At 52.1% G+C, this 64,779-nt stretch overlaps 1 protein-coding gene across 1 annotated transcript; it reads left to right on the plus strand.

The window, feature by feature from the left end:
* Positions 1–4,115: 4,115 nt before the first annotated feature.
* Positions 4,116–45,087, plus strand: KY (kyphoscoliosis peptidase; the record flags this gene model as incomplete). The annotated part of the gene is made up of 11 exons (XM_081105507.1): positions 4,116–4,251; positions 7,346–7,408; positions 11,340–11,402; positions 21,510–21,584; positions 23,363–23,425; positions 25,107–25,189; positions 28,269–28,377; positions 29,633–29,750; positions 37,849–38,037; positions 39,322–39,512; positions 43,935–45,087. The coding sequence occupies 11 exons, from the start codon at positions 4,116–4,118 to the stop codon at positions 44,828–44,830; spliced, it is 1,986 nt and encodes a 661-aa protein (XP_080961633.1). The 3' UTR covers positions 44,831–45,087.
* Positions 45,088–64,779: the final 19,692 nt, after the last annotated feature.

A 64,779-nucleotide genomic window follows, 5' to 3' on the forward strand; every position in this document is an offset into this window, starting at 1 on the left:
TATATATATATACAGGTACACATATACAAACACACATTTATTATATATGTTGTAGTAATTATAGATATTGTAATAGAAGGAAATGCTAAATAATAAAATGTTTAAAAGTGATTATCTCTAGATGGTGAGATCGGGGTAGTTTCATTTTCTTCTTTGCATAGTTTCTGCATGAGTGCGATGGAGTCCCTGTGTCACTGGCCCCCTATGGAGCTGCATGGCCCACTCACCTGAGCCTGAGGATTGAGCTGGGCCTGCCCTCCATCTCGCCACCTGCTCTGACCAGCACCTGGCACCTGCCTGTGCTCTCACTCTGAGCCCAGTTCACCACGTGATCTAGGCACCGGTGCCACACTCCCAGAGGCTCTTTTTCTCACACAGCTCATGTGGTGTTTGACTATCTTTTCATCCCATCTTCCCCCTTGCCTGGCACCCTCGCCAGAAGGACAGTCTCTGGTGGCATGGTTCGCCTCAGACCTGCCCCTTGCCCTCGTGAACTCTCTGCTCTCCTGTCCCAGCTGATAAAGGTCCCCATCACTGCTCAGGTTGGCCGCAGGAGCCCCACCCACAGCAGTTCTCGCCTCAGACTGGCCCTGACAGCTCTCTGGCTCCCCTCTAACCCCTTCTCCTTGTACTTCAGCATCAAGCAGACCGCCCTGCTTTCGCTTCATGAAACATGTCATCTTCTCTCTCACCTCCAACACCCCCCCACCCCACCCTCAGGCTACTCCTCTGCCTAGAGAGCCCTCACCCTTCTTCCCTGGCTCCCTCCTACCTATTCATCCCCAAGGCCACTGTTCCCAGGTCAGTCAGCTCCACCTAGCAGCCTGCCTTCCTGGACCCTCCTGTTGGGGAGGACAGGTGTCCCTTCTCTGTGCTTCACCATAATGTCATTGCACGTAAGAAGGGCTCAAGAGCAAGCTGCTGCCTGGGCTTGGCAGCAAACCTAGCAGAATTGGAGAGCCCCCCTCATGCTATGGAGCTTATTGCAGCACAAAATTCCTTGTCATGGCTCTGAAAATGGCAGGCCTCTGCCTCTCCCTGCATCCCTGGCAGGGCTGCCTCACTGCTCCTGAAGGCAGTTGGTTGCGCCTGACCAACAACTTGTGACTACTGCCACTGCCAGCAGTTCTCTGCCACTCTGGCCACAGAGCCTGGGAAAGCTGTCCCCAAAGGCTCGAGTCCAAAGGATTTTTCCCAGAGTCTCGGCAGAGATCTTAGACCCTGGCCCAAGCTGTGTTCATCAGGACTGTTGAGACCCTCTTCCCTGCAGGCTCGTGGCTGCTCTACCCTGGACCAGGGCGCTAAGCAGCCCGGCTCACAGGCATGTGATGGTCATGGGGGAGGGAGCTTTGGAATCATAAAGATAGGATGTCACCTGCTACCTATGAGAGGACCGTGGATAGGTCACCGACCCTTCCCCACTCTCCATGTGCCTCTTGGGAATCTCTGGAGAGGAAAAAGTGTTATGGCTGATGGCCCCTGAGGAACTCCTATTTCTGAGGAAAGACAATAATGTGCGTCAGAACACACACTTCCTGGCGAAGGCCTCATCTACTAGGAGCAAGCCTCCCCCTGTCGCCCATTGCCCTCTCCAAGATGCAGAGTCAGCTCAGGGCTCAGAACCAGTCAGACAGCTGACGAATCCCACCTTTTAGCACAGGGGTGGAGGCAGTATGAGTGACAGCTGGGCATGCCTGGTCATCACCTGTGACGGAGGATTAAGGCAACAGTCCAGCCATTTTGACCACTTTATCAAAAGGAGGAGGTGGGCAGTGAGGACATCATCTCATCTCTCTGCCCATGCTCCTGGCAGGGAGCCACTCTGCAGACCCAGGAAGCCTGCTGCTGGACTGGGGGCCATGGGTGGGAGCCCTGAGCAGTGGCTCCAGGTTCTGTGCAGCGTCAGGATCCAGGGGCAGCAGCATCTCCCAGAGCAGTTAAGGCAACACCACCCCTATTTCATGGCTTCATTCCAAAGCAGTGTTCTCACTGCATTTTGTCCCCCAAAAATATTGTCAACGATTGGAAACATTCTGGGTTGTCACAAAAGAGAAGTGTTGTTTTTTTCTGGGTTCTAGTCGTTAGATCTCAGGAATGCACGGGACATCCCCCTACAACAAAGAATTACCTGGTCCCCAAATGTCTATGTGCCACAGAGGCGAAGCCCTGCTCAGCATCCCCTCCAGAGCAGCTCTGTGAAGGCCACCATGGGGAGATAGATCCTAAGTGAGACCTTCTGAAGCAGGGGAGTACGTGTGGGGGCTGGGAACACAAATTTCAGGTAAAGGGGCGTCAGGGTCACCGCTCTCCCCACTCAGCCCCCCTCCTAGGAAAGGTGCTGCCTAGGAGCTTCTGTTGGGATCTGCACCCTCGAAGGAGGTGGGCCACACTGTCCCACATGAGATGGGGGTACACTGACATGAGAGCGCTGCCTGAGCAATCTCCAAGGCCCCAGGGGCTTTGCATAATCCACAGATCTTACTTCCCCAGCCATCTGAAAAGCAGCAAAGCTCAGCCAGCCTCTCAGCCGTGTGCAGAGAAGACAGGACTCACTGCATGAGGAGACCTGCCTCAGGAGTCACCCACCTCCACTGGTCCTCAGCTCAGCTCTCTAGGACTCCAGTTCAACAGTGTCAGAAGCCAGTGACCTCTCTCTCCATCAGATGCCCAGTGGGAGAGGGGGCGGTGGTGATGCAATGAGGCAGCTGCCTTTGCAGGCAGCCAAAGTGTGAGCCACAGTCAGAGGGGAGAGATCTTCCGAGACTGAGGGTACAGCTGGGTGACCCCCCCACTCCATCACTGACTTCTCTCTTTAAAGCCTGTCCCTTTCCTCACCCTTCAAATGAGGTAAGAATGACAGCTACCATTTGGAGACCATTTATTATGAGCCAGGCACCTCAGGTGCACGCCATTCTCACAGTGGCCCTGTGAGAATGTGTATTATGCCTGTGGTATGGGTGAGAAAATCAAGGGGAGAGAGCTGGTCGAAGGTTGCACAGGCAATGAGTAGTGGAGCTGGGACTAGAACCCAGGCCTGCACAGCGCAGTCTGCCTCCAAGGGGACCATGCTCCAAGGAAAAAGGAAAGGCCTCCATATGCTCAGCATTTATTCATGGCGGACACTCAAGTTAGGGGACTGACTCTGGCGAGGTGGGCCCCCCCATGCCAAGGGCTACCAGAAAGATGCCGCTGTAAACACTCCTAGGACCTGGAGCCAAAGGCCCTGCTGCTGTTGCCTGGGCAGGCCAGGCCCGGCTAAAAATAGAAGGGCTCTCAGGTCCAGCTCCCTGACCACAGCAGGCAGGCTGCTCCCTGGGCCCAGCCTCCTCCTCCCCCCTCCCCACTTCCCCACCGGCAGGATCCAGGCTTCTAGAAGGAACTGAGATGTTAAGGTTTTCACTTCAGGCCAGAGAGAGCTGTTGGGTGGATGCCCAGTGGGCATGTTCCAAGTTCTGGTAGGGCCATAATCGGGGCGGGGGGAAGGGGGAGCTTATGATCCCAAGACCCCATCCATTTCCTTCTTAGAGAGGGAGCTGTCAATCTCCAAAACCCACACCAGGAAGGAGCTGGGCCAAGGCCAAAAGTTGGCCAATTTCTCCACACCTTGCCATGCAATCTGGAGCCCTGTTTTTCCTTCCTCTGAACTGACTCACTGTTGACAGCACTGTGCGATTCTGTATTTGCCTTGGCTTTTGGAGAAGGTCTGCTTCAGGACCTCTTGGGGAACCCCCCACCCCGAGATGGCAGGAATGAGGTGCACCAGCCACACAGAAGACAGTCCTGGCTTCAGGGCCAAGTGCTTACAGCGGCAGGCAGGGGCGCAGAGCGGGAGGCTCTGGGGCCAGTGGCCTCGGTGCAGGTCTGGGCTCAACTGGGGATTTCCTTTCAAAGGTGACTTAGACCCGCTACATTAGGGGAGCGCCCTCCCGGGCGGGCCTAATGGCGTGTTTGGCAGAGTCAGCGAAACGCAGCGCGCAGCGGCTAGGCGGCGGGGGAGCGCCCTCTCCCGCGCCCTCGCCATCTCCCGCGCCGGGCAGCAGCGCGCACGGGGCCATTTGCAGCGCAGGCAGCCTTACGAGCGGCCGCGGCGCGCCGGCGGGGAGCGAGGTGGCACCATGGAGCTGAAGAAGGACGGCAACACCGTGTCCATCGACATGCTGCTGATCGTTCACTCGGAGAAACGGCGCGCCGCGCAGGGCACGCACTCGGACCGGCAGGCGGACCCGGGCGCGCCGCCGCAGCGCAGAGGAGGTAACGCGCGCCCGGCCGACCCCCAGAGGTCCTAGCACCTCGGCCTCTTCACCCCAGGGTCCGCCCGCCGTGGGGACGCCCCTCACGCCCCCAAATGAGCACAGCGACACGACCCTCTCCCCATGGCTGCCTGCGCCTCCAAGCTGTGGCTCTGGCGTCCCTTGGCAACGCGCAGCCCCGTGATTGCCCTGAGTTGACTCCTGTGCAGGCCTGCGGTGCTTCCGTCAACCCAGGCAGCCAGTTTCCTCCAACCACTCTCTGAAAGGTGCGGGTCAGGGTTGGAAGATGCCCGGGAAGAAGGGGCCCAGAGCCTCAGGCCTGAATCCTGGGTGGCCAGAGCCTGCTCCCCATTGCACATGCAGGGAGCAAGGATCCCAGGGAAACCTGGGTGCTGAGTCAGACGTGAAGATGGGAATCTCCCTTGGTGCCCTTGCACAACTTGCAGCCTCGGTTTCCCTTTCTTAAGCCCTCTCCCCCTCCTCCACAGAAGGCATACGCGGTGTAAAGGGCACACAGACGTGGATAGGGTTAGGCTTGGAATCCGCTGTCCCCACCTTACCTACTAATTTTCCTTTTCTTCGGACTTTCTGGCCAAGTGTAGACGGTAAAATAAAGTGATTGTTTATAAAGCGATTGTGGGAGGCAGGTCCTGAGCCGCTGTATTCTCACAGCATGAAGGGGGCACAGACACATAATAATTGTTAACGAAGCCCCTCCGATGTCTGGGAACCTCTGGGAGGAAGGCCCCAGGAACCCTGGCGGAGAGGTGTGCGCATGCACTGGGCTGCCTGTGCACCAGTGCTTTGAGAGGGATGCCTGACGGTCGCGGCAAAATGGCTTCTGCCTCCTGCCTCCCCTCCAGCTCCAGAGCTCCTTGGAGTCTGCCCAGCTCTTCTGTCCTCAGAGCCCCTTTGCACAGTGAACGTCCACCTTCCACCATCTGCGTTGAAGCAATGACACCATGGATGGCTTTGCCCCCACCAGCCACACAGGCTGGAGCTGTCCCATAGCTCCTGGAGATCCCTTGGGGAGGCAAGCAGGGGGGCAGGGGGCATAGATTCTGGAGAGCTGAGAATGTTAACAGGTACTCCAGTCTCGGGAGCAATTTGGGGGCCAACAGTTGTTTGGGTGGATTGGTTCTTTATTTCTCAGAGCTGCCCCTAGAAGAAGGGAAAATGCCCACCCGGGATATCTGCAATGAGGAAACGGGCAGAGGCCGCCAGCTTTCTGATACCAGAAGGCCTCCCGCAGGGTGTGGCACAGCCAGAGGGCCCCCACGAGGCCCAGCTCTGGGCCAGCCCATGAGTCCCTAGCTCCTCTCCCACTCTGATCACGTCTCCTAAAGGCTCTGTCACTAGAACAAAAGGGTGAAGCCCCAGAAGTGCAAGGATCAGGACTGCTCCGGAAGGTGTCAAACGCCTACCACCAACCCTGCAGGACTCCAGACCGGTGCGCTCGACACTCACGGCTGTGACTCGGGGAAAAAAGACCCTGCTTGTGAGCCCTTTCTGCTGATATTTTTCTCCAAATATTTTCCTAACAGATGTTTCTCCCAGACCCTATGTCAGTGGAGAGACCTGTGTCTCATATTCAGTCAGACAGTTCTGCACCGGAGCAGAGAAGAGGGGGCGTGCACAGCCTGTGAGGCCTGCTGGGCAGTGGTGTTGTCCAGGAGACCCCTGGCTAAGCCAGCTTGCAAGCCCATGCAGCCTAAGAAGGAGAAATGCTGAGCAAGTCTAGCTTGTTCCAAGGCCTCCTGTTGGTGCACAGACCCAGAACTCACCCATGCCCAATTCCAGGAGTCTCCTCCCAGCTCCAGGTCCTCTGCTCTGCAAAGGATGGCCTGAGCTCAGATACTGTCACCATGCAGAGGACTGACTGAAGATGTGACTTAAGGGCCTTTCAGCTGTGTCCTTGTGGCAAAAAATAGTCAGGGGGACAGGAGGCAAGGAGTGTGGCACCAGGAATTTGGGCTGTAAGGCCAACAGGTGCTCTCTCCTCTTTCCTCTAGGGCCCTAGCATTTTCCCAGCCATGACTTCCACTCTAAGGCTTAGAGCAGTGCTTCTCAAAACCATGCCTGGAGGCCCTGGAGTCCACTCGGACATTCCTGTGGCTGTGGACAAGGTGGCCTAAAGCTGTTTTCACCAAGACTGAAGGAGCTTCAAAGTTTTAAATTTTAGCCCCAAAGCTGATGTGACGTATGCATTCCTCTCCAAAGGTGTGCTGCTGAGGTTTCCAGGCGGTAGGTCCCAGACACTGACTGTGCAGGGCTCTGCAGGAGGAGGGACTGGGGAGCCTTAGAGCGGTGGAAAGGGCTGGAGGACCAGGCTTGAGGCTGAACTTCCAGGAACAGCCTCATGAGCTGCTCTGGTGAGGAGACCTCCGCTGCCACCAAGGGTCCCTAGGTGCTCTTTTCGCACCAGGAACTTGATTTTATTGCAGCTGTTCCCACTGCCAGAACATATGCCAGTTCTGTGCCAGGAACTTGACCTTGCAGCCACCACTTCCAACTGTCACCGGAGGTAGAGAAAGCTTCCATTCTCTTTCCTGTTGCCTCACCAGGTCCCAAGATGGAATTGGACACAGGTGCCACTGACGGGCCAAGCCTAGGCCACACATGTCCATGCTCTAGCTGCAAGGGAGGCTGGGAGAGCAGGCTACTATCACTTTCAGTTTCCATAGGGATAGGCAATCTTTGCCCACTCCCATCCCACATCAAGACTCTAAAAGTGGGAGACTTACCACATACAGAAATAGGCAGGCAAAATGGCAAATGTCTTTGACAACAATCCTCCCATATTTATGCAGTGGAGATGTGGGAGTGAAAAAGGGCCTCTCTGTTGCGATGATTCTGATAACCAGCCCTTCCCCCATTGGAAACTACTGTTTTAATATTTTTTAAATGTTTAAAATATGAATGGTTGCGTTCATGCTCCTACGTGTATCTCCATCCTGGGCAGCCTCCCTCAGATCCTGGGAGAGCCACATTCCACCAGCCCCACGTTAATCCAGATGCGTACACAGCTAGCACATCATTTGCTGGTCTGGGTCTCGGCACCACAGAGAGCCTCATGCCAGTGCTTTATTTCACAGGACTCCAAGGCGGCGGAAACGGAATACAGAAATGGCAGAAAATAGAAGGAAACGGCCTGTATGGTAAATTCTCCCTTTTCATTTATTTTTTTTCTTTTTAGTTTCTGGACTTCAACTCGTTTTGAAATGACTGGACACATTGGGTCTCATTTGTCTGAAGACTGGCTCTAGTCACCTAACCACTCAGAAGTGGCTGCTTGTAACTCAGCCAGGCATCTGGGGCCACTGTGACCCTGGAAAGTTTTCCCTGGCATCAGGTCCCCTGATTTCCTGGAGGCTGGATGGGGGCAATGCCATACGTTTTTGTACCCATGTGTTCACGGGTGTCGTTTGGGATGTAAGGTAGGTGTGTTCCCACAGAGGTGGGGCTGCTCATGTCCTGCAGGGCATCCATCTTTGGGACTTTTTTTCTGAATAGAGGGGACAGCGTCCTGCCTGGAGGCCTGGGAGATGCCAGTGGCTACCTGCTGGCCCGGGACCCAGAGGACCATAAAATCTGAGAGAAGCCAGCTTCCAAAGCCTCCTCTGTCTAGTGCCAGGTGCCTGTCGTCCTGCAAGCCCCAGATCTGGGGATTCTATGCATGGACCAGCTCTACTAAGCCCTATTCTGTGCCCGTCAGAGATTCATTAGCCCAGCCTCCAGGAGCAAACATCAGTGTAACTTTGTTGGGGTGTGTGAGAATTCTAATAAGAGTCAGACCACCACTTGAAACTCCAATAGGGGGCTCAGTCAGAGCCCAGAACAGATGACTGACTGATCAAATGCCAGTGAGAAGGAACCACCCTCTATGACCTTCCACCAATGGGGAAACAGAACCCCAAATGAACAAGACCAAACAGCTCTGCTTTGCCATCCTTCTGACAGTAACAAAAGGAAAGGATGAGGTTCTAAAGGTAAATTCACTCATTCATTTCCTCAGTAAAGGTCTACAGTGCTTACTCTGTGACAGATGGGATTGTAATTGTTGGGGATGAAACAGTAGACAATACAGTCAAGAACCTCTGCCCTCACGGGGCTACATTAAAATGATTGTAATCATAACGTCATTTATGAGTCTCAATGTCCTGGAGGTGAAGAGTGTGCCTTTGTCCTCTGCCCTGTGCATGGGGATGAATCATTCTCATGACATGCACTTCTAGAGACCACCCGCTGAGTCCCAGCTGATGGGCGTGCATGGGTGAGGTGGCTTCCTTAAACTTGCTGTGGGGCCATCCGATGGGAGATGCATCTGCTGCCACAGCTCTACTGAAGCAGACACCGAAGTTAACAAAACTATGCTGCAGGCTTGTGAGAATTAAGATAAAACTCAGACCTCCAGAGACCTGTTGGCCATAGAAACACATAGCCCATGCAGGCCTGTGTGCCGGGCCACTGTGCCCACGGGCAAGTGGGCAATCGGGCCGCAGTGGTTTGTTGCAGCCCTCTCACCTTGCCTGGGTTGTCTGAAATTCATCCTATGTCTTCTCTGGCATGTTATTACATCAGGAGAGCATTGAATTATATTGAATTCATCCTCTTTTTACCATCTTTGGGGTTCCTAATTTGGGGGAAGTTTAGTGGGAAATACAACAAAACACAAAGGGACACGGTAACTTTTACAAGACTCTTCTAAAAGGTCTTAGCAGAATGTGTCATCCAAAAAAGAGGATCATTAAAGTAGTTCTTGCAAAAACTAAGAGTTTCAGGCACATGCAGGGCCGAAGAGGCCTCGAACCCAGACCACTCCTCCAATATATGTAATTTAAAGTAAAATTTTATTTATTTTTTAAATGACACACTTGCATGCATGTGGAAGTTAAAGGTATGGCTTTTTTCTGTTTTCTGATGGTGAGATTCTGGGTACATAGCTGCCTTGCTGGTGCGCAAGGCACCCAGCCCTGGTACCAGCAGGCCCTCCCGCCCAGCCCTGGGAACTGGATGGCGTGCTCAGCTGAGAAGGAAACAGCTGATGGCTTGTGCTGGTGGAGTGTGCACGAATGTGGCTGAACCTGGGACTGATCCAGGAGGGCACATGTGCCCCCTTTTGCTGCTCTGTGCACTCCTTGGGCTGGGGTGTTGGCAGGGTGAGGGGAGCTTAGAGGGCTCCAAACTTTTCCAAGCAGCTGGTGTATAGGGCCAAGCCACCCCCACCCCCCAGCTTGCCCAGCAACGGGCTTCCCCTGCTGTGATTGGCTGCTTTCCTTGGTCCTGGCTGAAGTCTGCCTAGCAGCACAGGGACTGACGCCCCACAGCTACAGGGAAACCAATTGTGCAGCCCTGACTATAAATACCCCACAACAGCTATGCCAGCTAATCGCCTCCTTGAGGATTCCCTTCCCAGATCCTGTTTCCTCCCTCGGCCAGCCGAAATACAGCCAGCTGTGCCCGTAGGAGGTGGCCTCCCTGTCCCCTAGCCTGAGTCTGGCCTGGAGCTGGCCCTCAGCTGATCAACCTATCATGGCCCGGGGGGCTCAGGGTCCTGGCTGACCTGCTTACAGAAGGCTGGAGCCAGCAGGGTTCTCCAGGGCAAGACGCTGCCAGGTGGATCGAAAGCCCCGCCCAGCTCAGGGCCCCACCACCCACCATGACTGGCTTCTGCTTGGACCCAGGCGTGGGAGCTCTGAGCAGCAGATCTGGTTGGGTGCACGAGGGACGCATCTGAATGGAACTTGGTCAGGCCAGTGCCCCAGAGTCAGGCTTGTTTCCAGACCCAGAAACTGGACCCAGTGGTCACTTCCAGTGGCGGGCCTGACAGCCTTTCTGCAGACCAGTGGAGGCCAGGGGAGAAGATGGCTGGCCAAGGTGGTAGCAGTGGGTCTCATCAGGTATCATCATCGTCACCTCCCCAGCTGCCACAACCCTGGCCTTCCCAGCTCCTTCCCCCACCTCTCTGAAGCGGAAATTCAAGGGCAACCTCAGTAAGACCAGGCCACCTCAGCATCTGTAAAGGGAGAGATGTAGGAAAGGTGGTGCTTCCCCAGGAAGCCTGTGGGCTCCTCCTCATCGCCTATGGCAGGAGCGGGGCATCTCCTCTCTGACCCCACTAGACCCCGAGGACAGCTCTGTCCCGAGGACATAAACATTACTAGCACATGTAGAGCGCTTTCACATAGTGGGCACCTTGCAAATGTTTGTGCAGCTGAACCAAACTGCAAATCACCCCAACTCCTGGGCTGGAGTAAGAGGCAGGCTACCCCATTCTTCTCAGAGGGAGGCAGGAGGTGGAGCTAGGAGCCCAGAGGCTTGGGGTCAGGCCCTAGGTCTGATGCTCCCTAGCTGCAGAGACTGGCAAAAGTTAACCAGTCCGAGCTGCTGGTCCCTCAGCTGTAAACTCAGGACAGGAACCTCTCAGCCTGCTCTACTAAACCGTGGGAATGTCAGGCATCCCCATGCGCTTTGAAGACTGTGCCCAGAGACACCAAAGTCTGAAGTCATGGTTACTTAACCCATGGAGGCATCCCCAGCTTCTTTTGAAGACTCTGTATTGGGTGGTGAGCACACAATACAACATATAGATGACATGTTATAGAATTGTGCACCGAGACCTACAGAATTCTATTAACCAATGTCACCCCAATAAATTCAATGAAAGTTTTTTTAAAGGAAAAGAATCGCATTAGTATCCTCAAAAAAGGCCAAAGAACCACATTCCCATAATAGTATAAAAATTTGGATATATATTTTTTGAAAACTATGAGGAACACTAAAAACCATGATTCCAATAGTCAAACGAAGCTAGTGGTAAAAGTACAAAAAAAAAAAAAAAAAAGAATGTGTGTTGGCACCTGCTGGGAGGTGTGAAGGTGTGTGCACAGGGCTTCCAGTCGTGTGCCTCTGCGTTCAGGTGTGTGACTGCTGATTCCCGCGTATGCACCTGTGTCCAGGCCAGGCCTGGGATGACCTGGGCCCCCACCAGCCTGCCTTTCTTGCAGACACGCAGCTCCCCGCTCTGCCCGGGGGAATCCCACTGTGGTCCCAGTGGTCACGGCAGGTTCCTCTGTCTTCCTTACATAGGAAACCTGGCAGAGAAGCAGCATCCTCAGCAGACCCAGGTCATCACTTCCTACGACAACCAAGGTAAGGAATTCGCCACGTCATGACCCCTTCTCCAGCTCCTGTGTGCCAGAGACGGCGGCTGTGGAGCTCAGACTGGGGAGCAGGTCCTCTCTGTCCCATGGATGTCGGAGCCCCCTTTCCCTCTTCTTACATCCCATGGGAAGCAGTGAGAGGCTGCATGGTATCATGGGATCGAGAAATAGACCTTGGGCCACAGAACCCACTGGTATCATCATCATCACCCTCCTTGCCATCGCCGTAGCTGTCATTTACTGAGTGCTAACCTTGTGCCAGGCACCCCGCCAAGCCATTTACATGATTGTTCTCATATAAGTTAAGCTTCACAACAATCCTCTTTGGTTGGTACTCCTACTATCCTCATTTTACAGATGAGTAAACTGAGACTTGGAAAGGTTGACATCTGTCCAAGATCAAATGGCCAGCAAGACTCAGAGCTGGGCAGTTGACCTGACCTCCCGCCAACCACCACCAAGTCCTGAGCTGTTAACCTTCAAAGCTCTGCTTTCACCACAGCCGCCCCCCCCCCCTCACCACCACCCCCACCAACCCCAACACCCATCTCCCCTGCTGGCTCATGTGGAGCAGGAGGGCTGCACCGCTGAGGCTGGAGGTGAGGCCGGGTTAGAGCTGCCACCCCTGCCTCAGCTTTCTGCTCTGCATTAAAGACTCAAGGCCTGGGCCTGAGAGTTCCCATAGGCCCAGCCCTAAGAGTTCATCACCAGTGCTCTCAGCACCGTTGTCCTAACCAGTAAGGAGATTATCTAACGACTTCGAGGGGGTAGTGGTGGCTCCCTGGAGGATTAGGGCCTCGGGGGACTGTCCCCTGAAACTTGTGCAGGAAGGACCTGGCCATGCGGGTTTCAGTACCCCTTTAGGCCAGAATTCCTGAGAATGAGGCTCCAGGACAGGGCCCAGGGCCTCTTGGCGGGCCCACCATGAACTGCCACCTGCCCTGAGCACCACAAGGACAAGCCTGGGCCTTACCGCTTCTCTGGACTGGCAGCACACAGCAGGCCACAGAACAAGAATAAGCAACACCTCACTAAAATGAGAATGGATTCGCGACCATTTGTCTTGCTTAGTTCTGGCCAAACCCCTTGATGGGGTCCTGGTGTTATCCCGTTTGCACAGGAGAAAGTTGAGGCTGGGGATGCTGCCATCCCAGAGCCTGGCTCTAAGGTCAGATCTCTGCACTGCACTGCCTCCCTGTGCCGCAGGCAGACAGGGGTGGGCTGGTCACCAGAGCTGTACCTGGCACTCTGGTTCGTGTGTGCCACTTGCATGCCACCTCCCAGCATTCAAGGCTTCCAAGGGGACAGGAAGAAGGGCAGCCTTGTCCTCCTATGAGGATTGGAGCCCTGTGTAGTAGACTGGTATGGATGGGCTGGGCAGGGTCCTGTGAGAGCCTGGGTCACAGAGAGAGGAGGGCTCCCCATCTTTAGGGGTGTAGCCAGAGTTCACACTGATACTGACCCATTCATTCCACAAAAAGCAGTTCCTGATGCAGGCACTGGGGATCCATCAGAGAAGGAAACAGACAGAGGCTCCTGTCCCCATGAAGCTGACACCCTAGTGAGAGAGACAGATGACCTAACGAAGGGACTCAGATAAGGCTGGAGGGGAATTTAAAGCAGGAAGGAGAATAGGGGGTGGGTGTATGTGCACATGGGTGTGTATTAGCCTCTTATGGCTGCTGTAACATATTATCACAAAGTCAGTGACTTAATACACATTCACTCTCTTAAATCGTTCCAGAGACCCCAAGTTTCAAATCCATCTCAAGAGCTAAAGTCCAAGTGTCGTCAGGCAGGTCATGGGGAGAACCTGTTCCTCCCCTCTTCAGCTTCTGGAGGCTGATGACACCCCTGGACTTGTAGCTGCATCGCTGTAACCGCTGCTTCCATTGTTACATTGCCTTTTATCCGTATCAGTACTTAAATCCCCCTCGGCCTCTGTTTTATGAGAATCCTGTGATTACACTGGGCCCACCCGCATACTCCCGGATAATCTTCCTAACCTGAGATCCTTCGCTTAATCACATCTGCACAGTCCCCTTTGGCGTATAAGGTGACATTCACAGGTTCCTGGAATTGGGACATGGATATCCTTAAGGGCTATTATGAAGCCTACCACAGGGGACGATTTAAAATAGAATAGTTGAAAAAAGACCTCCCTGAGAAGGTGACATTCAACTAAGGGAGGAGGTGAGGGAGCAAGCCATGCAGGTATCTGGGGAAGAGCTTCCAGCAGAGGAGCCTGGGTGTGAGGGTCTGGTGTGCTCAGGAAGCGGAGAGCAGGTCACCTTGTCTGAGGGGTGTGGGTCGGGTGGACACAGGGCAGACGCTGCAGGACCTGTGAGGCTACCCGCAGTATGCTGGCTTCTAATCTGAGTGCCGTTGGAAGCACTCGGTGTTAAACAGGAGAGCCGCCAAAGAGTAGAGAATAAACAGAAGTGGGCGAGGGTGGGTGCCAGAAGACCTGTAGATGGCAGCATGATGATCCAGGCAAGAGAGGCTTCCCCTGGGGTGGATTGGGGTGTAAGAGAAAGAGAGGAGTCAAGGTTTGGGAGCTGAGGATGGAGATGGAGGAGCCCAGGAGGCTACTTTTAGGGGAAGAACCTGAAAAATTCAGACTGGGCCTGGTTGAGGTTGGTGCCAATGCCAAGCAACCACATGCCTGCTATTTTGGATCGTAGTGACCAAGGACATCAGTATTCCATGTGCCACTCTCCTACTCATCCAATGAGCCTTGAGCCTTGTAAGCTCTGTTCTGGGAACCACATCAGCCCCCGTGCAGCTTCCTCGGCAGCTCTTTCTATGACAGTAACAGCAGGGCCCCAGGGGGACACTTGGTGTGGGCCAGTCAGTAACCTAAGCCCCTTTTGGGGGGGTCAACTCATTTAACCCCACAACCACCTTCTGTGTAGGTTATCACTCCCATTTTACAGATGGAAAAACTGAGACCAGAGAGATTTTAGTAACTTGCCTGAAGTTACACAGCTGGCACATGCCAGGCCTGGAAGTTAAACCCATGTCTGGGAGCTTCCAAAGCCAGTGGGCATAACTGCTCCACCACATGCCCCCTTCCATACAGGGCAGGGACCAATCTGGTGGGGATGATAGGGTGCAGCACCCCCTCCACTTTCCCGCCAAACAAGAAGTTCAAAATTTCAGTCCGAACTGTTCCTCAGAGTGGTCCAGCTTTCCCCCTCCTCCTCACCTTGTCATTCAGTGGAAGATTGGACACAATGGGTGACAAAAGATCATGGAAGGGGCTTCAGAAGATTAGTCTGTAACAGGTGTGAGGTTGAATGAGAAGAGCGTGCTTAATTCCTCCCCTAACTTCAGGCCTCGACAGTGACTCTTGGAGTCAGTTTTCTGTTGAGGCGTTTGTCCTTCAGGTCCTCTGCCCTTATCCCCTTGCAGACCCCCTGCCTTCTTTGATCATGCCTGCACTGGCGTCACACCGCCCTGTTCCCAGATCTGGGACTGCCCTAGGGCGCTCCGCTCTGCAGAAGGAATCGTCAATGGCCCTGTGTTTTCAAGAGCCCAGTGGAAGCCGGGTCAGTTAGGGCCACAGAGACGCCCTTCGTCACACACGCCGGCCGGGGCCCCGGTGACCTCACCCTGAGCTCTGGCATGCTCGGTTGTCATCTCATAACTAGAGCTGCTGAGTGGGGCTTTCATAGCGTGTCCAGCAGTACCCGGTGAGCATTCCACAGAGCCGGGCTCTCCCCATCACCATCCAGCAGGCTGCCCTCGGTGCCACAGCTCACCACGCCCTGCGCTAACGCTGACTGCTGCACTCTGGGGCAGAAACCACAGCAGGTCTCTTGACCACTTACCTCGCTAGAATCTGTTTGAGGGGTATTTTTCAGTCGCTTTAGCTGAGGTTTGCTGATGCTCCGCTACTGCAGGAAAATATCCCAAGGCAACGAATTCAGGTTGTAAACGTGGCAGCCAGTTACAGAAAGAGTTAATGAAGACCTTCAGTCAATAACGGCAGCTGTCTGAGATGTGTCCCTCATTTCCCACACATACCCCCGCGTGTACACACAGCCTCTGCTAACTGATCAATGCTTCAGGCAGCCACTTCCAATCAGAGTTAATGAACAACACGAAATCTGTTTGCCATCTCTGCATTAGTAATTCTGAGCAAATTAGGCCTTTAGACAAACCCTGATTCCAACCTGCCGAGACCTGGAGGGAAGCTGTCGTGTGGGAGGACTCTCCTGGCTGGGTGAGTGGCAGGCCGGAGCAGCGTGCCGGGGACATCTCCGCTCCTGAGAGGGGGAGGGAGAGGGAAGCGGAGCCAGTGGCAGCTGGAGAAGCCCGTGGGAGCCACTTCTTAGGCTCGCGGAAAACAATCATTTAGACACTTTCACTAGGACAGCCAGAGCTGCAGCTTCAGAAATGCTATTTGGGTGACAGCTGGTAGAAGTGGGGGGGATGTCATGAAAGAGCCAGCCAGGTGACCTCAAGTCCCTTTGGGTTTGGTTGTGACCGTTACGATTAGTGTCACGGTATCTGACTATACTTAGGGTTTAGAGCTCACCTTAAATTTTGTTCTAAATGATGTCCCACTCCTTATCATTGGAGATTGGTCAGATTAATTTTTTCCCTTAAATTAAAAATATTGTTTGATACAGGAATGCTGTAGTCTGCAACCAATTCCTACCTTTAGGAAGCATGGGGCTGTGCCGTGAATGCTGCTCACCTGGAGGCCACAAGCCCAGGCCCAGGCTCAGTTCCTGGAGCGGAGAGCCTCCGGAAGTGCCCTCACAGACCGGAAACGGGAGCTGGGATCGCTCCCACACAGAAGAGGCAGGCGGGGAGCTGTGCTGTTTGCTCAGAGGGTGCTGGTCAGCCGCACCACTTTGGGGAAGAGCCAGGAAATGGGACTCGGGAGAATGTTGGACATCGGCCCCTGGCCAAGAGGGGAGAGAGAAGAGGAAGTGCAGGAAGGAGAGATGAGAAATGGTGGTGCGTTCTGCCTGTGACTCCCTCAGACCCACTCTTTTCAGCTCAGCTCGCTCATTCTTTGACAGAGAGGTGGCTGAACTGGGAGAGGTGGGAAGTACCTGGACATGAGGAGAAGTTTGGGGAAGAGGCTGGTTGTTGAGCCCTAAACCATCAACCACGTTGTTCCGTTTGGCAGTTTCTCTAAGCTTTTGGAGATGGCTCTAGCCCAGCATTTCCAGATTGTTTTGACCAAGTAGCACTGAGTCGGGGGAGCTCTCTGCTGCGGGGCTTCTCAGAGCACTGTGCACTGGGGCCCGCAGAAGGGGAAGTGGTCATGTTCCTCAACCTTTGTTTGCACAAGGCATCGGGCAGTCAGATGAAGTTGGGCACCCCCTTTGGAGAAACACCTGGGAGTGCTTTGGGTGGGCGAGTGAGGAGGCAAAGGAGAACAGGCCCAGGCCTCACCCAGCTCGGGAGGGCACGAAGGGAGTCTTTGCTGCTGATGGCAATGCTGCCGGTTCGGTTACTAAGGCCAAATCTGAAGCATGCTTTTAACTCTGAAACGCTTAAAGTTGTAATTGTAACGCCATAGCTGATTGTCTTTGGAAGTGAATGGTCTAGAAACTACACTCAAAATGAATGTTAACCCCTTCAAAGTAATGCTCAGGAGGCCACGTGGTAGCTCTTTAAGTTGTCTGAGAATTACTCTCTTTGGCATGCTGAGCAAGTTTTGAGCTGCACAAGAAAGTCAGTATTGTTATTCTGTGAAAAATTATTGTATCACATTTAGCAGGCAACGGGTTAATAAAAAGAGCTCTGACAAAATTAGTAAGGAAAAAATAATATATCAGTTGGAAATGGCGCAATCCACAAAATAAGAATTTAAAATGGCAAATAAATATATGAAAAATACTATACTAAAAATTAAAGAAATACACAAAAACACTAGATGTCATTATTCATTAAAAAGTTCACCCTGGCCGGTTTGGCTCAGTGGATAGAGCGTCAGCCTGTGTACTGAAGGATCCAGATTCAATTCTAATCAAGAGCACGTAGCTCAGTTGCAGGCTTGATCCCCAGCCCCGGTCATGGTACAGAATACATGTGGGAGGCAAGCAGTTGATGTGTCTCTCTCACATCAGTGTTTCTCTCTCTGTCTCTCCCTCTCCCTTCCATTCTCTCTAAAAATTAATGGAAAAAATATATTTGGGTGAGGATTAACAAAATAATTGTTATTATCATTTTGTAAAAACAGTAAAAACCAAATGTCAGTGAGGGTAGTCGTAATTTATTTTTGCATTACAAAGCACTCCAAAACTCAGGGGCTTAAAACAGTAAGCATTTACCAGCTCACAAGCCTACAGTTTGGCTGGGCATTCTTGTCTGAGCCACACCCAGCTGAGCACAGGTCCTGGCTGGCTTGCTCATGTGTTGTGGTCCGCTGGAGGGTTGGCTGGAAACCTACTGGTCTAGGGTGGCCTCACCTGGGATGGCTGTGCTCTGCTCCATGTGGTCTCTCATCCTCTAGCCTGGGATGAGAGGAGGCTAGCCTGGCCTCATCCACATGGCAGTTGTGACTGGGATCCTAAGAATGAAAGCAGGAGCTGCAAAGTCTCTTGAGGCTGAGGCTCAGAGCTTAGACATCATCACTTCTGCCACATGTTAATTGGCCAAGCCAAGTCATTAGGCCAAACCAAAACACCTCTCCACCGGAGGAGTACAAAGTACTGTGGCCAGTGTTGCAATCAGACAGCAAGAATGAGCAAAACGGGCATTATCGTAAACTGATAAATTCATTCATGGGTAAAGCTTGCCAATATCTAACAAGAGCCTTAAACATCTTCACAGCTTTTGATCCAGGTTAAAGAATTTATTCAAAGGAACTGATTTGAAAAGTATGTAAAGAGGTATGTGTCAGAAGGTTCATCACATCACTGTTTATATTAGCAAAACATTTGGGAAAAGTTAATTATCCCATGAAAAGGGATTGGTTATATGGATTATAAACCATCTATTGAATAGAGTACTATGCAGCCATGTAAAATGATGACATATGACCGTATTCACTGACTTGTAAAGACTTAAGAAAGCAGATTACAAAAGGCATGTTTCCAACAATCCTACTTGGGATTTTCAATTTCTATTTTGTATCTTTCTTGATCACCCAGGTTTTTGTTTTGTTTTAATTCTGCTTGGGCTTTTTCTATCAGGTTGGGGTTTTTTAATTTTTATTTTATTTTAAATTATGAGTTTTAACATATGCATAGATTTATGTAACCATCAGCACAGCCAGACTACAGAGCAGTTCTGTCACCCCCAAAATTATTTTGTAAGACTCTTTGTAATCACATCTTCCCATCACTCCTAAGAGTTTCTTGTCATTATTGAAGAGTTGTTGTTTTTTTTAATCCTCACCTGAGGATATTTTTCCATTGATTTTTTTTTTTTTTTTTTTTTTTTTTTAGAGAGAGGGAAAGACAGAGATAAATATCGATGTGAAAGAAATACATTGCATGTGCCCCAACCAGGACCAGATACACACCCTTGACCTTAATTGAACTCGGGACCCTTTGGTCTGCAGGTCGACGCTCTATCCACTGAGCCAAACCAGCTAGAGCTGAAGAGTATTTCCAGCTTGGAGTGATTATGAATAGCTTCTGTAAACACTTGTACATAGGATTTTGTGTGAGCATAAATTTTCATATCTCTGGGATAAAAGCCCAGGAGTGCCGTAGTTGGGTCATATGTTAAGTATATGCCTTGTTTGATAGGAAATGGCCAAACTATTTTCCAGAGAGGCTGCACCACTTTACATACCACCAGGAATGTATGAGCTTCAATCTCTCCACAACCTAGTCAGCATAGAGTGTTATCACTATATTTTTATTATTGCTCTTCAAATAAGTGTGATATTTTATTATAGTTTTCATTTGCATTCGAATGGCTAATCATGTTGAATATCTTTTTGTGTGCTTACTTGCCATTTCTATTTTGTCAAAATATCTGTTCTTTTACCCATTTTCTAGTTGGATTGTTCTGTGCACTTTTGTAAAAAGTCAATGTGTCATATTCGTGTGGCTCCATTTCTTAATTATTTATTATACTCTGTTGATTGATGTGTCTGTCTCTTTGCCACTATCACACTGTTGTGATTACTGTTGATTTACAGTAATAGGTAGTTGGAGTCCTCTGATTTTTTTCCTCAAAACTGGTTTGGCTATTCTAGTTGCTGTATCTTTTCATTTAAATGTTAGGATCATCTGTAGTGATACCATCCATTTCATTCCTGATATTGGTGTCTTGGCTTCTGATTTGTGTCTTACCTCTTTTTTTTGTCAATCTGGTTAAAGTGTTTATCAATTTTACTGATACTTTCAAAGAACCAGCTTTTAGTTTCATTGATTATTCTCTCATTAATTTCTTCAAATGTTTTTTTTCTGCAACACACTTTTCTTCTTTCCTTCTTGTATCTCAATGGCATGAATGTTCGGCCTTTAGGTATTGTTCCACAGGTCCCTGAGGCTCTGTTCACTTTTTCTCTCTGTTATTCATGTTGTATAATTTCTATTACTCTATCTCCAAGTTCATTAAATCTTATTTCTGTCATCTCTGTTATTGAGCATATCCAGAGAATTTTTTAAACTATATTTTTCAGTTCTCGAATTTTCATTTGTTTCTTCTTTATAAGTTTTAATTTTTTTCTTATACTTTGTATTTTTACATTTATTTCAAGACTGTTTGCCCTCACCTTTTAGAGCATGGCTGTTTTAAAGTATTTTGCTGGTAATTACAAATTTTGTGTCATTGTAGGGTTAGCATATGTGGATTATCTTCTCCTTTTCAAGTTGAGATTTTCCTAGGTCTTCCTATGCTGGGTAGTAATTTTGGATTTTAGCCTTTGCAGTGTTATGTGGTTCTGCCTGCCCTGTACATGCACCACCCAGTGGCCTGTCTGAGCATTTAGTCTACCCCATAATTTAGATTTTATTTATTTATTACTTTTTAATAATTTATCCTTATTGTTGAAAGTATTACAGATATCCCCTTTGTTCCCACCAATGACTCCCTCCACCTTGCTCTTATGCGTGGCCCCACTCCCTAGGCCTTCACAGCACTATTGTCTGTCCATGGGCTATGCATGTAAGTTCTTCAGCTAATCTCTTTCCACTCCCCTCTCCCTTTCCCTCTGAGATTCATCGGTTTGTTCCATGCTTCCATGTCTCTGTATCTATTTTGTTCGTCAGTTGATAGTTTAGTTCTCAAAGACTGTGATAGGATTTTAGGATGAGATCCCAGGACACACAACTCAGAGGTAACTACAAGAGTTCATCCATAACTTTATGGGTTTGTTTTCCTGACTCCCTCCTCTTCACAGCCTGCTTTCTAGCCCTCTGGCCAAAAAGCTGGAGCTTTCGTTTTTCCACTCTGCCAGCCACTTCTCACAACTGTGTCTGCTTTTGGTGCCAGTCAGGGAGAACAGAGAGTGAAAAATAAGAAGAAGAATTTGCCCCACATGCTTGGGAACTTTAGCTTCTCTGGTGCCCTCTCTCAAAGACTTTCTGTGTCTACCTGGCCACCAAAATCACTCTGCACTGCTACCAATAGAATTTCCTGGGGCTGAGTGAGGAAATTACAGAAAGGGGTGGGGGGAACAATATGGTATTTCACCCACTCTCACTCCACAGGCCGGAAGAGAAGGCTCCTCTTGCAGCACTTTTTCCCTGCACCCCCTGTGCACTTCTGGGTTTGGGGCTGCTGTGGAGTCCAACCTTAGTAATACCACAGGGGAGAGGGAATGGTAACCGCACTGCCAATTTGGTGATGCTTTAAATCCTAACCTTCTTCCCCAGTATTCCAACTGTCATTTACTTTTGAGTCCTCAAATTGTTGCCCCGCGCATTCTTTCCAAGGCTTATAGCTGCATCCGGTGGGAGACACCAGGTGGGAGGAGCTTACTCCGTCTTACCTGGATCTGGAAACTGTCGCCTTGTGTTTTGACTTTGTTCTTTTTAAACAAGAATCACTTGTCTGTTCAAAAGAAAGCTCTAAACCCAATTGTGTTTTGTTGTTCAAACGTCTGTCGTGAAACACCGCATCCTTTCCTAGTAGCATCGGGATGGGACTGTCACCTCCTGTTCCTTTACAGGGACACAGCTGACTGTGGAGGTCCACCCTCGAGACACCATGCCCGAGCTGCTTAAGAAGTTTTCCTTGGATAAACGTACGTACGTACAGGGCTGCTTGTGTGTGGAGGTCTGGCAGGGAGGATTGAGGGCAACTGAATGGACAGAGCCCAGCTTGGGCATCTTCTAGGGTAAGGAGAGTAGTAACCTGGACCTACACACTGGTAAGAGGCAAAGGTATGACAGCCTCAAGCTGGGTTCTGTTTCTTCTCCATTCCCAGAAATCACTATTCTTGAGTGTCTGCAGTTTGGTGTGGGTAAACAAGGCATTTAGCTAAAGATGAATTGCATCACAAGAGTGTTATTGTTTTTAGATACCATTTATTGACTGTCTGAAAGGTACCAGGTAAATTTTTTTACATTCATTAACTTTGGCATATACCAGTACTATACCCACTTTTTAGATAGTAAAGTGAGGCCCAGAAAGGTGAAATAACTGCTAAGTGACCAGCTGGGAAGAGAGTCAGAACCCAGGTCCACCTGAGGCCTATGCTTTTCCCTACCATACATGGCCAGCCTCAGTGCAGTGCACACAGGCCCAGACCCAGGCCCATGATGTCTCCTCCACTCCCTTCTCAAACTTCCCCCTGTATCTGTCCATCTTGTGGCTAAGCATGGGCCTAGGGAAATGCCAGCCGAAGAACAGAGGCCACAGAGCAGCCAAGACTCAGGTTCTGTCCGAGTCCACTCAGCGGGCCAAGGTGGACCCTCCCAGTCTGCCTGGTCCTACAGCCCTCGGCGGTCAGGATCTCGGGAGGACAGTCAAATGGAGAGAGAACAGACCCTGGGAATCCACTGGCTGGGTTCAGATCTCAGTCCTGTGACCTTGGGCACGTGGCTTGACCTCTCCCTTGGACTCAATTTCCTCATCTGTAAAAGGAGGAAAGCAATTCGGCATCCCTCATAAGATTCTCGTGAAGTTGAATGAGAGGTACCAGGTACAGTGCCAATACAAAGCACAAGCCAGGCGTACTAAGGGCACAATAAAGGCAAGCTTCTATTTTGAACCCCCATTATTCTACCAGAGAAGGTAGATGGGAAAAAAATGTAGGTGCAAGAAAAGGCCCACTGTTACTAGAATGGCCTTCATAACTCTGCAACCTTCTGTTGTTATATTTGCAGCCTACAGTGGGCTTCAGGGGCATGAGACAGCTGCTTCGGCACCCCGCCCCCAGCTCCTCCAGGTCCCACCAGGAACCTCCTCTTCCTGACCTGCTTTCAGATCAGCAGGAAGAGTTCCTCTCCTGTTGCCCATGGAGTCTGAGAACTGTAGGCAACCATCCTGCCTTAACAGTCCTGGATTTATAGGATGTGGTTGCCCTGGAACCTTCCCAGGGAATAATTTAATAATTGCTTTCTGGGTTTCAGCTCCATACAAACTACTTTTCTCTCGCCCCACTTTCATGTCTGTCCATGGTCAGTTCTTGTCCAGGATTATCTGGCACGAATCCGCCGGTGCTCCCGGCATCCCCAGCTGTGCTGCTGGGAGGCAGGAGCGTGCGGGGGAGGGCAGGAGCAGCAGGCCCCAGGCGGGCCACTAAATAATCCAAAATGTTGCTGTCGGAGGAAATGCTCGCAGACGGCAGGTGTTTTTTCTTGTCACCCTTCCCTGGTTCCCAGGCCTCCTTCCGCCCCACCAGGATGTCTAGGGCAATTTCAGTAGCAATTTGGTGGGAGGTGGGGATGGGAGCAAGAAGGCTCTGAGAAGGAGAGTGAAGGGGAGGGGTCAGAAGCAAGGACCACACAGAGAATGGTCTGTGCTTGCATTTCTGATTCTTCTGAAGTGTCTCTACTCCTGCTCTTTGGGATATTGTAGGTTTGCAAGGTGATAGAAATGGAAACACGAGACCCCGGCAGCCTGGAGGGAAGGACGCCCATGGTAAGTTGCAGGACCGTCTGCTGGGCCGTTCTATGAGACGGGAATCCGTTTAACCTCATGGGGGAGTCTCCAATCGATTGAAAATGGTTCCCTGGGTCCCTGGGCTTAGGGAGGGAGGAGGAGTGTGAATGATTAGCAATGTCTGCCATGGACACAGGGGGCGAAGTAAAAATCTCACACACCAGATGTGAGCCCTAAGCTAAAGCACAAACCCCACCAATAACAAGGCAGCCCATTATGGGAAACATATTAAAACAAGAATCCAGAATTGTGTTAACTTTGAATAGAATGCCAGTCACCTGTTAGGTCGGAGACATGCAAATAAGCAGAGTGGGGCAGAGGAGGAAACCCTGCGTGGGGTGATAGAGAGCCTGGGTTCAAGTCTTGCTTTTGTTTCCCCCTCACCTTTCCGGGGCCTCAGTTTCCCCCTCAGTAAACCAGATGGCATCTAAGGTTTGGTACAGGTTGGCCTTCTTCCCATTGTTTGGCTTTAAAATTAAAATAATTTTGTTAATGCCACTGGCTTTTTAAATGTATTTGTGCAAACTCATATTTGGATTTCTATAATCTGCTCAGAAGGTAAACTTAATGAGGCATAAATCATTATGGGTAATTTTAATGTTCAGATATTGTAAAACAGTACCAAGAAAGGGTAGGGTTTTCAGTCCCATTTTAGAAACGCCACCTTTCTTCTAAATGGGGGCAGGGAGGCCTCATTTGCAGAGCTGTACTGAGCAGAAATTGTTCGATGTGCAAGTCCCTTTCTTATCCACTTAGGTCACCCTGTCGGCCCTTGTCAGAGAATGGCAGGAGCCAGATTCCACGGAGGGAGAGGGCACTGAGAAATGGGGGCGCTCATGAGGGCCTGCCGCCATGTCCCCGCGCCTTCTGGGGGGCTGGCTGGGCCAGGGCTGCACTCAGACCACGCAGGGTAGGGGCTGATGGTGCCCTAAGTGATGGCAGACGAGAAGTCCCAGCTCTGGCACCAGAGCGGTAACCATGATGGTGCTGGGCTTCCTGGGAGCGCTAATGTGAGGTTGTGCAGGACAGCAGGATCTGGGGTATGGGGTCCAGGAAATGCCTTAGTCCTCATAGAAGAAGCAGAAGAAGAAAGAAAATGCTAAGTTTCTGAGTGAGGCCACAGCTTTACGGTAGGGACCTTGGAGCGGTGGGGAGATGCAGAAGGATCCATGCGGCCTGTTCCTGGCAGCTAAACTTGACCAGCTGCCTAACCAGCTGGCACGGCCTCTCATCCAGTGCCAGCCCAGCGAGGGTCATGGAGCAGCTCAGGCCGGAGCTGGTGGTGACACCCATCCTCACCTTCTCACCACACCTCTGGGGTCTGTAGCACCAAGGTGTGTGGCAAATGCACAGGGCGCTGAGGCTCATAGCCGGCCTCCTGCACTTGCCTGCGGAGACCCCACCCTGCACCCTCGGGGAGCGAGTGACACTGACCGTACAACCTGCTCCACTGTCTCGTTCCCCTGTGTCTCCAAGACCCCAAACCAACTCGACCAAGGGATCTTTCTGAGAGAGACAGCTCTTGGAAGCAGAGTTTCAGGCTCTGAGAATCATGCTAAAAGTCGGGCAGGCACAGCTTCTCAAAAAGACACGGAGGCCTGAGCCAGGCAGCCCTCGTCAGCAGGTCTCAGCAGCTGACCAAGCCTCCCTGTGTTTCCAGCCTACCCCTGGGATCGGTCCAGCCTGAAATCCCTGCCCCTGGACCTGCAGCAGTTTGAGAAACTGGACACCTATGCCTCACAGGTAGGAGAGCTGGCCCTTCTGCCGACCGCGCTCCAGGGTGGCTCAGAGCTCCCTGAGCCAGGGAAGCTCAACCTTTCCCTAGGCCCCTCCTGAATGTATCCCGAGAACTTCGGATGGATGGCCCAGAGTGCCTTTTCACAGTGTATGGATGGGGGACAGAAGGCCCAAGGCAGCAGGCCCTGCCCAGGACCAAAGGCCATTCCACCACCCACGGCCCCACCGCAATCCTGATGCATCCATCCCAGGCTGCACACCCTGCAGCTGCGTCATTGGCAGGCCCCCCCTGTCCTGCCCTCTGCCTGCCCATTTTGGCATTGCTACTACTGAGCCATGCCAGCCCCTGCCCAGGAAGGGAGGGAGAAGGAGGGTGGGGAGGACCATAAATGCAGATGGCCAGCACCCACTGTGACCATAGCCAAGCTCATCCCTTGAGCGTGTAGGCTGCTGAGCTCTCACATCTTTGGGCCTGGACATGTGTGGCATGGGCGTGGGGAGGAGCAGCTACAAGAGCTGAGGCACTAGGGCCACACTGGCATCGTGAGAGCCAAGCAGGACCCTCACCACAGAGAATCTGATTGGACGGGCCAAGGAGCTGGACCTGCTGTGATGTCAGATGAGCCATCCGAGGCTGGCAAGCCAGGAAGTCATCTATAGGCTGCTGGCCATGCTCAGAGGGCAATGCCAGGAGCCTAGCTGTGGCCACAGACACTGCCATGGAGCAGTGGAAAACCAGAGCCAGCCGGACCCAGGGAGGGTCAGGGGTGGGGAACAGTGGACCAGAAGCCATGGACTAAAGTTTGGGGTTAAATCCGGAGTCAGCCTGGCCATAGTGTGGACCTGCAATGTGTTCTAGGCCCTGTGAGAGGGGCAAAGACAAGGGCGTGGCGTTGGTGCTGGACATAGAAGAAAAAGCAGAGGGCAGCAGGGCGAGTGGGGACAGAAGATGGGCCCAGAGGTATCCTTGTGCTCAGAGAGTGGGTCCTGGAGTTCCAGTGAGCAGTGGGGCAGTCGCAGGAGATAATAGGTCAAGGAGTGCCCTAGGGTGGGGGCTGAGGGACATGTGGGCAACTGTGGCCCAACTGAGCCTCCAGTGGCCCCGTCTTCTCTAGAAAGATTGAATAGGGTCAGGACTGCCTTTTCAGCAACCCCAACCCTGTTTCCTCCTGAGGGCCCCTGTGAGAAAACCTAATTTGTTCCTTTTTTAAATTGTGGCAAACTATACATAACATAAAATTGCCATTTTAATAATTTGTAAGTGGCATTAATTACATTCACAGTGTTGTATAACCATCACCACTATCTACTTCCAAAACCAGAAACTCTATACCCATTAAGCAATAAGTTCCCATTCTCCCTCACCCCAGCCCCTGGTAACCTCTAATTTACTTACTGCCTCTATGAACTTACCTATTCTAGATATTTCATATAAGTGTAATCATACAATATGTGTCCTCTTATGGCTGGCTTATCTCACTTAGCATCACGTTTTCAAGGTTCATTCATGTTGTAACACATATCAGAACTTCATTCTTTTCAATGGATGAATAATATTTCATGGTTTGGACCTATCACATTTTATTTATCCATTCGTCTCTGATGGACACATGGGTGGATTCTACCTTTTAGCTATTGTGAATAGTGTTGCAATGAACGTTTGTGAACAATTATCTGTTTGAGTCCCTGTCTTCAGTTCTTTTGTGTATGTACCTAGGAGTGGAATTACTGGATCATATGGTAGTTCTATGTTTAACTTTATGAGGAATACCCAAACTGTTTTCCACAACAGCTGCACCATTTTACATTCCCACCAGCAATGTACAGGGTTCTAATTTCTCAACATTCTTGCCAGCACTTCTTGTCTGTCTTTTTTATTACAGCCATCCTTGTAGGTGTGAAGTGATATCTCTTTGTGGTTTTGATTTTCATTTCCCTATTGACTAATGATGTTGAGCGTCTTTCCATGTGTTTATTGGCCATTTACATATCTTTGGGAAAATGTATATTCAAGTCCTTTGCCCATTTTAAAAGTGGGTTGTCTTTTTGTTGTTGAGTTGTAGTTCTTTATATATTCTGGATATTAAACCCTTATTAGATATATTATTTGCAGATATTTTCTCCCATTCTGTAAGTGGTCTTTTCACATTCTTAATAATGATCTTTGATGAACAGAAGTTTTTTTTTATTATTATGAAGCCCAATTAATCTATTTTTTCTTTTGTGCCTTATGCTTTTGTTATCATATCTAAGAATCCATTGCCAAATCCAAGGTCATGATAATATGCCCATGTTTCCTTCTAAGATTTTTATACTTTAAGTCTTATGCTTAGGTCATTGGACCTTTTTGAGTTAATTTTTTATATGGTGTGAGGTAGGGGTTCTACTTTATTATTTTTTATATGGATATCCAGTTGTTCAACATCATTTGTTAAAGAGACTATTCTTTCCCTTATTGAATGGACTTGGCACCCTTATCAAAAGTCAGTTAGCCATAGATGTATTATGAGTTTATTTCTGGGCTCTCAATTATATTCCATTGGTCCATATAATCCATTGTGTCAGTACCACACCATTCTGATAACTGTATCTTTGCAGTAAGTTTTGAAATACAAAAATATGAGTCTAACTTTTTTTTTCAAAATTGTTTTGACTATTCCAGCTCCTTGCAATTCTATATCAATTTGAGTATTGGTAAAAAGGGGGGGAAAGGCTATTGGAATTTTATATAGAGTCTGTTAATTCTGTAGATTGCTTTGGGAAATATTAGCCATGACTAGGGGCTGCTACAGCCAACCACATACCCACCTGGCTGATCCCAAAATTTACAAAGAAAAGATGTAGTGTCTCTAGGGCCAGTGAGTCAGCTGGTCAGCACTACCCATCATGTTCAGCTACCCCCCCCCCCCCGCCCCCCGCCACCACCACCACCAACAGTTGCCCTCAGCCCAGCCTTTGTCCCTCTGGGCCTCTCCTCTTCCTTCTTTGTCTGAAGGAAAGGGAACACTGGCTGCATGTGGCAGGGTGCTGGGCTCCCACAGCCCTCGTCCAGGCCCTGACACAGCACACACCCCCCACCCCCCAGGTGACAGTCAAGAGTGGCCTGGACGAGCTGGTGAACGACCTGCTCCAGGAGGCCCACAGTGACCTGGAGAGAGTCCGTGCCATCTGGATCTGGATCTGCCACCATATAGGTAGGACCACCTATGGTGTTAGTGGTTCTAGGACCCCTTGGTGCCACTCCTGCAGGCTCTGTTCCCAGAGTAGTATCTCTGGGACTCACTCAATCACCAGTGAGTGTGGAATGAGATGAAAGACAGAGGACAGGGGCTCTCATATGACTAGATTGAATAACCTAAGACTAACCAAGCAGAATAAAAGTCACCATAAAGGGTCATTGGGTAGAGGGTCCCATGTGGCCCTCTGCCCATGGCCAGTGGCCAGAGCTGAGGCCCTTCCTTCAGTCCTGGCTTCCTGGTAAAACTGCTCCAGAGAGATGAGAACCCAGGGCAGGTCATTTTCAAAAAGGATGATCATCAGTTGGGGAGGAGTCATAGCTATTTGAAAAGTTATTGCAACGAGAGTTTGCTTAAGTCCCAGTGCCAGGAAGGGTGGGCTCTCCTCTCCCTGCTCCTGTTCCCATACTAGAAACTTCAGCCACTGGTCTCAGCGCAGTGTCTAGGTTCTCAGAGCCGCCTATAGCCCTTCACAGCACCATCTTGGGAGTCTGACCAGGCCAAGCCAAGCCCCACAGGTGGTTGCTAAGACGATAATAGGTGCTACCCCTTGCAGTCGATGGAAGAACCAGGTGGTGGGTGTACTTTCAGTGCTTCCCTGTGACATAAGGACTTTCCTGACCCTCTGCCGCTCAGCTTTTCCTTTGTCTTCCCAAAGCAGCAGGTAGAGAGGCAGCCAGGGTGAACTCACCTGACACAGGTAGGGGGTGTGACCATAGGCCTGAGGGGCCACCTGCTTCCACCCCAACCCCAGCAGCTCAGCCTGGGCCTTAAGGGGGCAGGATTAGAAACAGAATATTTGGTAGAACATTTTTACTGCACACACACACACACACATGCGCACACACACACACACGTTTGTGTCCGCGGTGCACATTGTGCCTCAGGGCCCCACCGCAGGCCTCCAGCTCTCTTGTTAGCGGAGTGACAGGCTGTAGGCGAGCAGTCTTCTCTATTTGGGGCAAGCTTTGACGGTAGCTCAGCGCCCCCTGTGGGTCAGTGTGAGGCCGAGGCCTTGGGGGCCGCAGCAGGGACAGGAACAGCATCCCTGGGACAGCCTGCAGAGCTGTGTGGAGGTGGGATAAGTATGCAGAGCCCTCCACGCCCGATGCTTCTCCCGGGCCCGAGGGAGGCCAGCCCAAATTCTGTTGAAAACACAGCTGAGGGCAGGGGCTGTGGACCCCCTCTCACAGCCTCCTACTCTGCCCTCTAGAGTACGACATCGAGGCTGCCCAGGAGAAGGACCGCCAGGCCTTCAAACCCAGCAACATCCTGCAGACCCAGAAGACCAACTGTGACGGCTACGCGGGGCTCTTTGAGAAAATGTGCAGGTACCAGAGAGGCCACCCCCACCCACCCCTCCCCCTTCCAAAGTGCTATGAGCCTTCGCCCACGTGCCAGCCCTGAAACCTGAGTTTGCAAACTCTGCTCTGGAATCCAAGTGAGTCCTGAAAAGGTCAATTTCTCCCGTTTTAACACCAGCATAATTGACTTTGTACCATCTGCCAGGCTTCGCGATGCATTAACATAATGGCAGATGAATGCACAGAAATAATTTGGTTATAAAAGGCCCTTTTTCCACCTTCTCCCATCTCTGTGCAGCTGAAGGTTAGAAGAATGGCAGATTTGGGAAGGGGAGGACAGTGGCTGCTGACGCCAAGGGGACTGTGAGAGGCTTGTCCTCCAAGTCTGGCACAGGGGGCCTCTCTCAGGGGAAGCAAAAACTCTCCTACCTGAGAGAGTTGTCAGTTGGAAGAGCTGAATAACTAGGAAGCAGCGTCTGTCTTGGAGCCTTTGGGCTCCGTGTTCATTGCTCTGGGAGTGAGCACCTGGCCAGGTTGCCTGGGTGGGTGACAGCGGCTGAGTGGCCAGTAAGGAAACCATTTGTGTTTGGGGTCATCACCGCCAGGTCTGGGTGACCCTGAGACAGACTCAAGGCTGGGGGAGCCCCACTGATCCCCGCAGTTCCTGTACCTGCTCTCTGAGGTCTGCTGGGTTCCCCAGGACACAATCAGCCAGCCCCAGGGGCCACTGAAAACCCCCCTCCCCAGGGGAGGGATGCACCGCTGTCCACTCTGCAGGCCCCTGGGAGTGTGTTTTCTCGGGCACCGGGACTGCGGGGGGCGAGCCATCAAACCAAGTGTAGCAGGTGGCTGCAAGGGGTCCTATTCTACCAGACATCCACCCACTCAACTGATTCCTGGCCTCACCCCCAGTGCTGGCTTCCCACATCCCCATCTCCATCGCCATGTGCCTGCCCCTCCTGCCCCACCCCTCCCCGGCCTCAGGGCCCACCCCTGCGACCACAGAGGCAACCAGGGCAGGTCGGGTGCAGAGGATACCAGCCCCTCCATCCCCATTCACTCAGCCAGAGCAGCTCTCACGACCCCTAACGTTCCCACTGCCACCCCACCCCAGACCTAGGTGCCCCCATGTGCCTTTGGGCCCCTTAAGGAGCTGGGATCCTCTCCAGGCCCCTGCCCAGGCTCCTCTGGCCCCAGGTTCCTGAACAAGACTGCCCTGGAAAGCCCTCTAGAATCCGACCCCAGCCACCCTTCCAGGCCTGCGCCCTTTGAGGCCGCCCACACCTCCAGAGCTCGTGGCGCCCCTCTCCCTAATGCTCCTCCCAGGCCCCGCGCCAGGACGTCATCAGCACACCTCATCCACACGCTCCTGTCTTGCCTTATGCTTTTACTGAATACGTTTCTAAATTAAAAATATACTTGTTAATTGTAGGTGATGTGTAAAGTGCACAGAAGCAAAAAGAAGCAAATTAAATGACTCTGAATCCTACCACATACAGATAACATTGTCATATGCCTCCCTGGGCTTTGTTCTCCCATAGAGGTGCTAACCTGTGTCCATTTCCTCTCATTCCTCTCACATGTCCACAGGGCTTATATGTCTTCGCATATTGTTAGTCTCTCTCTCTCTCTCTCTCTCTCTCTCTCTCTCTCTCTCTCTCCCCCCCCCCTTCTCTCTTCCTCCCTCCCTCCCCTGTGACCACCCATCTCATAATCCTACACACCGTAGGCCCCCAAAGTCAGGAAAAGACAGGATATTCCAGCAAACTTCTACAAAAATGGGCCTTATTCTCTTTTAAAATATGGAATAACCATCAATCTGACTGCAGCTCTGTTTGTGTGTAGCATCTTCCAGACCTTAATTCTTTTCATCTTAATTTGTTCATTTGAAAACATTCAGGGTTTTTAAGTCATAGAACATGTCCTTCTCTATCCATCACAAGCTTTCTAGCATAGAGGGCTAGAAGGAGTGCCAGACGACGCCAGAAAGACCCCCCAGTCCTCAGTTCACCGGTCTTGAATTGACCACGGGTCAGTTCCATCCCTTTGGGAAGGCACTTAATTCTTGGCGCCTCAGTGTCCTCATCTGTACACTGGGGCTGTGCTGCCTGCTGGCAGGACTGCAGGACTGAACAAGAACATGCAGTTTGGGGGGGTGACCCAGCTTTGGGATTGTTGTGTTTAAGCTCTCTTGTCGCTCTCGAGTACGGAATTGCTTTTGCTCTGTGGACCTCTCCCACAGACCCAGGCAGACTCCCAGCGACTCAGGAAACTGACACTTGCCTGGAGTGAAACCGTCAGCTTTTGGCCTGGTCCAGGTGCTTAACAATGGCCCTATTCTGGCCTGCAGCTGATCATTAAACCACATTCCAACACTTTGCATCATTTAAAGTTAGGCCCCAACGTGCAAGACTCCTCACGTTTGCCCGGGGTGTTTAGCAATAGCTCACAGTTCCATGAATTCTTTTAACTTTTGCTTTAAAGATCAGTAACCTCATCTATGCATCACTTCCCTACTTCCCCTTCCCTTTAAAATAACTGTCGAAGGCTTGGTAAATTCATTAGCTCATTCCTTAATAACCGAAGACAGGTAATCCAGAGCTGCTGATTTATCCCTGCCTAGTTGTCAGAATGTTCTCTTAGCGAGAGCCGTGCCCACACGGCACCGTTACAGCTGCCAGTCCACTCTGCCTCCCTGCAATGGCCTCATTAAGGACTGATTTAATAAAGTAATTTGGTGGGGAATTCGGATATTTTCACAACAGCCTTCATTTCCTCGTCGTCTTTCCCAGGTAACCGACGTGAGGTTATTTGTTGATGCTATTGCTTGTAACTGCTGGTCCGCTTTCTTTCTGACTTTCTATCATCCGGCATTAATGTCTTTCCTTTTGCCTCAGTTGTCACAGCCTTAATGAATTCTGCTTAATTTCCCTGCAGGGCCCAGTTTAATTCCCCAGATCCCTGGCCCTAAGTCAGCCTCCAGTACCTTCCTTGCTCCGTTATCACAGCTCGAGCAGCAGCTAGCAGATTTTCCAGGGACTTTCGATAAAGCCAGGAGCTTATTACCAGTTTGAGGCTTTAATGCTGAGGGACTGATTGTCACCAGTCAGATGTCAGTCAGTTTTCCATCCGTCCATCCTTCAGCTGCCACAGAGAGCAGGCGCAGTGACATGCATGATGTCCTGGATGATCCCAAAACATCTCATGTCCCCAAAGGCCTCAAAACTGGGGAGCGGCCCTTCTCAGCTCCCTAAAGAGCCAGATAGATACCAGGGTAACCTTAAATTATCCCCAAGTCTGACTTTGTCATATAAGGCCTCCAAAAGAGACATCTAACGTCCCCCACCTCTGCAGATTCATCAAATATGAATGACATCACACTAGCAAACCACCCTTTCGTTTTGCTCTGTATACCACCCATAAGTTTATAGATTAAAACATAACTTGGTGAACAAAAGGGCTGGTGCAAGGCAAAGCCTCCCAAACGGGGCATTAGAACAACTAAGTGCTGGAGCTGCACCGGCCACTGACTGGCTGTGTGTCCCCAGGCAAGTCAGCCTCCTTCTCTGAACCTCTGTCTCCTCACCTGTTGGAGAGGAGGTCCCTGAGGTCACGTGACCTCAGAGGCTCTAAACAGGGCCTTCAAGAAAGAGTTATTACTGTGATTACACTTACTGACCACACCATAAGGGTGATGTAAGAAAAGAAAAATGGGCCCTGGCTGGTGTGGCTCAGTGGGTTGGGCATTTCCTGTAGGGGACATGCAGGAGGCAGCAGCAGCAGATCAATGTTTCTCTCTCTCTCTCTCTCTCTCTCTCTCTCTCTCTCTCTCAAATCAATAAAAAAAACCATATTTTTAAAAAAGAAAAGGGAAAGGGAAGCAGATAACAGGAATATAAAGACACTTTCAGATTTACAGCAACCACATAACATGTGAAACATAAATCATGGTTGTTGTTGTCCTGCTGCAGAATGGAAATCACAGTCTGTTTTGGCCAGTTTAGAATTCATCTTTATTGCAATAATATTAACCTTCTTGAGAACCAACTTTTCGGCAACAGCAAGGCCCTAAGACTTCTAAATCACATACGCTTGCCCAGGGAAAGTGGGCATTGGGCTTAAAGTTAATGAAACCATATTTCCTAATTTCGCTATTTGAAATCACAATATTTTCAACACGATGCCAAAAAAAAGAGCAGGTTTTGTTGCCTCTCCTGCAGCCACCATCCTTCCCACCCGCCCTCCATCCCCTTTTCTGTGCGGGGTTCAGACATGCAGGAGGGGGGCATCAGAGCCTGGTGGGTGCACCTGCTGGGGGCCTGGCCGTGTGGGGCTGAAGCAGCATCACGCAGCTCCGATGGCAGGGCCTGGACCAGCTCTGTACACAGTGAGTCAGTCTGGATCCTCCACAACTAATACCATTGGCTTGGGGATTTTCAAAACGGTGAAAGGTAAAACCCAAGATTCTGCAGCCTGCCGGAGCTAGTAGACGGGTCTCCTCGGGTGGTATTGGGGGCTCTAGGACAGCTGGCCTGGGCTCTGTAGGAGGTTTCTCATCCTCTGCCCCTTCTTCAAAACCCTCCCAGCTCCTTCCAGCAAATCCCTCCTCCTTTGGGTTTCCCGGGGCTTTGTTTATCACTAGCATTTCAGTGACGGTTCACCTATCTGCCCCCTTCCAACTTCCAACTATGAGCACTTCCAGGGAAGCCAGTGAGCTTAATGTTTGGAATATTACATTTTACTATATTGTAGGATATGATATGATATGATATATGATATGATAGTAATTCCCTGGTCCCTGGTGCAGTGCTTGGCCCAGAGTGTATGCATCAGCAAGCTCTTGATGGCATGAAATGGCCACGGGTCATCCTGACTAGCTACCAGCAGCTGGAATCACTAGTTCCACAATTTGGCACAAGAATCATGGAATATGAACAATAATGCTTTACATGAGGACTGCTTTGTCCAAATCATCTGGCACATCGCTGCCAGGTAATAAATGTCCTCACATCATAGTCGAGCATGGCATAAGCTTAGAGCTGAGTTTCCTTTTTCATCTTTATTCTGCCCCAGGCATTCCCCATGGCCCTCCCATCTTCTCCTTGGCCTGTCAGAGATCATTGAATGCCAGCTTTTCTTTTTGCCCGTGATAAGCCTGGCAAGGTCACACTGGAGGTGACCATGGGAGCTGGGGGTAGAGCTGGGGTCTCCTGGCTCTGCCCAGTGACCTCCCACTCCAGCTTGGAGCACCCCAAGCCTGGGCAGGTTCTCAAATCTTACCCCCACTCCATCCGCCCCATGGGAGGGTCCCCGATGGCACACAGCCCAGGGACACGGCATCACCTAGGTCCTAGGAGGACCCTCAGGCCGAGTTTGAACCGGCCATGCTGCCTGCATCAGCACCAGCTCCATTTCACTGTGGAGCCTCCTCCCTTCCTGATTCTAGGTGTCCAGGTGGCTCTGAGCGGATGAGCATCCGCGGGCAGGTGTACGGAGGGGCAGCTCCACTCAGTGCCTCTTTCTACAAACAGGCCAGCTCCCTTCTCCCCCCACATGTACTCAGAATCGATATGCACAGACATCTGGGCAAGAAAGGAAAATAACTCACCGAAGAAAGTAATTTCAAGTAGGATGTATGCATTTTTTCCAATTCCAAAAGTAACACATAATCATTCCTGAAAATTTAGAAAATATAGAGAAGTTCAAAGAAGAAAATTTAAATCCCCCAGAATCCCAGGTGACTTTTGCACTGTTTCTCTCTCTGCCCTCCCCCTCTGTCTCTCATCCTCCATGAACGTGGGCACACACACACACACACACACACACACACACACACACGCATTCTCATACACAATGTGCTGAGGGCAGAGTTTTATGGGCTCCTGTCAATTAGCACTGCTTCAGGAGCATTCCTTACCTCACTAAATGTTCTTCACCGCATTTCTCCTCCTCACCCCCTCTCAGAGAACGTGGAGCCCTCCAGTAGAGGCCCAACCCCCACCCAGACCTCCTTCCCACCCCTCTGGCCTTGCTTTGACCTCCCCTCTTGCCGGCAGTTTGCTCTAAGACAGTGGTTCTCAACCTTCTGGCTCTTTAAATACAGTTCTTCATGTTGTGACCCAACCATAAAATTATTTTCGTTGCTACTTCATAACTATAATGTTGCTACTGTTATGAATCATAATGTGAATATCTGATATGCAGGATGGTCTTAGGCGACCCCTGTGAAAGGGTCGTTCGACCGCCAAAGGGGTCGCAACCCACAGGTTGAGAACCGCTGCTCTAAGACTATGAAATGTTCAGATCTCCTCATCGTGGGAACAAGCCCCCTGGACCCCGTGGCCTTGCATGTCCCTCCTCTGCAGCGAGGTGAGGCAGGGGCTCTGCAGGTGTGCATGCTGCCCTCTCCCCTCCTATGGGCCCACCCCGCCCTGCCTCCTGGGCCTCCAACCTCTGAGCCGCCCTGCTGCTCTGAGAGTCAGTTTTGATCTTTACCAGCAGGAAATCTAAACATCAGGACCCAGTGTCTCTTGCTTTCTGCCCCCGTCCCCCACGTGCTCCCAAAGTCCTCCGACAGGGCCCAGCTGGTCTGTTCCCTGGGAGGCTGCAGCAGAAGTGGGGGCTGTGGGACAGCCAAGCCCATCAAGAGCCCCAGCAGAGCGGCCTGTGCCCGCCAGGTGGCGGGCAGGGCTCATCCCGTGCAGGTGAAGCACCCAGGCAGGTGGAGTGTGGTCACCTGCAGGCTCCTCACCTCGCTTCGTTCACTCTCAACAATGATATATAGCTATAGATAAGTAACACTTAGTCCAGCATTCTGCTAATCGTTCATTAAACATTCATTTTTATAGGGGAGATTCCCCCCATTGCCATGGTGAGTGTGTGGCAGTTTCACCCCAGGACCTGAGAGGCCCCGTGGCGCTTTTGCTTAGAGCAACTGAGGCTGTGGACCTGGTCCATGGATATACCTCGTCACCAGAGCATCCCCCCTGAACCAGCCCTGGTGACCCCCGGAGTGCAGAGTCAGGTCACCGGGTCAGTGCTGTGGGCAGCCTGTGTGCTCCAAGGAGCCCATTTGAGGGGCCACATGCACCCCCGGGTAGCGTGGATTTGTGTATTTATTATGCCCGTCGTCCACAAGCGAAAGGACAGTGTCTCAAAGAAGAGGCAACATTTTCTAACTCACACAAAAGCCCCAGAACACTAGCACAGGTGCCCCCAGTCAGACTAGCAGTCCACCCCCTCGGCTGCCATTTAGGGGGGCTGGGGTACTGAAGAGGAAGGCCGCCCACCATCCCAGGACTCTCCAGTTCTGGCTTGGCCTTGGGGTGGTCCCCAACACTCAGATCTGGGCCTCAGGACTTCAGCTATAGACACCCACACTGGAGCTTCCAGTGATCACCGAGGTTCCCAGACGTGGCCAGCACCCAGGCCCCACTGTCCAGGCCCCAGAAAGTGTCAGCAGCTCAGTTGTGAGCGCCAGGCGCTGCTCCACCAAAGGGGCCCAAGAGCTTGGAAAGTCCCATCAGTGTTCTGCATCCCCAAGGACAACTGTGGGGGACTTCAAACTTGTGGCCACAGCAGTCATGACCTTAACGCATGTCAGTCGGACCAGAACGATCCTGGAGTCAGGGCTGGATACTCAGGCTGCCCACCCCATGGGTCCCCACAAAGAGGATCTTGAGCAGGCGGAGCTTTCTTCTGCACCCCGGCTTCCAGCACACCTCCCTGACACCCCACCGTGTCAGCTAGACCCCGCCCCTCAGTCGTACAGGCATTTAGAGCTGCTCTGGTTCAAGAAGGCCATCGTTTCCCTGGTTTCCATGTCCTTGAGGTGGTTCTCACTGTGGTGAGCACCCAGGAAGGCTCTGGGGAGAGAAATTTAGTCTGGATGGAGGAGCAGGCAGCCAGACGACAGCCAGTCTTCACCAGCAGGACTGTCCAGGCCCCTGCTCTGGAGGTAACAGCCCGCAGGCTGTATGTGTGTGGCTCTGTGAGAGGTAAGGAAAAAGAGACACAGAGGGCCTCAGGGACAGCAGACACACCGGAGGCCTGGGGCCACTGACAGACAGACTTGGGCGGGGACAGCCCAGCAGGAGCCGCCTCTCAGACCCGCTGTCGCCCCCAGAATCGCTGGAGTGCAGTGCATGACGGTGCCCGGCTACTCCAAGGGCTTCGGCTACCAGACGGGGCAGAGCTTCTCAGGGGAGTTTGACCACGCCTGGAACGCCGTGTACCTGGAAGGGAGGTGGCACCTGCTGGACAGCACCTGGGGCAGTGGCCTGGTGGACACCACCACCTCCAAGTTCACCTTCCTGTGAGTACCAGACTCCATCCTGGGAGGTGGATACGGGGAGAGCCAAGGATGAAGGAGGTGGCCAGAGGGAAGGAGGGCCAGGGAGGCCTCAGCCTGCTCCTGGCTGCTCCACCTTCCCTCGAGCCCCAAAGTGAGCCAGCTCCAGACCAATTATAAGGACCCAGAACTGATGGGGTGCACAAGGCAGAACTCCTCTGGCTCCCTATTACTCCCTCCACCCGAGAGCTAAAAGCCTCCAGCCTTTGCCCGCGGGCCACGTATGAGGAAAGGCGGGGCTGGGAACCATCTTTAACTCTCCATGGGTTCCCTGCAGGTTTTGGGCCATTGACTGTATCATGATGCAGATACCCGTACCCTCTCCTGCTGCTCCCTAGACACCAGGTCGGTCTCCTCCTCTCCGGGCTGAATGCAGGAAGGGGTGCTGATGGTGTGCAAGGACCCTGAGCCACACTGAGTGCAGGGTCTGGCCAACCCTGGCCTTAAGCAAAGGCCCTGACATTCACTGTGGATTGTGATGTCCATCAGCAGCTCAGATCCATCAGAGAAATGAGCGTTGTCTCTCTCGCTGATGTTTTCAGTTTAAATCTTGACAGCCCCGCACACAGGACAAATGCAAGAGTTTGCCCATGCGCCCACACACCCACACCCACACACACACACACACAGGCAGGACCGGTGCACTCACATACCTCCTCACCTCTGTCAGCTCTGGGCACTGCTCGCTTTGGGCCAAGTAGAGCCTCCCCATCTCAGATGAGTCTCCCCATTCTCTTCTTGATGCCCATCGCTGACCCCCAGAGAGCCACATGGGATCAACCCTAAACACTGCAGAAGGCTCCTCCCACACAGCTGCTCAGGCAAGGAGACCAGGGGGTGATGGAGCCGGCCCCCCTGAGCACTTTCCGCCCCAGCCCCCTCCCCTCCACTGCCTGGCGCCTGGTGCGCAGGCCATGCCTTTTGTTCCCTTCAAGCCTCTGGCTCTGAGAACAGGGGGCCCTCCTCCCAGGCACAGCTGTGGGTTGTGGCCTTTCAGACGGGGACTCACATCCTGCCTTGGCTCCTGTTTCGAGAAGCAGACCCTGAGGTGTCGTCTCCAGCGCCCATGTCAGGATTGGAGGTGGTGCCTCTTCCCATTCCGGGAGCAGGCAGGCCCCCTCCTGGGGGGGGGGGGTTGTTAGCCCAAAGCAGGCCCCGCAGACCCCCCTGGAAGGCCCCGCCGCCCCCTCCACAGAGCTGGCCCTGCGCACCCCATGCGGCTGCTGACCAGCTTTCCCTCCGCTCCAGCTACAATGAGTTCTACTTCCTGACACATCCCGCTCTGTTCATCGAGGACCACTTCCCAGACAACAAGAACTGGCAGCTGCTGAAGCCCCCGCAGTCCCTGAGGCAGTTCGAGAACAACATGTATCACAAGAGTGAGTTCTACAACAAGGGGATGCTGAGTGCCCACCCGGAGACTCCCATGATCAGAACAGGTAACCCCGGGCAGGTGGCCGGTGCGCCCGCAGCAGGGACAGGGCAGCCTGCTCAGTGCCTCCAGGCGCCTGGGCCCCCATGGGACTGTCCTTCCAGGCCCGTGAGCTCAGTGTAAGCTGTATGTGTGGGGGCATTCGGGGGGAGGGGGCCACTGAGGCAGCCAAGGCTGTCAAGCCATTGGTCACACGTGCAGGGACAGAAGCCTCCTCACACCAGCATGTACCAAGAAGGGGGCATGGAGGGAGCCTGCGGGCTTTCCTACCCAAGGGCTGAGTCCCCCATTCTGGCTGAGCCTCGCTCAGCTCCCAGCAGCAGGGACAGCTCAGCCCTGGCTGCACCCCCTCCCAGTTGAAGCTGACTGCCCTGCTGTATTCTCTTCCCAAACTCCTGGCAGAGAGCACGGCTGGCCCAGCTGAGTACGTTTCTGTGTGTCAGTGGTCTGACCAGAAGCCCGGAGTGGCCAGGGTCTCCCAGGGCCCAGGGTGGGGAGAGGCTTTCTTAGGGAGGTGGCCACTGAGCGGGGTCTTGGGAGCTGGAGCAGAGCAGGCATCCTGGTACGTGGGGACGGACATGTTCCTGAAACCTCTGAGCTCAAGCTCCAGAGACCGGAGACTGGAGACCCAGGCCAGGCTCCAGAGGGCAACGCAGCCTCCTCCGTGCCCGGGATGCTGCTGGCTCTGCTGACCTCTGCTCCACCTCCCTCCTCCCAGGGACAGGACCCAGCCTTTTCCAGCCAGCTCCCCTGGGGCTGGGCTGGGCAGTGCAGGACCCCAAGCTGAGCTGTCCCCATGGCTGGCCTGCGTGACATTTGCTCTCCACTTCCCCACGGCAGCATCGTCTGCACTTTATGAGGCATATGGGGGTCACCTCCAGGGATCCAAAACTGTGGTCGTGGGCCTCACAGGACTCTCTCCAGAGGACTGTGTCTTATGCATCTCCAAGGCCCTGGTGCCTGGTCCTGGGCTGGGCACACCACAGGGCTCAGCACAGCCGGTCAGTGCTCCCCTCCACCTCAACGAAGGACGGCCTGCAGGGTTCTCCCTCTCCAATCCCAGGGGGCCTGTGTGCTCTCAGGACGGAAGGCTTGAGCTCACACTAGTGGTCGCACACACAGGGTGGCCTGTGGGGTGGGCCCACTGCCAGGGGATGGGGGCAGCTGTGTTAGTTCCAGCTGCCTTGTCCCTCTGCCTCACAAGGGTTTCCTTAACCAGGCTGAATCCGGCTTACTTTTTAAAACTCAAACACCCGGGGGCTCCTGCTACTGAAATAACAGCAGGAGGCCACTGGCCTGCGCGGAGGCAGGATGGCCTGGGCTGCCAGGGTCTCCTCAGGTGGGGAGCCTGTCGTCTGAGGAGCCACAGGGACGAACGCACCAGGCACACCAACATCTAACTCGTGCCACCGAGCTGACTGTGCCTTTGCAAGAAATGTCAGCACGGGCTGCTTTCTTAGATAGTTATCTGCAATGTGATTCCATACTCGAGATGCATATTTAAAGAATGCCTCTGGGTTGGAGCTAGGTAAGAGTGGGGGTGGGGAGGAAGCAGAAGAGGGAAACCGGGGTGCACAAGCAGGACAGGAAGAAGACACAGGGCAGTGGGGTGGCAAGCCACTGATAGCAGTGAGCTCTCTCCCTTCCTTTCTGAGAGGGCCATGAAGGGGGAGGGAGGAGAAAGGGACAAAGGTGGACATGGGCTCCTACGTCCCCAGGCAGCCCCAGCCCTTTATTTGTGTCTCCCCAGCCGTAACACTCACCTTTGCCAAGAACCCTCGGGTGGCACTGGGACAAGCAGGAAAGGAGGGCCCCTTGGTCACAGCACCCCCACTCAGCAGGAAGGACAGACATTACACAAAATGAATTCATGCCTGGCCAGTGTGGCTCAGTGGTTGCATGTTGACCTATGAACCAGGAGGTCACAGTTCTGAAACCTGACAATCCATGGGTCTGGGCTGCCTGTTACTACCTGAGCCAATTAAGCAGAGACAGAGTTGAATCCTATGTGAGCATTTATTCCAGTAATGCTCACATATGCTGCCCCTAGGGGAGGCAGCAGGTCATCCGTGAAAATCTGCTCTCCCACCTCCTAGGAGCTGGCTGATTATCTATAATAACAAAAGTTTAATATGCTAATTAGACCAGACGTCCTCCTGGACGACCTTCCAGACAAAAGCCGAGGCTGCAAGGGAAGTCTGGGTCCCGGGTTCCTGCTGGTGGCTAGAGGGAAGCCCAGGTCCCAGGTGCCAGAGGGAAGCTGGTGCCAGCAGCTGGGGGAAGGAAGGCCTACTCTTGCACGAATTTTGTGCATCGGGCCTCTAGTATAGGAATAAGGAAGAAAGGCTGTATGCAAGGGGGATGGTGGTGAGGAGGGGAGGACATGGCTGCAGGGCCCGGGGTCTGTGTGTCTGTGTGTCTCCTTCCAGGATCTTGAAGTCCGATAACAAGGTAGTTAATTTTCAGTAGTAGTAAAACAGCTTGCCATTTCCTGGGACAGAGAATGGTCAGCATTCCTGAGGCAAACTTGAGGGCCCCAGGTGTCTCTTATCTTTTTACAGCTCTGTTTTCTTCTTGCCACACATCCTCCAGTTTCCTCAGGTCTGTAAGAAACCTTCTTATCTGTAGCTCGCAAGGCGAATAATTCTTAAACAACTGTGGCTCTATTCTTACGTCCTTTTCTCCACTATTATTTCCATTCCTGGTCAGGGCACCTGCCCAGGTTGCGGGGTTGATCTGAGGTAGGGGGCGTGTAGGAGGCAGCCGATCAATGAGTTCCTCTTGTCAGTGATATTTCTATCTCCCTCTCTCTCTCCCTTCCTCTCTGAAATCAATAAAAATATTTTTTAAAATAAGACAAATTCATGACAGCAGTGCTACGTTCCTGAAAGGGAGACAGGACGGGAGAGGGGCCTTCAGGATGCTCAGCCTCATCTGGGGGGTCTGGAAGGCTCCTTGGCAGTCAGGTCTTGCCCAGGTTTGGGGGATGCTGTGGAGGGGAAGAAAGGGTCCTGGGGGTGAAGGGCAGTGCCCCTGGAGGATGTGAGAGAATGCCCTGTGGCCCTGAGGAGGAGGCCCCTGGCGCTGGCCAGGCCTGGGCAATGGTCTGCTGTTGGATGGTGACCGCAGAAGTGAGCCCGGGAGAGGCAGGGGGGATATTTTCACAGGAGCCCTCAGGCTGCCGTGTGCAGGCCCCGGCCAGTGTCCCACACATCAAACGTGAATTGCAGGGGCACCTCACAACCAACTCAGATGTTAGGTGGAACAGGATGGGGCCATGAGCAGTTGAGGGCTGAGATAGCTCTGCCCACTGAGCTGACTTAGAAGAGGAAGTGAAGGGAGAGGGTTGCAACCCTCTATTGTTCTTGGTCACTTTCTTGGGAGGTGACCTTGGGACAGGTGTCCCATAGGTCCTGAAGGCTGTAGTCAAAGAGTGTAGAAAACGAAAATAGCAGGAAGCACAAAGAACCCCACAGTGAGTGTAATGGAAAGGGAAGGAATGAGAGCAGTCGGCAGTCAGAGGAATGGAAAGGGGGGCCAAGCTGGAGAGGGTGGCGGCCCAAGGGGAGGAGAGGGTGTGGCCTGCAGCCTGGGTTCTCCAAGAAAGCCACTGAAGACTTTGGAGAATGGAGACAGAGGCCAGATTTCAGAGCCAAATGGATAGAGGGGACCTGCCATGGGGAGGGGTTTGGGGGTGTAAGGTGGGTGAGGAGTTGGCAGTGCCTGAGAGGGTAAGGGGAGAGGCAGAGGGAGGGCTGAGGCCAAGGACCCGCCCGTGCACCCACTGGGTCTTCACTCCACAAACATGGCTAAGACACGCCCATGAGGAAGCGTGAGGCAGAGGGGGGTAGAGCAAGGAAGCAGCCCCACCCTTTGAGCACAGTCCGCAGGAGTGACGCCATTCCAAACCATTTTTAAGGTGATGTGTTGACGTGACAGCTGTTGTCACTGTAATAAGCAGATGCTGGAGGGAGCGGTGTGAAAGCAAGGCTCAGGACTTGGAGGAGAGGGTCACAGGGTGGCTCTGCAGCCAGAGCCCGGACCCTCCTCACTCCTGGGCCCCTCCCCTGCTCTGGAATCAGGCTAAGCCTCCATGCAGCTTCCATAAGGGGAATCAGATGAGTGCGGTGAGCACAGACAGCTGGGGGCAGGTTGTTTTCTTGAGACCCCAGGTTTCAACTCCCTCAAAGAGAACCACCTGCAGCAGGTAGGGGGACCCTCCCAGGGGGGTGCTGCAGCTGGCTTATGTCATGTTTGGGGACAACACATTGGACACTTAAAATCAATCATGGTGCAAGTATTTACACCACGGAAAGGGGCAAACACTACAAGTCAGGGTTTTGCACCCAGAGAGCCAGCTGTTACCCATTTACCAGCACAGCATCACAGGCTGAACCCACCTCACCCGGCCTTGGCTTTCCCTCCACAGTGAACGGGAAGGCCACAATCACCGTGGAGAGCTGTGCCCCGACCCTGTTCATGTTCATGCTCAATGGCAAGCAGGAGCACGGGCTGCTGAGACTCCAGCAGAACGGGATGAAGCTGGATGTCTACCCTCCAACCATGGGCACCCACAAGCTGCAGATCTTTGCCAAAGGCAACTCCGACATCTACAGCTCCGTGCTGGAGTACACGCTCAAGTGTAACTACGTGGACGTGGGGGTGCGGCTGCCATCGGAGCTGCACCAGCCCGTGGGCCCCAGCTGGTTCTCGGAGCAGATGGGCATCCGGAAGCCCTCCCACCCTGACCCCATCATCCACACCAGCGACGGGCGCTGCTCCATCAGCTTCGGCGTGGAGGAGGGCATCAGCGTCCTGGCGTCCCTGCACGGGGACGACGGCCCCAGCACCGAGGAGACGCAGCGGCGCTACATCTTCCAGCTGCACCGGGAGAAGCGGACAGAGCTGAAAGTCCAGCTGCCCCACGCCGGCAAGTTTGCCCTCAAGATCTTCGTCAAGAAGAGGCAGGAACCCGGCAACTATGCTTTCGTCTTCAATTATCTCCTGTGCTGCTCCAACACCAAGGTGAACTGGCCCATGTTCCCCGAGAGCTTTGGTAACTGGGGGCAGGACCACGAGCTGCTGGAGCCTCTGTCGGGTGTGCTTCCCGCCAACCGCAACGTCCCATTCAAGCTGAAGCTGCACGGCGTCGCCAAGGCCCTGGTGAAGGGGCAGGACACGTGGCCCCTGGCCCTGAACAGCGAGGGCTACTGGGAGGGCAGCTGCAGCACGGCCGGCTGCCAGGAAGTCTACGTCATGGTGCTGGAGAACGCCAACCACAGCTTCTATTCCTACATCCTGAAATATAAAGTGAACGACCAGTGAGGGCCCGGGCCCTGTGACCCCGCCAGGGAGGGCCCCAGGGAAGTGCAGAGAGCCCTGGACACCACTGAGTCTGCATGGAATCACTCCCAGGCCTCTGCCTCCGTCTCTCCGCCCTGCTGCCGGAGCTGTGATGTTTGTGTTCTGAGGGCTTCGCTCAGGGGTGGCGGTGGCCGAGGGGACAGAGGCAAAGGCCCCCTTAGAAGAAAAAGGTGCTATGTAAATCCACGGTCTTGTAAACTGTACACCACTGCCCAGGTGCCCCTTCTCGTGTTCATGCTGTTGTCTTTGTTGTAGGGCTGATGTGGGGAAGCAGGGGTGCTGGCCAGGCTGGGAGCTCTTCACGTGCTGGGGAGAGAATTCATGCTCTGTTGGGCCCCAGAGGGACGTGATTTGCAAGGCCGAGTCGCCTTCCATCCCTGGCCCCTTCCCAGTAGCATCACAGTGTTTCTCACTCACTCCTGGATCCCAGGTCGGACTATCATTTGTTCCCCAGACCTGACCATCTTCCGAATTCCTGCTGTCTCTTCATTAGGTGCTTCTTGCTTTTCGAGAGCCCAGGGGGGAAAGGTGTGAAGAGGATGGGAGCTCCCCGAACTGGCTGGAAGCTGGTGGCCCCCACCACCCCTGTGTACACTGGAAATGTGGCAACAGAGATGTGATGAGGAGACTGTGAAGCAGAGAGAAGCCAGTGCCCACTCTTGGGTATCCTGGCAGATCTTTGCCAAAGGCAACTCTGACATCCACAGCTCAGTGCTGAAGCGAGGGCCGAGACTTCCGGCTCTGTGCTCCCAGAGGAGCCTGCAGACCGTTGGGTCAGTTGGGGGTGCCCTTCCAGGCCCTCTCTGAGCCTGCACCCTGCACAGGGAGCCTCAAGAGGCCTGCCGGCCCCTGGGGAGCCTTGTGGATAACCCTAAACACAGACCTGGGCGGGAGGCCAGGCGAGGGAGGCGTGCAACCCTGCAATGCCAAGGAGGATCCCAGATACTAGGACTCTGCAGGCCCCAGGAGTCCCCGCCAACAAAGCCACAGCTGGGGGGGGGGGGGGCCTCAGCCTGCCCTGGGAGCAGTTTTTGTGCTCGTCCCTATCCCATCTCCCTCCCTTTCTCTGACAAGAGAGACCCTCGGGATCCCACCTTCCATGGGAACAGTCCGGAGTCTCTTGCTTACTCAGGTCCGAGACTGTCCAGCTGGCCCTCAGCAGCACCTCTGGCAGGCGTTGCCATGGCAACCGTGGAAAGGCCAGCTCCTGCAGGGGCAGGGGGGAGAGAAGGATGGAGAATGCCCTGCATGGCTGATGCAACACCATCCGACACACAGAGACTCTCCAGGTGGCCCTGCTGACCTCCTGGCTTCTCCAGCTCTGTGGCCTCTGCCTATCTCAGCGCCCCCCACCCCTGAGAGCCAGCACTGCCCAGCACTTCCTCCCCCCACGGCTGCTCCAACTGCCCCCAGGCTCAGCCACAGCCAGGGTCAGCCAGGGACCCTCAGCCTCCTCTGCCTTCATCCTCACATTGGTGTAGTATTCCACCCATGTTTGTGGGGGTATTTAATAAGCACCAGGCACTGTGCTACATGCTGGGGCTACAGAGGAAACAAAGGGGGGCCCTGCCCCTCATCCCAGAGCTCAGGGTGGGTGGCAGCAGCCTCCTCACCCAGACCTGTCCGAAGTTCCATCATCCCCCACCAGGCCGGCGGCCCTGGGACACGAGGGGAGTACCCCCACGGGGAGCTGAGCGACCCTGGCCTGCATCCAGTGCCTTCTGGCAGGCTCTGCCACCCAGGCATTCAGCACCATGTCACTCGCCCGGAGAGCACACAAAGGCTGGGAGAAGGAACCGCTGTGCTCCGCCACAGGGAAGCAAGGGGAGTGCTTACACCCTCAAAACAGCCTTTTCTCACACCTTTGATTTTATGGGCTGAAAGGAATGTGCTGTTTCATCAAAATAATAAGTGCCTTCCATGACTCCTGTCATTCACTGGACCCAGAGCGGGCCGCCTCCTGCAGAGAAAGACACGCATCTCTTTAAAAGCCATACACCTAATCAGTATATCCTGGACCCTGCAGAGGATGCCACCCAGCAAAACTGGAGCTGCCCAGAGAGGAGGCCCAGCCTCTCAAAGTGCCTGCGGGGCATCGCGTGCCCTTCCCTCCTCATTTAACCAGGCACGCCCGTTGTAAAGACAGCTGTCGACACAGCCAGAAAATCACCTGCATTTCTTTTCCACCGAAGTAAAAATACATGAAATGAAATCCCATATTCATGAATTTTTACACGCATGCTGCTCAGGGTGGAATTTGGGGTTGCATTTTTTGAAGTCTTTTATTCAAATCCCCGTCTTTGTTTCCCCGGCTTTGAGTCCCCGCGGCCGGGGGAATGGCACGGGCGCCCCCTGGTGCCCAACGTGCAGAACTGTCGTCGCTGCACACCTCCGCGAGGCGGACCCTCTCGCCAGGGTTTTTCCGCAGAATTTGTTAAGTGCTGCTGAGATGTTTGTGTTAAATTCACTTGGTGCTCCCTCGTGGCTTCTCCGTGCTTTCTCGTGTGCACACCGAGCACATTTTTGCCACGCACAAGCTGTGAAGCGAGCCTGGGGGACTGCCTGGCGAGAAGACACGGACTATGACAGGATTCGGGCGTGCTTGGCCCCGAAATCCCCGAAACAGAAACACTGGACGTGGGACAGGATGGGACAGCTTTGAGCACTCTCATTACTATGCCAGTGAAGGACCGAAGCCGATCACACTCAGAGAGCTGTGGCTGGCAAGTCCAGGATGGCCAGCCCTCAGGCCGAAGGCGGAAAGGTGCGGTGGTTCTGGGTTCGGGAGGGAAGGAAGGAGGGTGCAGGAGCAAATGGGCTACACCCGCGAAGGCAATGAACTTCGTTTCAGCTTGTTTGGGAAGCGGCTCCAGCACAGCTGGCTCCGTTTTCAGTCTGGTTCTGATCCTTGTGAGTTCCCCATACGTTGCATTGTCCCACCAGGACAGACTCCACACACAGCCTGCGGAGATTAAAGGGAAGTAAATAGATGAACTGGAGCATGAAGGATTTAGGCTAGACATAAAGAACTGTTTCCTGTTAAGCAGGAGGGACAAGTTGCCGAGAGAATCTGTGAAATCCTCTTCTCAAAGGGCCTGGGACGTGGAAAGGTGTTAGAAGCCACGCTGACGGCGAGGACCAGGCTCTCTCCAAACCGGTCCCACCTGACCGCCTGCAGCCAACACAGGGCCAGCGGTGTTGCCGTCCTCCGCGGTGGGCATCTGTGTCCCACGTCAGGTGACCTGAGGCCTGTCATTTCTTTTCCTTTGGAAGGGCTGGGTGGACATCTTTCCGACGTGATTACTCTTCATTATGCGTGCATCGAGTTGTGTGGGCCGGTGGCTGTTGAGTACGCTTTTCCCACATTGTTGCTGGTGTTGTTTTTCAATAAAATTTATATTCATTTTTATCCAACAATGTAATTATTGATCCATTCTTATCACTGCTCTCACAAAAAGGGGAAACACACACACACACACACACACACACACACACACACACAGGAAGAAACACTTTCATGTTCAAAGGAAGCCCGAGGGATGGGAGGGGGAAAATCAATGTCCCAGCCATTTGAATGTGGTGGTGAGATGCAAACGGCATGTCAGGCAAATAGCTACTTCACATTAAAGAAAACATAATTAGGTTAGCTCCCGCCCCTCTCTGGCTCACATGCCTTTGAAGAACATGAAGGCAGTGTTTCTTTCATTGAATCTTGTTTAACTTGAAATTTTTAAAGTCAGTCCGAATTTCTGTTTTTAGTGGGAGAGAAAAAAAAAGCATCTACCCAAAATGCCTCTCGCCGTATTTTTTTATTTGCATATATAAATATATATTTCTTGATAGTCAGTCATATACATGCAGAAACTTTCCAGCAGGCTTTCTAAACAGATTATTCATAAATTAGACATTTAGGGAAATAGAGCAAATGAAAATCTATAGACACCTCTAGGAAGCGGCCGTAACCATGGAGACCATTCTCGTAGCTGTGCGGTGAAGGACAAAAAGAATGTGTTTTCCCAAACCGCCCGGTCTTGGCCCTCGCTGTGAGATCCACGAACAGGAGTCCCAGCATGCGCCTCCTTAGGAAGGAGGCCCTCAGGGGGACCCTGCCTCTAACAGCATGTTCAGGGGAGTCAGAAGAAACAGTCTTGGCGTGACTAAACGGAGGAACTCCCGAATTATTAGAACACTCTGAAAATGCCAACCCGAGGCTGGACTGGTGACCTCTAACGTCCCTTCCAGTCGGAGGAGCCTGTGATGCTGTGTCTCGGAGAACAGGTGCCGGCAGGCGGTAGACCTGGGATTGTCAGTTGCGGAACATCTGAAGGGCCCCGCTGCGTTGAGAGCCCGCCCTGCAGCCCCCAGCAGACGGTGCTGCTGGCTTCTCTCTCTCGCCTGAGGGCAAGGGGCTGGAGAGAACCCCGCCTCAGAGCAAAGGGGAAGCAACAGCCCCTGACACTCTGTTGCTTCTCTCTGATTTTGCAAGCAGACCGCAAGAAAACGAAAAGTCAGGCGGCAGCTGAGACGTCCTCTCTCAGATGTCTCACAGGCATCCCAGAGTCAGAAGATACTGAACCAAAGTCACTTTTCTTAACTCCCCCTGGGCCCTCAAGGCAGCAAATGCCTCCCCATCCCCCAGGTACCGAAATTAAACTGCTGGTGGCCACTAGTGACTCCTTCATCCCCCTCCCCCACACCCCCACCCCCACCTCCCGCCCAATGGTGAAATGTAGTCTATGCTGGCTGTGGCTCATATCTGACCTACTCTTCTACTGGTAATTCCACGTCCACTCCATGGCACGGCCTTTGCCGTAATTCAAGCCCTCCTCATCTCTCCATTACATGATGGTGACTGCTTCCTATGGTGGCAGGAGCCCTCCACCTACCTGCCCCACGGCTCCCCCTCTTATGTGAACACCAGGACTATTGGGTGGTGTTAAGACAAGGTTTCCATGAAAGCCTTCCAGAAGAAGTGGGCCACCCACCTTTGGAGAAGGCATCATTTGCCTCAGGCACTGATGGGAAAGGTGGGTCTTCAAACAAAAACTGCTCTTAATCAGGAGGCAGGAAACATCCCAGAATCCCCTCCGTTTTGGGGGGCTCCGGAGCCAGGTGCTGCAGTCCTCACTCTCAGGCGACAGTGTGTAGGATGGCTGAGCACCACGGCCAGGTGGGGACCTGAGGCAGGGTGCAGCCCTGAAGGTGAGAAAGCTCCACCTTATAAGTCATGGTACCCACAGGTAGGTGGGTAGCAGAGGACGCTCAGGGACCCCCTGGGGCCATGAATAGTTTTATGGCATTTCCTTTCCTCAATCTAGTTAGGGGTCCTGCCCAGATTTCCCTCACCCCAGCCCCGTTTAAATGAGATCCTATACCCTCAGCTGGGTGCTCCTGTTGAAAAGCACACAGATCGAGCTGAGGGCATCTGCTGGTCCCACCCACACCCACCCAAACGGAGCCCAACAAATAAACCTTCCTGAGAAAGCTCCTGAATCCCAGGAGAACACGCTATCTTAGGAAAGAGCTGTGGGATGGCAAATCTTTGGTTATTTAAGAGCAAAATGCATAAACATTTCCCACCCAGTGTGGGACTGTCTCCAGGAGAGTTGCTCGTTAGAAAACAGTGCTCCAGGGAACAGTCAGAGCTGGGTTTTTCGAGCAAGGCTGTCCTCAGGGCTGGTCCTGCAGGGAACGCCTGCAGGGTGAGGTGTCAGAGACAATGAGCCTCAAGGTTCTGGGCACTTCCGGGTGGCAAAGCTGCTTCGGGAGGGTTTGAGAATGAGAAGGAAACCTGGACAGGGCCTGCCAAGTGTTTCATGCCTTACCTGACACCAGCTCTCCAGACGTTTGGCCACTGTTGCCTGGAGCACAGGGTTAAGAAGGAGTCTGAGGTCACATCGAGCTCTGCAGGAAAGAGTGCTGTGATTACCTAGGGAGCCACAGCCCCTCAATTGAAGGGTGAGGTATGCCATGCATTTGCCAATCCTGAGTTAAAGGCAGCCAAATCAGGCGAAGACCACAATACCAAAGGAGGTGATTCCGATCCGTGGGCGAGCACTGGCTTCCCAGCAACCTAGCCCACTGACTGACAGCCAGTCAACTACCAAACCGTGTGCTCAAGGATGCGCTGGAGGCCCCCTGACCACCTCTGGGCCCCAGGAGGTGCCACTCCACGTACCCACCTTAGCACACAAGTGCACAGACCTTTTGCTCCAGGAGGAGCGAACCTGAGCCAACCTCCTTGCTATTTCATCTCCATGATCAAACAACGCCTTGCCTTTGGAATAAGTGATCAGTGAGTCTGAACATCAATACGTCATTTCAGAAATGAATGAGCACATCACTGGGTTTATTTACATGGGCTGTTGACCGAAAAGACTGTTGAGTTACAACCGCTAAATAGTTCTTTCCTCCTCCATCCCCGCTAACGAACGCAGTGTAAGCGGGGCCCTGCGGGGATGTTTGTTTCCAGGAAGGAAGAAATGGCCACCTGGCTGGGCATGCGTGCGATCAGGGCAACGGATCGATGGGAGGAGCGCCCTTCTTCCCAGGGAGCCTCTGCCTTCAGCGCTTGCTGGCATCCTTCGTTTTCATCAAAGGGACGGCTGGCTGCCTCCCTGACACAAGGAATCAGCCGTCATCTCACCGTGGGTGTGGGGGACCCAGGCGCCCCCCTCTAGGGGGGCAGGGAGTTCTGTGGACAGGCTTGTGGAGCGAGGGCAGCGGGCAGCCACTCCGTGAGTGGCCAGGAACAATTGGGCAGCATCATTAATGCAGCCCAGATGTCAGGAGTGAGGGGCCCCGGCAGCTCCCATATGGACAAACAACGGTGATAAGGGGAAATGAGGAAACGTTTATTTAAAGCAAAATGACCGCAGAATTGCAAATTGCCCGGTGAAGACCTCGCGATGTGTGTGTATCTGTATGTATGTGAACACCCGGAGGGTCTGAAATTTAACATTTTATGATGTTATGAAAAATTGAGCGCAGCCGAGATGCCAGAGCATTTGGAGGCTGTCCCCCACCCCCAGCTCCTCTGTGGTCATCCGCCCACGGGCCTGGGGCGAGCGTGGGCACCAGGCACGCGCGGGCACCCATTTCACCGGCATCGGATGCCCTTCCCCTCTCCCAGGAGAAGCACAACGAGGAGAAGATGTCACCTGGTCATGGGAGGAAGCCCGCTGTCAGTAAAAGCTTCGCTTGACATTTTTAAAGCTCAGCGAGGGTGTTGAAAGGCCATTTTTAAAAGTAGCGACTGGGGGTGTGGGAGGTGGAGGAGGGGGGTGGGGGAATAAACAGGGATGGACAGAGACTCGACGTGGGCTGGTGAACACAGGGGGCAGTGTCCAGATGGCGTGTTGTGGAATTGTGCACCTGACAGCAGTATGATTTTGTTAACCAGTGTCACTCCAATTCATTCAATAAAAAGGAAAAATAGAAGAGGCGAATGGGCTTCTTTCTGGAAAGATGACCCCTCAGCCGCTGGTCCCTGCTTGGCTGAAAGCCGTCCTGCGCAGTCAGGAGCCACGACTGTGGGATCGAAGGCTCTCTTTCCTTCTCCAAGCATGGCTTGGACCGGGGAAGCCCTGCAGCTAGCTGGAGGCCTCCTCACAGAGCTCCGGCCGTCCTGAGGCTGGGGGCCTGGGCTCAGACCCTGGGGGACACCGCAGGATGGGACACCGTGAGGAGTGCTACCCCAGCTCTGCCGCCGCCTGTCTCAGCTTCCATGGCAGCTAAAGGGATGACACTCAGAGCCTGGTCACGTAAGTTTCTTGTGGGGATGGAATGAGCTAACACCCACACAGGGAACAGGCCAGTCCCCAGCACACAGCCAGTGCTCAGGGAAGGCTGGCTGTCATCCCCGCCCTCTCCCCGCCCACCCTTACCCCTCCCCCCCCCCCCCGCCACACACACACACACACACACACACACACACACACACACAGCACAGTGGTCACCACATATGAGGGTGATACTGTTCGCTGAAGAATCCAAAGGCCCAGGCCCCTCATGGAACCATGGACGTCAGTGATTTCAGGCTCTACAAGAAGAAATGCTGTTTCCAACACCAGACTCCCTGCCTCTCCTGGAATCCTCCCGGAGACCAGGAGCTCCCCTTTCCTCGAGCCGCTGTTACATTATTGGACACCTCTGTTCCAAAGGCCCTTCCCTCATGGGTAATGGCCTTAAATTGGTCCAAATGAGCCAATGTACCCACTGGCTCGTGATCTTACCTATTAGAGTCCGGGACCACCCGGCAGGAAGCCCTGAGCCATCTGTACAAAGCCCAGCTCTAGTCTGGGGTCTGGGAGCCGGTAGAACAGCTGTAACTTCGATATAGGGAAGGGGATCCCAGAGAGAGGAAACTCTCCCACTCAAGAAAGCCTGCAAGCCAACATCAGAAGCCACGGAAGAAAGATAAGAGTTTAAAAATATGTACAACTTGTATACTGAGCGGTGAGACCACCCCAAGCCTCTATCCACCTTAGCACCCCAAACCTGGCCACCTGGCTTATATTCTCCAAGCACAGACTGGAAGAGTCCTCTCTGAGCAGCCCAAGACAAGACCCACAGGTTCTTTGAGCAGGACTCCAGTGAAAGAACCGGGACCCCCTAGGACCCCCTCTGCTTACAGATGACGTCTGTGGGGCTTGAAAGTTATGCCCGCAAATTCTTTGATACCCCTACCCCTTTTGCAATTCCCATCCACCTAAAGTGGGAGCTGTATTTGGTGATTCCCTACTAGCAAACAGAATGTGGCAGAAAGGAGGGTGTGTGATGTTCAAGATGAGGACATAAAAGGCATTAGAGCTTCCCAGGAGCCCTTCCACCGGCAGAGAGTGCTACCCAATGAGGGTGTAAACCAAGAACAGAGTCCGCTCGGGGCTGGGGAATCCTACCCTAATGAGAGACAAAGGGAGCCTAGGGAGCTTAGGGGTGTGTCTGGCTGTGCAGCCAGCAGGAAGGATGAAACCCGTCTAGAGAGGAGCAGGGCAGACCCACCCAGGAAGCCCGCCTTAGGAGACAATAAAAGGGGACCCATCAACTGGGCATCTGATGCAGGTGACTTTATTGAGGGAATTTTGTAGTGACATTAAGGAGTTTGGGGGACTATTTGGTGAAAGGTATGCAGAGAACAAAACAAATGCTAACTCCATGGTGGAAGTCACATTAATTATAGTCCACTGCACCCTGATATTTCCATGGTCAGAATAATGTCCACGTTATGAATACTGGTGGGTCAGGCAGTGTGTGGACATCGGATGCCATTCCAACCCCATCCTCCCTCTCCCGTCTCCCACCTCGGAGAATGAGGGGGCCTCTTCTTAACTTCCTCTCGGCGAGGTGCAGCAGATTTCTGTGGAGTCTTGCATATCTTTTATTAGATAGACTTCTAGGTATTATCAGGTGTGTAGTTATGATGTGGAAAATGGTATCAATTTCAAGCTCGTTATGTAATTGTTTCTAGTGTATATAAATACAGTCACGATGATGAAACTGTGCTATGTATTCTTTGTGCAGGTGTACAACACACACAAAAATATGGCTGTGAAGTGTCAGCGCTGTCACCGGAGAGCTTGCTCCTGGAGACAGAAGGGAGGGTATGGCATTAGAAGGGCCCACAAGGAAGTTTTCAAAAACCTTTTATTCTATGTAAGCTTTGAAGCGTATATGAGGTGTTGGCATTTCTTAAACCCAAGAGGAAAGAGATGATCCATGCCACCATTTTAAAAAATAGAATCTTTGTCTGACCCAGGCTCACAACGATTGTCTCCTGTTTTCTTCCAGAAGTTTTATGGGTTTCGCGCTTCCTAGAAGTCAAACCCTTTGCAAAATGAGCCCTTCCTCCCTGGAGGATGGAGCGCACACGTGGTGCGTGACCAGCTTTTGTGGCATCAATGTCCCTGGGAACCCTGCGGACTAGGCAAGTGGCCTCCTCCTGCCGCCCTCCCCACGCCTTTTCCTGCGGACCGTGCCGTGGTAATGGGCCCATCTTTATTATCCCAACACTGGTGTGGCCAGAGGTTGCAAACTTTGCTGTTCAGCCTGCACAATGTTTAAAAAAAAAAAAAAGAAAAGTTAACCAGTTAACTGTCACGATATTTTGAATTTAATTTAAAAAAAAGTCCGCCGCTTGCGTCTATAGACGCTTATGGCGTACAAATGGTTAATCAGTGCCAATCAGGAAATCACATTACAAGCTGACCGGCCAGCATCTCCCAAGAAGCCTGTGAAAACCTCCAAACAAAACCAGGCCGCAGGCCACCTTTGGACAGACTGACTCGACTATCCAGTGACCCCTCCCTGCCCCTCTGATCGTCTCCCAGGCCCCGAGGCCGGGCCAGCTGCTGACCCTGAGCGGGTGCTCTCCCACAGCTGCCCTCTTCCATGCCTGATGCCACCGCTGCGGCCTCATCTACAGCTTTTTGATTCTCTTCCCCCTTCAGCGTTCAGCGTCTCACCTGAGCGGTAGCAGCCTTGCTGAGGGAGGATCAGAGTCCGCCCTCTGCCAGGAAGAACCGCCCAAGGGCAGACAGCTGCTGAGTGGCTAGGCAGCTCTGAGGCATTCCTCTTCGCTCTCAGACTCATTCCACTGGGCCCCATGGCCCTGGCACTGAGCTGACTGTTAGCACTGGTAATGCAAATTGCGAAAAGCGCAGGTGTGTCCGCCGTATGCACTTGTCAGAGATTTTGGGAGCGTGAAGGGAGCTGGGGTCTGTGTGGCATCTTCAGGGAATTAGCAGGAGCTCAGTCTTCTAAGATCAGAGGTTTGCTTGAGTAAACATTTGATGAATGGATTAATAAATGGATGAATTGTCATCTGGGTAACCCACATATGTTTAACCGTTAATCAAAAGAGGTTTTAACTGCAGAAATATTTTAGCTGAGGCAGAAAGGAAGAGGTGGAAGGGCTGGCCTACAACTTATCAGGTCCTCGCCACAAGGTCGCTCACCTCATGGCTGAATATTTGAGAGGACCTCCCCCGAAAAGCATAGACAATAGTATTTGCACAGCCCTCTGGGGGAAACCGAAAGAGGATTTAAGTGTGCCCACAGGGAACAAATTTCATTACATTTTCTCTGCAGTATTTAATTATGATGATAAAAATAAAATGCAAGTATTAGGAAAGACATCGGATTTATATGAAACTTCCAATATGATCTTTTCAAGAAACTTTAATGAAAACTCTGAGCCTTCTTTCGTGACCTTAACTTTTTATATCAGGATTTATGCTTGAAATTGTTACACACAATTTCTGATCACGATGTTTTTAAATTAACAATGTCTTTAAATTCTTCCTAGTTTGCTGTGATGAGAAACTTTGCAAAGTAGTGGTAAGTTTCATTACAACATTAATTTGAAAATTACATCAATACAAATTGTATTTAGACTCTAATTGTAATTCCTCTTCATACACTGGCAAATTTACTGTTGAAGTTTCTAGTAGTATTATGAATAGATTTTAAATCCAATCAAACATTTTCAGATCTAGTATTAAATAATGCAAAACAGGAATTTCTTATTGGATCAGTTACCCTGCAGCTGGCTTGGGGTGAGAGGCAGCAGGGCACGCCAGCAGACAGCCACGATTCAATGACCATGGCTAGAGAATACTTTTGGCCTTGCTTGTGATATTCATCTTTAGGCCAAGGGTCCAAAATACATGAGTTGAGATTCCAGAAAGATTCAGACCATTGATTTTGTCATAGATTTGGACATGCTATCTAGAGTTGCACCCACAGGAACTCCACCTGGCCTTCCTATACCAACCACCCTCCATCTGTCCCTTGCCTTACTGTCCCCAGGCAGCTGCACTGGGACTGCAAACTTCCCCTTGAGTGCAAAGCACCAGCTTCTCCAATATGCCAGGGCCCCCCTCCCATTGTCCACAGGATCAAAGGAGATGGACAAGTGGTCCAGCTTCCCCTTGGTCACATGCAGCAAGCCCAAGACTCCATGTGTCATTCATTGGGTTTGTACTGTACAGAGACTATGGGTTGCTTAGCCAAACCTGGCTTTCCTCCAAGAAGCTCCAAGCCAGAAGCTCTGGCCATCCTGGGCTTGGCCTGGGCACCCCAAATGTGAAGGGCTTCTAAGACCCCAAGGCTCACCAGTAGCCCAGGTGGAATGCTCTGACTTGCCTAATGTACAACACTAGTTCTCCAAGATGCCCAAAGGTGTGCCATGAATGTGTGTAAGTCGGTTTGCGGTCCCATCCATTTAAAGACTAAGTTCTTGTGTGACGGGTGACCCTAAGCACAAGTACTGCCCCCTCTATACAAGTGAATGTTCACAGACAACCAGACTGACCAGACAGGAGGTAAAGCATAAGGAAGCTCAGGGCCTCTTAACCTGGAGTCCACAGACTCCCTACTATGGGGTCCAAAGACAGAATTTAGGGCTCTGTGAATTCGGATAGGAAACACTGACATCCTTATCCTCAATAGCTTTCCCTGAACTTGAGCTTTTATTCCATTAGGATTCTAGGCCATGAGCCACAGGAGTGCTGGCAGACCTGGGGCTTTCTTCCCATGGAAATCAGATCTTTTCATATTTCATTACAGTGTGGCAGACACCTCAAAATATTATTTTCATGCATCCTTGCTTCAAAGCATAGGAGGGGATAGACCTGCTGCTCGGTCATGTTATTTAATGAATTAATAGAGGCACGTATTATATCACAAATTTGTTTTTCTTAGGTGTTGATAACTGAATGCCGATATAATTGGTTTTCTTTTTAACATTGTTATGCACTTAATCATTATTCTCAGGGATCCATAGGCTCCGCCACTGTCAAAGAAGTCGCTGGCACACGGAAGGTTCAAAACTCGAGGTTTTGAGCGTAGAGTTCAGACCACCAGCTCCCAGGGAATTGGGAAGCAATCCGGGAGGCCAGCAGGGAGAGGGATGGAGGGATCTGGCCAGTGGGAGGAAGAGAGGCAGCTCTCCCAGCTCCAACTTGGCCCTCGGCCTGGGGCTACAATGCATAGCCTTTCCCATTCTGCTTTGGCATATTTCTAAGGAACACTTACTAACACATTGAAAAATTTCGGATCTCTGGAAGACAGTTTGAGAAATGTGGATTTAAGGAATGACTTAGCCTGGGAAGAGACTGGAATTGCTTGGTGTTATTAAAAAATGTGTTAGTGTTAAACCTTTTTGGAGCCAAATAAAGAGATCTTCGTCTACAAATGTTAGCCCGTGCCGAAGGTGGCAGGTTGAACCTACCATCGGTCTAGAACTTTCCCATTCTTTTTCCACAGTCTAGCACATATTCATATGAACAGGCTGCTGCCAGGGTGCTGTGCTGGGCTGAGGGGCCTCTCTACCAGGAGGGATGTCCCCAGGGAAGCCACTGGACTCCTGCCCCAGCCACTGCTCACTGTGGGGATACATAAGGACCTGCACATTTGCAGTCCATGCTCCTGCTGGCAGCAAAGACTAGGCTCAATCATGGCTGAGAGATTAACCGGTAGAAGACACTCCTACATTTAAGTTTGTGCCGCGCCAGCACGGCCAAGGGTGAACCTGAGTGGGGCGGTGAAGGATGGAGGAAAGACAGACAAGAGAATGAAAGCTGGGTCTTGGTGGGATGCTGCTTCTCTGATGGAGAGACAGCGACGGCGCCCGAAAGCCGAGTCTTTATTTTATAGCCAGATTCCATGAGGTGAGGTCAAATGTTTACACTGTTCTAATCTACTCAATTACATGCACCTGAACTCTATCAAGCCCACATCACGCAGGCACGTGGGGCCACGTGTTCGGACCATAGGTTCAAGCTCACAACTATAGCTTTTGGCTATAATTGTGCTGGGCGGGCTCTGCCCTCCAAGTTGGGACTTGCACGTGGCCATGAGAGGACTGTGCCCTCTCATTAGTCCGAGTCTTGAACCTGTCCAAACACTGTAGCCACTCTCCACATAAGTTTAGGCTGAGGATCTGAGACATGTCTCCTAGATTGCAGGAAGGTCCAGGGACTGGTTTCAGTTTATGCTGTTCATCTGAGGTAAGACAAATCCAAGAGACAGCCTACCTAGAGCCCCCATTGCTTCCCCAAGCCCGTGCCATGGGCATCAGGACAGCGCTGGGAACGGGCAGTGAGCTCACCCACACCAGGTGCCTCCTACGGGATGGCTGTTCTGTTAAAGCTCTGGGCAAACTAGCCTCACCGCTGATCCATTTTCCACAGCCGAAGACAGGCGCGGGCTCATGTCACGCGCCTGGCTTCTCTTTATTTTGCCCAGCCATGCCAGATGTTGGGGGACTTGCCAAGCAGTCTTAGGGCACAGCCCCCGTTGTACCACATTTCCCATCAGTGGTCTATAACCCTCTCTCAAACGTTCTGTAAACAGTCCACGTCTCACCACTGAGGTTGGTGCTGAGCATTCCTGCAGCCCCTACGTACAACATGCTTGGCCCAGAAGCTCGGCCTGGCTGGTTATTAGGAGCTTGGCTGCCAGAACCCTCAGTAATCCTGGAAACTGCTCCCCTCACAGGCAACCCAAGACCCTGCTGTTAGAGGGAGAGGAGCCTTGCAGAGTGTGGGCCCTGGCAAAGCCCCTCCCTACGTGACCTCAGGGTGCAGAACCCCCACCCACAGCACTTATTCAGATGGAGCTTGATCGCCAACTCCCCAAAGATGGCTGCCACCGTCACTCTGGAGTGTGAGTGGAGAGTGGAAAACAGGAAATGTTGGAACAGCCTGTGCTGCATGCGCTGTGATGGTTTCTGAATGTAAGCTTGGATTTGTAGGTATTGCTACCCATCAGAGTCTGTCTTTGGTAAGATCTTAATTTTAAGTTGTAATTCACATACCGTCTAATTCACCCATTAGAAGTGTGCAATAGTTTTTACTTGTGTTACAGTCAGAGTTAGGCAACCATCACAATTGATTTTTGAACATTTTCATAATTGCAACAGGAAACCCTGTGCACTTACTGATCATTCCTTCACCTTTTAATGACTGTTCACTTTAAAACTCAGCCTCAATGGACTTGGGCTCCTGCAATCTCATCTCTCTCCAGAACACCATGCTGGGAGAGTTCCAGTCCCTAAAGTTGTGGTTCTTAATCTTGTTTTGGCTCACAGATATCCTGGCGTCTGATGAAAACTGCAGACTCGCTCCCTCAGAGAAATACACATATGCAGATTTATGCATTGCATTTAATACAAGGAAGCCCCTGGGCCTAGCACCGCTCGAGCATCGCCTTGATTAGGTTCTTTCTTTTCATACCAGTAAGAGGAGCATAAACTTCTTCCATTCGGATTGTCAAATCATTTGAGTGTGGCCGTAATGGACAACATAAAATTTCCAAATTCTAGGTTCCCGTGGCGGGGGGAAGGGAGAGGGTGGGAGAGTGAACTGTGTTACTTGAAGTATCAAAATTGCACTGTGGAGAGGTGGCCTTTACAAAAGATTGCAGCCCTCCATTCTTCCAAATGTCGCCCTTGATCAAGCCAGGACACGAGAGCTTCAGGACCCTCTCAAGACGGCTTCCTCCAAACTGCACCTCAGTCTATGCCATCGGCCTGTCCTAAAGCAACTGTAAGGAAGCTGTACACACCCTCCTGTCACTAGCTGTGGCGAGCCGGCATGGCCATGGCATACTCAGCCCCAGGGCACCTTATGTGCCGCGCCAGCTCAGCCAAGGGTGAACCTGAGAGGGGGCAGTGAAGGATTTGGAAAAGACAGACAAGAGAAGAAAGCTGGATCTGGGTGGGACGCTGCCCGCTCTGATGGAGACAATGGCACAGCTTGTAAGCCGTGTCTTTATTTTATAGCCAGATTCCACAGGCAAAGTAAGGGCGTGGTTACAACCTTCTCCTGGGTTTTGAATCTACTCAATTACATGCACCTGAACTCTATCAAGCCCACATCACGCAGGCACGTGGGGCCACGTGTTCGGACCATAGGTTCAAGCTCACAACTATAGCTTTTGGCTATAATTGTGCTGGGAGGGCTCTGCTCTCGAAGCTGGGACTTGCACGTGGCCATGAGAGGACTGTGCCCTCTCATTAGTCCGAGGCTTGAACCTGTCCACTGTGGCCGCTCCCCACAACTAGCAGTTATGGAAACACCGTGGGACCTCTCCGCGTGCTCATGCACCCAGCCCAGGGCAGCACACATGCAGGAAAATGCTTCTCCTAAGCCCAGTCTGCTTTCATCTGGTGGCACCATAATGCTTTTAAGTCATCATGGTTTACTTTTGCTCTTAAGAAGCTCGGAGGCCATTTTTCCGCCTGCCTCCAGCAGCTGGATGGACTAGCTGCTCGCCTGTGAATCAACATTTACGGCCCTTGTTTCCCCTTTGGCCTAAATCCACCATTTGCTCCTTTTTGATGCATTTTTCTATTTCTATCTCAAACTGCTTCTAGAACAAGTCAACCCATTACTTTTTCTAGCCTTGCCATTCTGCGCTTGAATGCAATTCATGACAACTGTTTGTTTGCTTGATATACTAGTATGTTCTCAGTGACGGCGCTTATTTTATAGTTCTTTTTCTCACCTGCAACTTTGAGGTACTGGACTCGGGGTGTTTTGCAAGCAGATAATCCTCACCCATAATTTACCAGGTGTTGTGTGTCTGCGTATAAGAGGGAAGGTGGGATTTTTTTTGTAGACATACAGAAACACAGAGTGTTGTATTTTTTCTATTCAACAAGATACTTCCATAGCACTTACTAGGCCGGGCACTGATCTAAGAGCTTTCCACATGTTAACATTCACAAAAACCCTGTGAGTTGGGTATGATTTATTTCCCCCCACTTTGCAGATGAGAAAACTGAGGCATGGAGAGGCTAATTAATTTACCCAAGGTCACAAAGCGAGTAAATGGCAGAGCTAGGACTAGGAACGGGGTCCTCTGCCTGCGGTCGACCCTCTATCCTTAGGCTCTGCTAGAACGAGCCTGGGCATTAGGACCCTGGGCAAGCCACTTAAATCCTCCCTGTCACCTGGGGACCATGACATCCACTGCGTCCTAGACTTGAGATTAAATGAGGCTCCATGGACAGCTAGCTGGTGTCCACCCCACAATGGGAACCCAACTTTGTCCTCTTGGGCTAAATCAGCACCGAAATCCAGACAATGTCAGGAGGCGTCCAGGCCAAGAGGCATAACTCACCCAACAAAACATTACCTATAAACACCAAAAGTGGACTGCAGCATCCCATCTTTCCTACTCATACGGGTACCTGATCACTGAGAGGCTTTCTAAGATGTGTACTAAGAAACTAACTCAAATTTTGCTTTGACATATTTTAATATCTGGCATCATCTTTCTGGAAAGTGAAGCTGAGAGATTAAATTACAGGCAAATGCTCTGCCAAACTTAGACAGCCAGTTTGCTGCTTCAACTTTAAACAACAGTGTACATTAAGGAAGTACATCGGACCTCATGATGCCTTAGGTATGTCCGATGATGAGAGTCCGTCACTGTCTCCTCGTCAGTGTGTCCTGTGACAATTTCAGAAGCAGGGGTTGAACTCTGCATAGTTTAAGCAGAAGTTTGGGACAGTCTGAAACTCAGAAATCCCCTCATAGCAACCCACACGGGTGTAGTATTTTTCGAGTCTGCAAGGCCCCGTCAGAACTATATATATTAATATGTTTTTATCGATTTCAGAGAGGAAGGGAGAGGGAGAGATAGAAACATCAATGATGAGAATCATCGATCGACTGCCTCCTGTACGCTCCCTACTAGAGATTGAGCCTGCAACCTGGGCATGTGCCCTGACCGGGAATCGAACCCTGACCTCCTGGTTCATGGGTCGATGCTCAATGGCTGAGCCACACTGGTGGGTCCAGACCTGTATTTTCAGTAAACGCTCCCCACCCCATGAGGTAATGACCCCATTTTATAGGTTAGTGTAAGAAAGCCCAGGAGGGTAGTGATTTTCATCCATCCAGTACTTGGTGAGTACTAATTGTGTCTTAGGCAGCATGCTGAGGCTCTGGGCAGGACCTGGCCCCCGCTTTTAGGGAGGTTCCATTCAGTGGGAGGCGAAATTCAAAGAGAAGAGCACAGTGTGGCTAGTGCTTTGAGAGCAGCCCACACATGAGAAATGAGGAGAGAGTCTCCTTGCGTCTGGACCGGGGTGTGGGAACGCTTTCTGAAGCAAGATAACAGAGACACGTGAAAGGGCATGGGAAGAGGACGCTGACCCACAGCACAGCACGTGCAGAGGCGCGAAGGGAAAATGCAGTGCATCTGAGGAAGCACATTTACCTGCTGATTCAAACCATCTGAGCTCCACCCAAATGCTGGGCTGGAGCTGGGGGATGGGGACCCTACTACAAATGAGACAAAGTCCTTGTCCTCAAGGAGTCTAATCCTAAGGTAGAAATAAACAATAAAAACATAAACCAAATAAAAATATGATTTCAGAGATGGGTGAACACAAGAAGGAAATAACTCGGAATGAGCTGGAGAAATTGGGCGGAGCAGGTCTCAGGTGCAGCAATCAGGGAAGGGGACCTGTGAGTGCAGAGCTGAGAGGAGAAAACACCAATCACGGGCCAGGTGAGAGGGATTCCAGGTAAACAGCAAGCACGGGCCCTCACAGGTGAAGCTGGCTGCAGTCAGGAAACAGCAAGAAAGCCAGCGTGGCTGGAGCAGGAAAGATGATGGGGTGGGTGAAGGGGCCTGTGGGCTGTGGCAAGCAGTTCGGGTCTATCCTGAGTGCAGTCAGGACCCTTTGAAGGGTTTCAAGGGAGGGAGCGGTGACACTGCTCATTTCCATTTCTAAGGGATAACTCTGAAGGCTGAGAAGAATGAATTATTGGGGCCAGAGGTAGGAGTAATAGCAGTTAGAAGGCTCCTGCCAGAATCTAAGTGAGAGATGGGTTAGCCTGGGTCAGGGTGATGGCAGTGGAGAAGAAACAGTGTTTTGATCTGAGATAGATTTTTGGAGGCAGCACTGACAGGGCCTCCCAAAGGTTTGGATATGGAGGTGTGAGTGAGGCAGGGATTAAGGACAACTTCTAGCAACTGGCAAACAGGACACCGTCCTGGCATGGAATATTGTGAGAATGCAGAGATGCTCATCCGACATTCAGGTGCAGATGGTCCATAAGCAGGCATCTCAGACAGCAGCTCTGCGGAGAGTTCCACATTAGTTTTTAAGGTAGGAGTCACTGGCCTGTAGATGGTAGTCAAAGCTTGAGGCTCGAATGGAATATTCTAGGGGAGTATGCTGAGTGAGAAAGCCCATGTCTTGGTCCAGGGTAGAGGGGGGACTTTAGATGAGGAAAAGCCAGAAAACTACAACGAGATGGAGTGGCCAGTGAAATAGGAGGGGAACCAGGAGTGTAAGGTCATAGAGGCCGGGAAACAAAGAGGGAGAAGCAACTGTGTGAAATAATGCTCAGGGACCAACTAGATCCCTGGGGACCTCAAGGGCAAGAAAGCAGCTTCCTGGTGGGGATGGGGTGGAGCTGGAGGATCAAGAAGAAAGTGGGAGGTGAGGTGCACATAGTCACTGCAGACATGAGTGAAGAGGAGCAACTATGTGGAGCAGGAGACAGGGAGGCATGAGGTGTTCTAAAGGAGCACTCCCAGGGTGTTCACATGCCGACAGGAAAGCGCCACTGGAGAGGGGACCACAGCAGCCGTCCTTGAGCTGGCGGGCACGCTGCGGGTCACCTTGTCTCTAACTGCACATCCTACCTCTCTGCTCATCTACTTCCTATGATCCTCACAGGCTGCCACCCTTCAGGGCCCCAAGCCTGGCATCCTGCTCCTCTCCACTCCCTCCTTGGTAGATCTTATCAGGTGGATCTTATCAACTCTTCAAGGTTTCAAATCCCTCCCGCACATTGAGATCTTTGTCTCCCACTTGATCCTCTTAGAAATGAGATGTTTCCATGGGATGGTCCATGGGCAGCACTCACTAGAACCAACCCATC

Source organism: Myotis nattereri (assembly GCF_964212035.1).
Source record: "Myotis nattereri genome assembly, chromosome: 14".
Taxonomy (NCBI): Eukaryota; Metazoa; Chordata; class Mammalia; order Chiroptera; family Vespertilionidae; genus Myotis; species Myotis nattereri.